The 72,089-nt window shown below is 45.8% G+C and overlaps 1 protein-coding gene across 2 annotated transcripts; it reads left to right on the forward strand.

Moving 5' to 3' along the window:
• Positions 1–9,990: 9,990 nt before the first annotated feature.
• On the forward strand, positions 9,991–42,128 carry selenoj (selenoprotein J). 2 transcript variants are annotated; one of them, XM_060826935.1, is made up of 7 exons: positions 9,991–10,152; positions 10,832–11,011; positions 21,969–22,159; positions 29,012–29,141; positions 29,999–30,166; positions 40,853–40,981; positions 41,340–42,128. In XM_060826935.1, the coding sequence occupies exons 1-7, from the start codon at positions 10,083–10,085 to the stop codon at positions 41,462–41,464; spliced, it is 993 nt and encodes a 330-aa protein (XP_060682918.1). In that variant the 5' UTR covers positions 9,991–10,082; the 3' UTR covers positions 41,465–42,128. The 2 variants fall into 2 exon arrangements, with proteins under 2 accessions (XP_060682918.1, XP_060682920.1); XM_060826937.1 differs by lacking the exon at positions 41,340–42,128 and adding an exon at positions 32,035–32,116 and having other exon boundaries at positions 40,853–40,937.
• The last annotated feature ends 29,961 nt before the right edge of the window (positions 42,129–72,089 follow it).

Below are 72,089 nucleotides of genomic sequence, written 5' to 3' on the forward strand. Positions count from 1 at the left end.
GCAAACTAGCACAGAATATAAAAACAGGTAGGAGAAGTTTTTATAAATAGTGAGTTTTGAGAAGATTTGTCGCTCAGGTTGAGGTTTTGGATGTAGGTTTGCTCACTGAGCTGGAAGGTTCATTTCCAACTCCAGCTCCAGTTCTTTGGCATGTTACACACACCTTCCACTACACATGTATCGTCTCCCACCATCATCCTCCTCTCACCAAAATAAAAGACCGTGTGTGGAGCCAAGGCATTTTTTTTTCCATTTATTCAATCTGTCTTGGTAATTTAGAGCAGAGGGGATGGAGGCTAGGGCAGTTGGACCATGCTCCTTGTGCAGGATGTGGGAGGTCAGGGTCACTACAAGTGTCCCTATTGACTTTGCCTATGGGAAGTGCACCCAACTCCAGCTCCTCACAGACTGTTTTAGGGAACTGGAGCTGGAGCTGGATGAACTTCAGATCATTCAGGAGGCTCCGAGGATGATAGAGAGGAATTATGGGGAGGTAGTCACGCCTGAGTTACAGGACAAAAGTATCTGTGTGACCGTCAGGAGAGGGAAATGGAATAGGTGTACAGTGCAGGGACTCACTGTGCCCATTCCACTCAATAATAAGTTTACTGCTTTGGATACTATTGTAAGGGGGAGCAACCTACTAGAGGAAAGCCACAGTGGCCAGGTCTCTCAGAGGGACGGAGGGAGAATAGGAGAGCAATAGTGATAGGAGATTCAGTGGTGAGAACAGACAGGAGATTCTGTGGTCATGAGCAAGATTCCCGGGTGGTGTGTTGCCTTCGGGTGCCAGGGTTAGGGATGTCTCGATCGAGTCTATGGAATTCTTGAGGGGGAGGGAGAGCAGCCAGAAGTCATGGTATAGGTAGGGAAAAGGAGGAGGATCTGAAAGGAGAATATAGGGAGTTCGGGAACTCAACCTGGACAATCACAAAGGCCAACCTCCCATCTATAGAATCCATCTCCCAGGCCCGCTGTCAAGGAAAGGCAGCCAGCATTCTCAGAGATCCATCCCACCCTGGCAATGTTTTCCTGCAGGCCGAAGTGAGGACTGCAGGTGCTGGAAATCAGAGTCTTGATTAGAGTGTTGCTGGAAAAGCACAGCAGGTCAGGCAGCATCCGAGGAGCAGGAAAATCGATGTTTCAGGCAAAAGCCCTTCATCAAGACTGAATGACCTCTACCATTGGGGAGAAGGTACAGAAGCCTGAACACACACACCAGCCGGTTTCAAAGTAGTTTCTACCCTACTGTTGTTCGAATACTGAATGGACTCACAAACTCTGAACATTCACCTGTACCTGTGTTTTGCTCTTGCTGCTGTTTCCCTAGTATTTACTATCTATGTTACTTAACTCTGTGATCTGCCTGTATTGCTCACAAGACAAAGCTTTTCACTGTGCCTCGGTACATGGGACAATAAATTCAATTCAATTCAGGTTGGAAGCTAGAAGGCAGGACGAGCAGAGCAGTAATCTCAGGATTGCTACCAGAGCCACATGCTAGTGAAGCTAGGGACAGAGAGTGAGTGCAGGTGAATACATGGCTGCAGGAAGGGCTTCAGATACATGGATCATTGGGATGCCTTCTGGGAAAGGTGGGACCTGTACAAGAAAGACCTGTACAAGTTGCACCTGAACTGGAGGGCATCAAAATCCTGGGTGTTTTGCTGGAGCTCTTTGAGAGAGTTTAATCTAGATTGGTAGTGCGGTGGGAACCTGAGAAACAGATCAAATGATGGAGTAGGTAGTGAACTGCCAGGTACAGCATGTAGAGAGTCTGTGAGGAGGGATAGACACTGGACAGGCAAAGGTGCAGCCAGTGTGATGGGTTCAAGTCTGTTTCAGTGCAAGAAGTATCAGGAATAAGGATGACAAACTCAGAGCATGGATCAGTTTTTGGATCTATGATGTTGTGACCATTACTGAGACTTGGCTATCACAGGAGGAGGAATGGTTATTGGATCAGGGTTTAGATGTTTCAAAAGGAATGGGGGAAAGATAAAAGAGGTGGAGGAATAGCATTGCTCATCCGAGACAGTATCACAGCTGCAGAAAGGGAGATTGTCGAGGAGGGTTTATCTACAGAGTCAGTGTGGGTGGGAAGTCAGAACCAGGAAAGGAGCCTGCTCAGCAATAACCTGTTCAGTGATGCCCAGTTTGGGATCCCTCAGCTCCTGATCTCATTACAGCGTTGGTTCAAACATGGACAAAAAGAGCTAAATTCCAGAGGGGAGGGAAGAGTGACAGCTCTTGACATCAAGGCTGCATTCGACCAAGTGTGGTAATCCCAGAGCCCTGGCAACACCGGAATCAATGGGTATCAGGGGCAAACTCTGTGGTGGTTGGAGTTATACTTAACTCATACGAAAATGGTTGTGTTGTTGGAGGTCACTCATCTCAACTCCAGGACATCTCTGCAGGAGTTCCTCAGGGTAGTGTCCTAGGCTCAACCATCTTCAGCTGCTTTCAGAACTGGGCGTCACTGAGCAGGTTATTGCTGAGCAGGCCTGTCAATGACCCCCTCCATCACTTTACTTAGGATTGCAGTGCATTCCACACAGCCACCACTCTCTGTGTAATGCACCTACCTCTGACATCTTCAGAAGGTCAGAAATGGAGAATGTTTGCTGATGATTGCACAATGTTCAGCACTATTTGTGACTCATCAGGTATTGAAACAGTCTGTGTTCAATATCCATGCTTGGGCTGACATGTGGAAAGTTTATTCATGTCTCACAAATGCCAGGCTATGACCATCACCAATAAGAGTCAATCTATCCATCACCTCTTGACATTCAATCGTGTTACCATCATTGAATCACCCTGTATCAACATCCTGGGATTTACCATTGACAAGAAACTCAATTGAACTCACTACAAAACACAGTGGCTACAAGAACCGGTCAGAGACAAGGAATACTCACTTGCTGACTTCCCAAAGCCTGTCTACCATCTACAAGACACAAGTCATAAGTGTGATGGAATACTCCCCATTGCCTGGATGGGTACAACTCCAACAACATTCAAGAAGCTTGACACCATCCAGGACAAAGCAACCCCCACTTGATTGTCATCACATCCACAAGCATCCACTCTCTCCATCACTGACATTCAGCAGCAGTGTGTACCCTCTACTGGGTGCACTGCAGAAGTTCACCAAAGATCCTTAGACAGCACCCTTTCAAACCCACAACCCCTTCCATCTCGAAGGACAAGTGCAGCAGATGTATGGGAATACCACCCGCTGCATGTCCTCTTCTAAGCCATTCACCATCTTGAGTTGGAAATATAACGCCACTCCTTCACTGTTGCTGGATCAAAATCTTGGAACTCTCACCCAAATGGTATTGTGGGTCTACCTACAGCACATGGACTGCAGCAGTTCAAGGAGGCAGCTCACCCCCACCTTCTCAAGGACCATCCAGGAATGGGCGATAAATGCTGGGCCCAGCCAGTGACAACCATATCCCACAAGTGAATTTTAAAAACTCTCAGATTGAGGCTGCAACTCGCGGGAACAAGAGTTGTCCAACCTGTCCCTCAAACCTATTCCTCCATTAAACTGCTTAACGATTGTCCTGAACCTCAATTCTCTTGGGTGATCAGTATGTTGATTTTAAAGTTCTCATCCTTATTTTCAAATCTGTCCTGATCTAACCCTCTCCCTAACTAACATCCATCAGTCCCAAATGCTGCAAGATCTATGCTTCCCTCTAATTCTAGTCTTTTGTGCCTTTCTGATTTTTATCACTTCCCCACCAGTGCTGTCCGCTGCTGGTCCCAAAGCTCAGAACCTCCCTCCCCACACCTCTCTGCCTCACTGTCCTTTAGATAGTCTTTACAACCCTTGAGTTCACTTTTGGTCAGCTGAACTGATGTTTCCTTATGAGGTTAATATAATGCTTTAGTTAATAATGAGTAAAAAATGAGGTCTGCAGATGCTGGAGATCACAGCTGAAAATGTGTTGCTGGTTAAAGCACAGCAGGTTAGGCAGCATCTCAGGAATAGGGAATTCGACGTTTCGAGCATAAGCCCTTCATCAGGAATGAGAGAGAGTAGCCAAGCAGGCTAAGATAAAAGGTAGGGAGGAGGGACTTGGGGGAGGGGCGATGGAGGTGGGATAGGTGGAAGGAGGTCAAGGTGAGGGTGATAGGCCGGAGTGGGGTGGGGGCGGAGAGGTAGGAAGGAGATGTGGCTGTGGTAACGAGTCTGTTTGAGAACGTGGCTGAAGAGTTTCTGTGCAGAGGAGATGACCTGGGGGGTGCAGTGAGAGAGAGACTCACTGAAATCCTTGTAGAGGGAGGAAGAGAGCTTCTTCAAGGAAGGCATCCTTGCAAGAGGATTCGCAGTTAATAATGCTCCTGTGAAAATGATTCATTACATTAAAGATGCCATATACTATATATTGGAGCCTTTTCTGGATTGCTTCTAATATGTTTATATTCTTTATTAAGTAAATAGACCAAAACTATCCACAGTGCTCCAGATCTGGTCTTACCAACACACTACAGCAGTAATTTTGTTCTATTCCCATTGCTAGTAAGTTCCAAAACATCCCACTTCACTTGTTAATCATTCTTTGTGCTTGTATACTAACGTTTAATTCAAGTACTGGGACACCCAGATCCTTCTGCACCTCAGAGCTCTGCAATCTCTCCATTTAAATAAGATGCTTCTTTCCAGTTCCTGCCAAAGTGGATAAGTTCGCATTTCCCTCATTATTCAACATCTGCCAATGTTTGTACCAAACCTGTAACCCATCTAAAGCTCAGCAAGCCTGGCAGCATCTTTGAAGAGAAATCTGAGTTAATGTTTCAGGTCCGGTGACCCTTCAGAACAGTTCTGAGGAAGGATCACTGGACCCAGGGTATTAACTCTGATTTCTCTTCACAGATGCTGCTGGACCTGCTGAGCTTTTCCACAACTTTTCTTTTTGTTTCTGATTTACACCCTCCGCAGTTATTTCGGTTTTTACGTAACCTCACTATTCCCCTTTGCAGGCCCCTTATGTCCTCTTTATTGATGACATAAATGTATGTAGGAAAATAAAATTTATGTCATCAATAAATTTTGGGTCTCTCAAGTAATTTAGATAAATTGTAATTAATTAATGCTCCAGCATTGATCTCTGAGGCACCCATCAACCAGAAAATGATCTTTTTATGTGTATGCACTGTTTCCTGTTAGCTAACCAATCCTCCATTTCTGCAATTATGTTCTGTCCTATACCACTTTCCTTCAGTGTTGTAACCTTTGGTGTGGAAACTTTTCATATGCCTTCCGGAATCCTAAGTATACCATATTGACAGGTTCCCTTTATCCACATTGCCTATTACTAGCTCAAAAAAAAATCCAGTAAACTTGAGTGCAATTTCCTGTTCACAAAAATATGTTAACTCTGTCTGATTGCATTCACTAGCCCACTGCATCTTCCTTAATAAATGATTCCAGTATTTCTGTACAACAGACGTTAAGCTATCCAGCCTGAAGTTTCCTGCTTTCTGTCTCCCTCCTTTCTTGAATAGAGGAGTTCTACTCACTAGTGTCCAATCTGAAAGGACCTTCCCAGGAACTAGGCGATCTTGAAAAATTAAAACCAATGCAGCTCCTATTTTATCAGCCACTTCTTGTAAGACTCTAGGATGAAAGATCTGGAGACTTACCAGTTTAAGTTCAAATAATTTTCTCTGTATCTTTTCCCTGGTGCTTCAGGTTGTTTCAAGTTCCTTGCTTCCTTTCACCTCTGACTCACACTTGTGTCTGGAATGTTATTTGTATTCTTTATAGGGATGACAGAAGCAACATATCTTCAATTCATCTGTTATTTCCTGACTCTCCATTATCACCTCCTTATTCTCACTCTCTAGAAAACCATTACTCATTTTACTTACTCTTTACCTTTTTAAAGAAATTCAGAATCTCTTACTGCCTGTTTTCTTTATCTCGTGCTAGCTTTCTCACAAACTCTTAATTTCTTCCTCTTTTTAACCCTTTAGCCATTCCAATCTGTTCTTTATATTCTATGTAATCTTCTGACCTACCCCTGGTCTTTGTGGAATCATATACTTTTCCTTTAAATTTGACACAATCTTTAATTTTCTTAGTTAGCTATGGATGAAATGTCATTCACTTGGAGTTTTCTTTCACTGCATCTCCACTGGCCGATCCCTTAATCTAATTTCCCAGTTCATTTTAGCCAGTTCTTATCTCTATACCTTTGTTTAAGTTGAAAGCTTTAGTTGAAAATTTTCTCCTTCAAATTAAATGTGATATTGTGATCACTTACCTAGAAGTGTCTTCACTTTGAGCCCAGAAGCTAGAGAGATTTGGGAGTCTTCAACAAGTGCAGCAGGTACAAGGTGAAGGTGAATGGGATGTTCGCCTTTCTTTCAGTGTAAAAATTTAATAATGCCTTTGCTTAAAACTATACAAGGCACCTGTCAGACCCGGCGGGAATACTGTGAACAGGTTCTTATCTAAATAGAGATAGACTGATAATGAAGACAGTAAAAAGTGAGGTCTGCAGATGCTGGAGATCAGAGCTGAAAATGTGTTGCTGGTTAAAGCACAGCAGGTCAGGCAGCATCCAAGGAACAGGAAATTCAACGTTTTGGGCCAGACCCCTTCATCAGGAATGAGGAGAGGGTGCCAGGCAGGCTAAGATAAAAGGTAGGGAGGAGGGACTTGGGGGAGGGGAGATGTGATAGGTGGAAGGAGGTCAAGGTGAGGGTGATAGGCCGGAGTGGGGTGGGGGCGGAGAGGTCAGGAAGAGGATTGCAGGTTAGGAAGGCGGTGCTGAGTTCAAGGGAATCGACTGAGACAAGGTGGGGGGAGGGGAAATGAGGAAACTGTAGAAATCTGAGTTCATTCCTTGTGGCTGGAGGGTTCCCAGGCTGAAGATGAGGCGCTCCTCCCCCAACCGTCGTGTTGTTATGTTCTGGCGATGGAGGAGTGCAAGGACCTGCATGTCTTCGGTGGAGTGGGAGGGAGAGTTAAAGTGTTGAGCCACAGGGTGGTTGGGTTGGTTGGTCCGGGTGTCCCAGAGGTGTTCTCTGAAGCGTTCTGCAAGTAGGGGCCTGTTCTCCCCAATATAGAGGAGGCCACATCGGGTGCAGCGGATGCAATAGATGATGTGTGTGGAGGTGCAGGTGAATTTGTGGCGGATATCGAAGGATCCCTTGGGGCCTTGGAGGGAAGTAAGGGAGGAGGTGTGTGGAGAGAAGTAAGGGAGGAGGGATATATTTCCCTCCCCTCCCCTATCAGCGTTCCGCAAAGCACCAGGGATATATTTCCCTCCCCTCCCCTATCAGCGTTCCGCAAAGACCACTCCCTTCGTGACTCCCTCGTCAGGTCCACACCCCCCACCAACCCAACCTCCACTCCCGGCACCTTCCCCTGCAACCGCAGGAAATGCAAAACTTGCGCCCACACCTCCTCCCTTACTTCTCTCCAAGGCCCCGAGGGATCCTTCGATATCCGCCACAAATTCACCTGCACCTCCACACACATCATCTATTGCATCCGCTGCACCCGATGTGGCCTCCTCTATATTGGGGAGACAGGCCGCCTACTTGCAGAACGCTTCAGGGAACACCTCTGGGACGCCCGGACCAACCAACCCAACCACCCCGTGACTCAACACTTTAACTCCCCCTCCCACTCCACCGAAGACATGCAGGTCCTTGGACTCCTCCATCGCCAGAACATAACAACACGACGGTTGGAGGAAGAGCGCCTCATCTTCCGCCTGGGAACCCTCCAGCCACAAGGTATGAATTCAGATTTCTCCAGTTTCCTCATTTCCCCTCCCCCCACCTTGTCTCAGTCGATTCCCTTGAACTCAGCACCGCCCTCCTAACCTGCAATCCTCTTCCTGACCTCTCCGCCCCCACCCCACTCCAGCCTATCACCCTCACCTTGACCTCCTTCCACCTATCACATCTCCATCGCCCCTCCCCCAAGTCCCTCCTCCCTACCTTTTATCTAAGCCTGCCTGGCACCCTCTCCTCATTCCTGATGAAGGGCTCTGGCCCGAAACGTCGAAATTCCTGTTCCTTGGATGCTGCCTAACCTGCTGTGCTTTAACCAGCAACACATTTTCAGCTCTGATAATGAAGACAGTCCAGAGACGATTTATTCGGCTCTCTATTGAGGAGCGGTTGAGTAAATTGGACTGATCAAGGTCCTGTTGTATTCTTAAGATAAGCTTCCTTGCTGTCCATTACACCACCTATTTTGGTGTCAAATGTAAACTTACTCACCATACCTCCTATATTCACATCCAAACCGTTATTTTCAATGACAAGCAGAAGTAGACCCAGCACCGACCTTTGTGGCGCACTGCTGGTCCACAAAGTCTCCAGTCAGAACAACTACCCTCCACTACCACCCTCTGACTCTTACTGACAAACCAATGTTGTAAAAACAACGACTGCAGATGCTGGAAACCAGATTCTGGATTAGTGGTGCTGGAAGAGCACAGCAGGTCAGGCAGCATCCAAAGTGCAGCGAAATCGACGTTTCGGGCAAAAGCCCTTCATCAGGAATAAAGGCAGTGAGCCTGAAGTGTGGAGAGATAAGCTAGAGGAGGGTGGGGGTGGGGAGAGAGTAGCATACAGTACAATGGGTGAGTAGGGGAGGGGGATGAAGGTGATAGGTCAGGGAGGAGAGGGTGGAGTGGATAGGTGGAAAAGGAGATGGGCAGGTAGGACAAGTCTGGACAAGTCATGGGGACAGTGCTGAGCTGGAAGTTTGGAACTAGGGTGAGGTGGGGGAAGGGAAAAATGAGGAAACTGTTGAAGTCCACATTGATGCCCTGGGGTTGAAGTGTTCCGAGGTGGAAGATGAGGCATTCTTCCTCCAGGCTTCTGGTGGTGAGGGAACGGCAATGAAGGAGGCCCAGGACCTCCATGTCCTCGGCAGAGTGGGAGGGGGAGTTGAAATGTTGGGCCACAGGACAGTGTGGTTGATTGGTGTGGGTGTCCCGGGGATGTTCCCTAAAGCGCTCTACTAGGAGGCGCCCAGTCTCCCCAATGTAGAGGAGACCGCATCGGGAGCAATGGACACAATAAATGATATTAGTGGATGTGCAGGGAAAACTTTGATGGATGTGGAAGGCTCCTTTAGGGCCTTGGATAGAGGTGAGGGAGGAGGTGTGGGCACAGGTTTTACAGTTCCTGCGGTGGCAGGGGAAAGTGCCAGGATGGGAGGGTGGGTTGTAGGGGGACGTGAACCCGACCAGGTAGTCACAGAGGGAACGGTCTTTGCGGAAGGCGGAAAGGGGTGGGGAGGGAAATATATCCCTGGTGGTGGGGTCTTTTTGGAGGTGGCGGAAGTGTCGGCGGATGATTTGGTTTATGCGAAGGTTAGTAGGATGGAAGGTGAGCACCGGGGCGTTCTGTCTTTGTTACGGTTGGAGGGGTGGGGTCTGAGGGCGGAGGTGCGAGATGTGGACGAAATGCGTTGGAGGGCATCTTTAACCACGTGGGAAGGGAAATTGTGGTCATAAACCAATGTTGTATCCAATTGGCTAGCTCTCCCTGGATTCTATTTGATCTAACCTTATGAATCAATCTTCCATGCAGAACCTTGACAAAGACCTTGCTAAAGACCAGTGAGACAATGTTTCCCTTGTGTATATTTAAGGCTGAGATAGATTTTTGATCAGTCGGGGAATCGAGGCTTACTGGGAAAGGGCAGGAAAGCAGACATGAAGAGTGTTGGATCAGCCGGGATCCTATTGAATGGTGGAGTAGGCTCAAAGGGCCAAATGGTCTCCTCCTGTTCCTATTTTTGATGATCTTCTGGAGACAGGAGGAGGGAGAATGCAGGGTGACAGCCTGTTTGACACAATTGTCCCTGAGCAGCCAGTGGATGGCAGTGTGTGTTCAGACAATAACTCAGTGCGTGATTTTCCCCTGTGTACACAGGAACGGGATGGGGGAGGATCCAGAAGCCAGCTCAATGAAGCTTTTGGGTGGAACCAGGAAGTTAGGAATAGAGAGAGAGAACACAGCCTGCATCAAGTGGACAACTTGCTGGAACTTGTTTCCTTTTCTGTTCTCAGTGCCTGATCATAAAGATGACAGACCTTTCAGTACAGGAGCGAGCAGTGGGAGCAGTGGTTGGATCCCTTGTGGCTGACGCAGCTGGTGAGGAGGATCAGAACAAGCAGGAAGTCACTGCCTCCCCACCCCTCCCCCTTCCCCTTCCCTCTCCCCACTCCTCAGCCCTCCCCTCCTCCCCTGATCTCTCTCTCTCCCCTCCCCTCTCTTCTCCCTTCCCTTCAGCCCTCCCTAAGGATATTGTGGGTGTACCTACAGCACATGGTCTGCAGCGGTTCATGGAGGCAGTTCACCCTCACCTTCTCAAAGGGCAACTAGGGATGGGCAATACATGCTGGGCCCAGACAGTGACGCCCACATACTTGAATTAATTTAAAACTAGCTGTCTCTCTTCATTTCTTCTCCTCTTTACCCCTTCTCTCTGGTCTCCATCTCAATCACTGTCACTCATGCACTCTGTCTCTCTCACTTTCTTTCATCTGCTGTTTCACTCTGTCCTGTTGCTGTCTCTGTCTTGCTTTCTCTCTTACCTTTAGCTCCCCCTCTATTTATTGCTCTCCTGCTTTACATAGAAACTCAGAGCCGGAGTATGCAATTTGGTCCTTTAAGCCTGTTCCACTATTTAATATGACCATAGCTGATCCTCTTTCTAATGGCATAACCCTATTATTTCATTCTGTCTCCCTCACTCACTGGAGTTCTGAATGATGAGAATATGAAACTGATGTCACTGAGTTATGTTCTGTTCATTTCTCCCCTTCCCCAGGGCAGCCATTGCATTGGATCTATGACGTCAAGCGTTTGGATCAGATTCTGAAGGGCCGCGAGGGCACACCAGAATTTGTCGATCCTGGTCAGGGTCCATTTTACCGTCAGCCGACTGGAGCTCAGAGCGGTTATGGGGATCAGACCCTCGCCTTGCTGAAGGCCCTGGTGGCAGGGAAAGGTGAGTGGAACATTCCAGAAGATTGAATGGGGGTTTGTGTCCAATCTGTGTGGCAGGGCCATCCTGTAGAATGTGAGGAACTCCAGGACGTTCCTGGGTAAGTATTCATGCAGGGCATGTTGGCCGTTTGAGTTTCAGAACTTGGGCAGAGGCTGGAGCCACTGTGGTTGAGAGCTGTGCAGGTCATATGTTTGGAGACATTGTCACTGTCCAGGGATTTATAACAATTCAGAGAGAGAGGGAATTGGTGCCTATCAGACAGTCTAGAAGGACCAGGCAAGTCAAGTCCAGGAGTCTCCCAAGTACATGTTCTCTCTATAACTAGGATGATACCGGGGATGGCAGGACTGTCCCATCAGGAGAGATTGGTTTGACTGGGCCTATATTCACGAGGGTTTAGAAGGATGAGAAGGAATCCGATTGAAAGTCTCACAGGACTGTACAGGCCTGAGTGGAGTTCTGAAGAAAAGTCACTGTACTCAAAACCTATCCTCTGCTCTCTCTCTCTCCTTAGATACTGCTAGACCTGCTGAGTTTCTCCAGCAGTTTGTTTTTGTTTGTTTCAGATTGCCAGCAGCCATTGTTGTTTGTTTCATTTTAATGGTCAAAATAAGAACTTGGAGGGTGGTTTCCCCAGCTGTGGAGTCTGGAAACATGGGACCCAGTCTCAGGATACTGGATCGGCCACTTTGGATTGAGATGAGGAAACATTTGTTCACTCAAAGGTAGTGAAGGTGTGAAATTCTGTACCACAGAGGATTGTGGAAAACAGGTCACTGAAATATATTCAAGAAAGAGATAGTTTGCTTTTTAGATAATAAAGGTAAGGTTTGTGAAGGTTTGTAGCTCAGGTTAAGGTTTAGGGTGTAGGTTTGCTCACTGAGCTGTAGGTTTGATATCCAGACGTTTCATTACCTGGCTAGGGAACATCATCAGTGGCGACCTCCAAGTGAAGGGAAGCTGTTGTGTCCTGCTTTCTATTTATATGTTTGTTCTGGATGGGGTTTGTGGTGATGTCATTTCCTGTTCGTTTTCTGAGGGATTGATAGATGGTATCTAGATCTATGTGTTTGTTTATGGCGTTGTGGTTCACCTTCAACAACATAATCTACAAACCAACCAACGACACACCCATGGGATCTCCGCTATCAGGATTCATAGCAGAAGCGGTAATGCAAAGACTAGAACAAATAGCCCTACGAAACATCAAATCAAAAATCTGGGTCCACTACGTAGATGACACCTTTGTCATCACAAAACGAAACAAGATAGAAGAAACATTTAACATCATCAACAACACCATCACAGGCATAAAGTTCACCAAGGAGGAAGAAACCGACAACAAACTCGCATTCCTGGATGTCACAGTCGAAAGAAAGGACAACGGAGAATTACAAACCTGTGTATACAGAAAACCGACAAACACTGACCAAATACTTAACTACACCAGCAACCATCCCAACACACACAAACGAAGCTGTATCAGAACACTATTCCAATGAGCCACCACACACTGCAGCGCAGACGAACTTCGGAAAACAGAGGAGAACCTCCTATACAACGTATTCAAGAAGAACGGATACTCAAAAAATACAGTCCGCAGATTCCTCAAGAACAAACCACGACAAGCAGACCAAACACAGCCAGAAACCCTAACCATCTTACCGTACATCAAAGAAGTTTCAGAAATGACAGCCAGACTACTGAGACCCCTCAGAATCCTAGTAGCACACAAACCCACCAACACTCTCAAACAAAAACTAACAAACTTAAAAGACCTAGTACAACCCATGGACAAAACCAACGTCATCTACAAAATTCCTTGCAAGGACTGCCACAAACACTACGTAGGACAAACAGGAAGAAAGTTAGCCACCAGGATACACAAACACCAGCTAGCCACAAGAAGACACGACCCTCTCTCCCTCGTAGCCTTACACACGGATGAAGAAAACCACCATTTTGACTGGGACAACACATCTATCCTGGAACAGGCTAAGCAAAGACATGCCAGAGAATTCCTAGAGGCCTGGCACTCCAATCACAATGCCATAAACAAACACACAGATCTAGATGCCATCTATCAACCCCTCAGAAAACGAACAGGAAATGACATCACCACAAACCCCAGGAACCCCATCCAGGAGACAGATATAAATAGAAAGCAGGAGGCAACAGCTTCGCTTCACTTGGAGGTCGCCACTGATGATGTTCCCTAGCCAGGTAATGGAACGTCTGGATATCAAACCTACAGCTCAGCCAGCAAACCTACACCCGAGATAATAAAGGTATCAAGGACTATGGGGATAAACCAGGACTATGCCATTGAGGCAGAGGATCAGCTGTGATCATATTAAATAGTGAAACAGGCTTAAAGGACCAAATTGCAAAGACCTGCTCCGAGTTTCCATGTTTCTGTGTAAAACAAGAAAGAGATAAATAGAGGGGGAGTAAAGGGCAAGGGAGAAAGCAAGACAGAGACAGCAACAGGACCGAGGGAAACAGCACATGGAAGAAAGTGAGAGAGCGAGAGAGCGATAGTGATTGAGAGAGACAAAGTACACACAATAGGGGGGAAAGGCAGAGAGAGACAGGGTGCAAGAGTGCCAACTCCAGACGATGGGAGGAGAGAGAGAAAGAGAGGCAGAAAGCGAGAGGAGAGGGAGAGACAGAGGAAGTGAATGAGAGACTGAGGCTGAATCTTCCTGAGGTTTTGGGGTCTCAATGCCAGTTGGGAAAGCCCTATAATCACAAGCCAATCAGACAAGTGGTGAGCTCATCTGGGTGGGAAGGGGGAATTACAAGGTTTTTTTTACATTATATTGCAGTGTGGAAACAGGCCCTTCGGCCCAACAAGTCCACACTGACCCGCCGAAGCGCAACCCACCCATACCCCTACATTTACTCTTTACCTAACACTACGGGCAATTTAGCATGGCCAATTCACCATCTTTGGACTGTGGGAGGAAACCGGAGCACCCGGAGGAAACCCACGCAGACACGGGGAGAACGTGCAAACTCCACACAGTCAGTCGCCTGAGTTGGGAATTGAACCCGGGTCTCTGGCGCTGTGAGGCAGCAGTGCTAACCACTGTGCCACCGTGCCACAAGTTGGAGGCTGCAGGGAGAGGGGCCTGGAGTTGTCAGCAGCTAATAACCAGGGTATGAAACAAAATGGGGCGCTCTGATCTCTGATGTCTCATTGTTCAGTACTGAGTGCCTTTGATTGAGAGACTCTGCTCCAGGACGTGATGAGCTTTCAGCTGCCATGCCCACATTTCTTTATTCCCTCAGAAAGTTATTTTGGAGATAGTATACACTGCTGCTACTGTCGCTGGTGGAGGGAGTGAATGTTTGTGGATATGGTGCTTTGACATGGATGGTGTCAAGCTTCTTGAGTGTTGTTGGAGCTGCACCCATCCAGGCAAGTGAGGAGTATTCCATCACACTCCTGATTGGTGCCTTGTAGGTGGTGGACAGGCTTTGGGGAGTCAGGAGGGGAGTTACTCACCGCAATATTCCCAGCCTTTGACCTGACCTTGTAGCCACTGCGAGTCTCGTTGAGTTTCTGGTCGATGGTAACTCCCAGGATGTTTGCAGCGGGGATTCAGTGATGGTAACACCATTGAATGTCAAGTACTGATGGTTGGTTTCCCTCTCCCACCCCCTCCGGAATTCAGCTCCAGGTTTGTCTGTGTTCAACCCAAGGCTGTAATGGGGTCAGAAGCTGAGTGACCCTGGCAGAACCCAAACTGGGCATCAGGTTATTGCTGAGCAGATGCTGCTTGATAACCCTGTTGATGACCCCTTCCATCACTTTTCTGACAATCGAGAGTAGACTAATGGGGCGGTAATTGACCGGGTTGGGTTTGTCCTGCTTTTTATGTACAGGACATACTTGGGCAAATTTCCAAATTGTCAGGTAGTTCCCAATTTTCTAACTGTTCTGGAACAGCTTGGATGGGGGGAGCGGCACGTTCTGGAGCACAAGTCTTCAGTAGTATTGCCGGAATGTTGTCAGGGTTCGTAGCCATTGCAGTTTCCAGGGTCTGCAGCCGTTTCCTGATATCGCCTTAAGATTGTACTTCCTGGGAAAACTGTCTGCAAGACTTCAGATGAACCATGTGGTTAGTGACTTATCATTCCAGGCAGAACATCAGAGCCGCAGATTCCAGGTCTATTCTTTAGCTTTGAGAAAGCAGTGAGAACAAATAGCAGAGGATAAGCTGTAACCCAGACTCGGGTGCTAAGTTGGTACCGATTCAAGAAAGAAAACTAAAGGACATCACGGGAAAGTGGTGGGTGGATTGGTTTCTGATTAACTCCCTATAGGCGCATGTGTTACTATTACTGATATTAAAAAAGGCATCATTCTTTTAACTACCGGCAACTGTACATAATTGTAAGTTCTTGATTAATGTTGCTGGCAGCTCTGAACTGACTGGGATATGTAGCCCTCTCGTGGTGGACTTGCTCATATTGACCCACAAATAATCTCTGGAATGCACCTCACGAATTCTGCTCCTTTATTTCCTTTCATACTTCAGTTATCTCAATTAATACTCGGATAATTAAAACCCCTGACTACTGATGCCTCATCATTTTTGTAGCAAGACCAAAGCTGCACACAATATTCCAGGTATGGTCTCACCAAAACCCTGTATAACTGCAGCATGGTATTGCTACTTCTGAACTCAAATTCTCTTGTAATGAAAGCCAGTACACCCTGTGGCCTTTCCCTCAACAACAAGTATACCACTTTGGATACTGTTAAGGGTGGAACTTGTTAGGGGTAAGCCATGGGGCACAGGTCCCTGGCACAGAGTCTGTCCCTGTTACTTAGGAGAGAAGGGGGAAGAGAGCAGAGCATTAGTTATGGGGACTCCGTAGTTAAAGGGACAGATAGGAGGTTCTGTGGGAACGAAAGAGACTCACAGTTGGTGTGTTGCCTCCCAGGTGCCAGGGTCCATGATGTCTCTGATCGTGTTTTCAGGATCCTTGAGGGGGAGGGGAGCAGCCTCAAGTCATGGTCCACATATACATCAACGACATAGGTAGGAAAAGAGATGGGGATTTAAGGCAGAAAATCAGGGAGTTAGGGTAGAAGCTTAGAACTAGAACAGATAGAGTTGTTATCTCTGGTTTGTTACCTGTGCCACGTGCTAACGAAGCGAGGAATAAGGACAGAGAGGAGTTGACTACGTGGGTTACAGGGATGGTGCAGGAGGGAGGGTTTCAGATACCTGGATAATTGAGGCTCATTCTAGGGTAGGTGGGACCTCTACAAAGAGGATGGTCTACACCTGAACCAGAGGGGTACCAATATCCTGGAGGGGAAATTTGCTAATGCTCTTCAGGAGGGTTTAAACTAATGCAGCAGGGGAATGGGAACCTGAATTGTAGTTCCAGTGTACTGACCAGATATCCCAACCCAATTTAGCCCGACCTGCCAGCACCCGGCCCATTTCCGTCCCTCCAAACTCTTCCTATTCAAATACCCATCCAGATGTCATTTCAATTTTGTGATTGTACCGGCCTCCACCACTTCCTCTGGCAACCCTTTCCAAACCATGTCTCACAAACTTGATTGAGTTTTTTGAGGAAGTAACAAAGAGGATTGATGAGGGCAGAGAGGTGGATGTGATCTGCATGGACTTCAGTAAGGCGTTCGACAAGGTTCCCCATGGGAGACTGATTAGCAAGGTTAGATCTCACGGAATATGGGGAGAACTAGTCATTTGGATACAGAACTGACTCAAAGGTAGAAGTCAGAGGGTGGTGGAGGGTTGTTTTTCAGACTGGATGCCTGTGACCAGTGGAGTGCCACAAGGATCGGTGCTGGGTCCATTACCTTTTCATCATTTTGTATAAATGATTTGGATGGGAGCATAAGAGGTACAGTTAGTAAGTTTGCAGATGACACTAAAATTGGAGGTGTGGTAGACAGCGAAGAAGGTTATCTCAGATTACAACAGGATCTTGATCAGATGGGCCAGTGGGCTGAGAAGTGGCAGATGGAGTTTAATTCAGATAAACGCGAGGTGCTGCAGTTTGGGAAAGCAAATCTTAGCAGGACTTATACACTTAATGGTAAGGTCCTAGGGAGTGTTGCTAAACAAAGAGACCTTGGAGTGCAGGTTCATAGCTCCTTGAAAGTGGAGTCACAGGTAGATAGGATAGTGAAGAAGGTGTTTGGTATGCTTTCCTTTATTGGTCAGAGTATTGAGTACAGGAGTTGGGAGGTCATGTTGCAGCTGTACAGGGCATTGATTAGACCACTGTTGGAATATTGTGTGCAATTCTGGTCTCCTTCCTATCGGAAAGATATTGTGAAACCTGAAAGGGTTCAGAAAAGGTTTACAAAAACGTTGTCAGAGTTGGAGGATCTGAGCTACAGGGAGAGGTTGAACAGGCTGGGACTGTTTTCCCTGGAGCATCAGAGGCTGAGGGGTAACCTTACCCAGGTTTATAAAATCATCAGGCGCATGGATAGGATAAATAAACAAAGTCTTTTCCCTGGGGTCAGGGAGTCCAGAACTAGAGGGCATAGGTTTAGGGTGAGTGGGGAAAGATATAAAAGAGACCTACGGGCAACCTTTTCACACAGAGGGTGGTACATGAATGGAGCACTGGGCAAATGGCAAGTTTCTTGGCAGTGTAGATGAGCAGAGAGATCTTGGTGTCCATGAACATAGATTCTTGAAAGTTGCCACCCAGGTTGACAGGGTTGTTAAAAGGCATACAGTGTGTTACCTTTTACAGGTAGAGGGATTGAGTTTCAGGAGTTTAGATTAGAGTGGTGCTGGAAAAGCACAGTAGATCAGGCAGCATCCGAGGAGCAGGAAAATCGACATTTCAGGCAAAAGCTCTTCATCAGGAATAGAGGCAGGGTGCCTGCAGAGTGGAGAGATATCCCAAAATGTTGATTTTCCTGCTCCTCAGATGCTGCCTGACCTGCTGTGCTTTTCCAGCACCACTTTAATCTAGACTCTGGTTTCCAGCATCTGCAGTCCTTGTTTTTACCTATCGGATTGAGTTTCGGAACCAAGAAGTCATGCTGCAGCTGTACAAATCTCTGGTGCGGCCACACTTGGAGTATTGTGTATAGTTCTGGTTACCTCATTATAGAAAGGATATGGAAGCCTTGGAAAATGTTTAGAGGAGATTTACTAGAGTGTTGCCTGGTCTGGAGGGAAGGTCTTACGAGGAAAGACTGAGGAATATGAGGCTGTTTTTGTTGGAGAGAAGAAGGTTGAGAGGTGATTTAATTGAGACATACAGAATCAACAGAGGGTTAGATAGGGTGGACAGTGAGAGCCGTTTTCCTTGGATGGTGATGGCTAGTGCGAGGAGATATAACTTTAAACTGAGGAGCGATAGATATAGGACAGATGTCAGAGGTAGTAAGGGCGTACTGTTGCACTGCCTGCAACAGTAGAAGACTCACCAACTTTAAGGGCATTTAAATGAGCATAGGCATACATATGGGTAATAATGGAACAGTGTAGGTTAGATGGGCATCAGATTAATTTCCCAGGTTGGCGCAGCATTGAGGGCTGAAGGGCCTGTACTATACTGTAACATTCTATGTTCTATGGTCGGCATGGATGAGTTGGACTGACCGCTGCAAATGTGTTGCTGGTCAAAGCACAGCAGGTTAGGCAGCATCTCAGGAATAGAGAATTCGACGTTTCGAGCATAAGCCCTTCATCAGGAATAAGAGAGAGAGAGCCAAGCAGGCTGAGATAAAAGGTAGGGAGGAGGGACTAGGGGGAGGGGCGATGGAGGTGGGATAGGTGGAAGGAGGTCAAGGTGAGGGTGATAGGCCGGAGTGGGGTGGGGGCGGAGAGGTCAGGAAGAGGATTGCAGGTTAGGAGGGTGGTGCTGAGTTGAGGGAACCGACTGAGACAAGGTGGGGGGAGGGGAAATGAGGAAGCTGGAGAAATCTGAATTCATACCTTGTGGTTGGAGGGTTCCCAGGCGGAAGATGAGGCGCTCCTCCTCCAGCCGTCGTGTAGTTGTGTTCTGCCGGTGGAGGAGTCCAAGGACCTGCATGTCCTCGGTGGAGTGGGAGGGGGAGTTAAAGTGTTGAGCCACGGGGTGATTGGGTTGGTTGGTTCGGGCGGCCCAGAGGTGTTCTCTGAAGCGTTCCGCAAGTAAGCGGCCTGTCTCACCAATATAGAGGAGGCCACATCGGGTGCAGCGGATGCAATAGATGATGTGTGTGGAGGTACAGGTGAACTTGTGGCGGATATGGAAGGATCCCTTGGGGCCTTGGAGGGAAGTGAGTGTGGAGGTGTGGGCGCAAGTTTTACATTTCCTGCGGTTGCAGGGGAAGGTGCCGGGGGTGGAGGTTGGGTTGGTGGGGGGTGTGGATCTGACAAGGGAGTCACGAAGGGAGTGGTCCTTGCGGAACGCTGATAGGGGAGGGGAGGGAAATATATCCTTGGTGGTGGGGTCCGTTTGGAGGTGGCGGAAATGGCGGCGGATAATACGTTGTATGCGGAGGTTGGTGGGGTGGTAGGTGAGAACCAGTGGGGTTCTGTCTTGGTGGCGGTTGGAGGAGCGGGGCTCAAGGGCGGAGGAGCGGGAAGTGGAGGAGATGCGGTGGAGGGCATCGTCGATCACGTCTGGGGGGAATCTGCGGTCCTTGAAGAAGGAGGCCATCTGGGCTGTGCGGTGTTGGAATTGGTCCTCCTGGGAGCAGATGCGGCGGAGACGAAGGAATTGGGAATATGGGATGGCGTTTTTACAGGGGGCAGGGTGGGAGGAGGTGTTAGGCAGGTGCTGAGGAAGGAGATGTGGCTGTGGAAACGTCGAATTCCCTATTCCTGAGATGCTGCCTGGCCTGCTGTGCTTTGACCAGCAACACATTTGCAGCTGTGATCTCCAGCATCTGCAGACCTCATTTTTTACACGAGTTGGACTGACCGGTCTACTTCCATGTCGTATATCTCTTGTTGCACCCGCCTCTCTACTTTGACTGACTGGTGTACAAGTTCTCTTTGTAGATCCACATTTACCAATATAACACCTTTTAAACAATACTCTGCCTTTCTGTTTTCCACAATGAAGTGTCTCACTTTGCACTTTGCCATGTTACCCTGCAGCTGTCATCTGTTTGCCCACTCACTCAACCTTCTCTAAACCACCTTGAGGCCTCCTCGCATCCTCCTCACAATTCTCAATCTACCCAGGTTTGTGTCATCAGCAAACTTGGAAAGTTTGCATTTGCTTCCCTCATCCAGGTTATATCAGGAATAGCCGGGGCGAAGCACTGATCCTTACATTTGCCTGCTAATCACTGCCTGCCATTCGGAATAAGAACCATTTGTTCCCACTCTCTGTTTCCTGCCTGTTAACCAATTTTCAAACCATGACAACATTTTACCCCCAATCCCACGTGCTTTATTTTTGCCCCTAGTCCCTTTTGAGGGACCTTATCAAAAGCTGTGAAAATCTGAAAACATCACATTCACTGGATCTCGCTTATCTATTCTATTAGTTTGATCCTCAAAAAGCCTCATTAGCTCATGGTTTGTTTTTACATAGAACATCACATCGCAGTACAGGCCCTTCAGCCTTGCACCAACCTGTGGAACCAATCTGAAGCCCATCTGTCCTACAGTATTCCATTCTCATCCATATGTTTATCCAATGACCATGTAAATGCCCTTAAAGTTGGCCAATCTACTAAAGTTGCAGGCAGGGCGTTCCATACCCCTTATACTCTCTGAGTAAAGAAATTACCTCTGAAATTTGTCCTATATCTATCACCCCTCAACTTAAAGCTATGCCCCCTTGTGCTAGCTGTCACCATCTGAGGAAAATGGCTCTCACTGTCCACCCTATCTAACCCTCTGATTATCTTATATGTGTCAATTAAGGTCACCTCTCAACTTTCTTCTCTAATGAAAAGAGCCTCAAGTCCCTCAGCCTTTCCTCATAAGACCTTCCCTCCATATCAGGCAATATTTTAGTAAATTGCCTCTGAATCCTTTTTAAAGCTTCCACATCCTCCTTATAATGTGGTGACCCGAACTGTCCACAATACTCCAAGTTTGGCCACGCCAGAGTTTTGTGCAACTGCACCATGACCTTGTGGCTCCAAAACTCAGTCCCTCTACCAATAAAAGCTTATACACCGTATGCCTACTTAACAACCTGGGTGTCAATTTCAGGGATCTACGTATATGGGACACTGAGATCTCTCTGCTCATCCACACTGTCAAGAATCATACCATTAGCCCACTACTCTTTATTCCTGTTACTCCTTCCAAAGTGAATCACCTCACACTTTTCCATGTTAAACTCTATTTGCTACCTCTCAGCCCAGCTCTGCAGCTTATCTGTGTCTCTCTGTAACCTGCAACATCCTTCAGCTCTATCCACAACTCCACAATCTTTAGTGTCATCCGCAAATTTACTAACACAACCTTCTACAATAACATTTGTTGCTTTTGTCCAATCCTGTTAATGCTTTCCTAATGTTTTGTTATCAACAACTTTTATAAACAACCCAAGTTGCAAAGTCAAGCTTTCTCTCTCTCTCCTTCTCTCCCGTGCTCTCTCTCTCTCTTATGTTCTCTTTCTCATACACTCGGTCTCAAACCTGAACTGGTTCCTTTTCAGTTTCGGGGCCTCCTATTGATGCCCCCAGCATTGAAACCCTGCTTGCAGATAATCACTGCTGGGTGATTGTTCCTCACATTGTGCAGAGGGTCAACTCCTATTTCTGTCCAAAGTAGAGTTCACGACCCAAAATCCAAAACCTGTTCATGATCTTGCTTAACAGTGGAACAGGCTGGAAAGCCTTACAGTCCCCTTCATTTCCTACACTTGATGAACCTCCCATTTGCCCAGTGAGAGAGCAATGTGATGACACCTCATTGAGAAACAAAGGTGGATGAATGATTTGAAAAATGACTCTGTTGTTTTGTGACCTCCCTTTGTGCAGGCTTTGATGTGCAGCTGTACAGACAAGAATTGTACAAAACCTTTGGGCCAAACTCTGAGTATGACCTGAAGGGAAAGCTGAAAACGCAGGACCAGGTTCAGACAGGAGGGTACCGACATGCTTCTATTAAAGCTTTCCTGACTGCGTATGAAGCAAGAAAGGAAAAAACAGGAAGCTCCACAGATCCACAGGTAAATGATAGACACGCGGAAAGCTCCATTCTGTTCAAATTTGAGCTAATTATTATTCTGAAAACATGGTATGGTTCACATACAAATATCACCATCAGTTGCAGTGGTAGATTTCTTACAGTGAATTGTGAACCTGTATAGAAGAGAACATGAACTTTGTGTTTAACCTTTCAACATTATACATTTACAGGCTGTTGCAACGGAAATGATAAAAGGAAAATTGAAGGAACCATGGATGCTGTAAATCAGAGACAAAAACAGAAATTGCTGGAAAAACTCAGTAAGTCTAGCAGCACTTGTGGAGAGAAATCAGAGTTAACATTTTGGGTTGAGTGACCCTTCCTCAGATCTGATCACAGATCAGACCACTGAGGATCACTCGATCCGAAGGTTAACTCTGATTTCCCTCCACAGACGCCGCCAGGCCTGCTGAGCTTTTCCAACAATTTGTTTTTGCTTGTGAATGATAAAATGAGCCCATTGTGGTCGTGGCAGCTTCTTTGTTTATTTTTATCTTTATTTATTCATGGTTTAGGGTAAAAAATGAGGTCTGCAGATGCTGGAGATCACAGCTGCAAATGTGTTGCTGGTCAAAGCACAGCAGGTTAGGCAGCATCTCAGGAATAGAGAATTCGACGTTTCGAGCATAAGCCCTTCATCAGGAATAAGAGAGAGAGAGCCAAGCAGGCTGAGATAAAAGGTAGGGAGGAGGGACTAGGGGGAGGGGCGATGGAGGTGGGATAGGTGGAAGGAGGTCAAGGTGAGGGTGATAGGCCGGAGTGGGGTGGGGGCTGTGCAGAGGAGATGACCTGGGGGGTGCAGTGAGAGAGGGACTCATTCATGGTTTACTAATATCCTTTAGGGAAGGAAGTCGACCTGGTTTGCCTGCATGTGACTGCAGCAATGGGATTGGCTCCTAACAGCTCTCAGAAATAGCCGAGGAATGTGGCTGCTGTATCAAAGTGAATATGAGAAAAGAGGAGAGGGAGACAGGACAGACCCCCCTGCCCCCCCAAGTGATCTTGTCCAGGTTAATTCAAGAATGTCTGCAATGCCAAAATTCTACAGCTGAGTAAAAAGACCAGCACTGCATTGGGTCACAGTCAAAGCACAGCTCACGATAGGAAGTCTTCCCCAAAGTTTTAATGTAGATTCACAGGAGGATTCCAAAGGAGGCCATTTGATCTGTTATAGCTTCTCTTTGAAGATCCAATCACCTGCTGTCACTCCGTCATCCACTACCCTGCGGCCAATGCAGATGCATGCTGTTCACATAATTCTCTGCTTCCCTTTTAAAAGCCTCAATTGAATCATAAGTTAGTACATTTCTGCCCGAACCATTCACCACTTATTCCCTAATGTCACTTTGCTGATTTTTTACATTGTCTCAAACCAATGTTCACGCACTGGAACAATGTGCCCCCTATCTGGTTTTGAAAATCTCCATCAGAAATATTCTCAGCCTTCTCCTCCCCGAAGAGAACAATTCCACCTTCCACAATCTATCCTCATAATTGATCCTCCTCAATCCTGAAACCATTCTCATCATTTTTTTTTATTGAACCACATTCTCAACCTGCCCTGCCACCTTCAGTAACAACACCTTTTTGAATCATACCCATTGTTTGTATATTCTCTCCATGCTTGCTGACCAAGACAAATTGCTTCAAACTTATCTGCATTGAGTCTGATACATACCCACCAATCTCCCAGGTTACCTCTGACCTCTCAGGATCGATCACTATCCTCCTCACAGTTCCCAATTTTTCAACCTGTTTTGTTACCCACAAGTTTGGAAATTGTGTGTTGTATAGCAAAGTCTAGGTCATTAACATTTCATCATTTTGTGATACACAATTTGGATATTGCTGAGAAAATGCACAGTTTGTCAAAGCTTTTCACCTTACCCGCATCAGGACATTCACTGGAAATACCTGTGTAAAGGGAGAGAAACAGATCACACTGTGTATGGATGGACAATGCTGATTGGTTGGCAAGCAAATTCAGATGGAGATACATTCTCCACGGAAATGCCTATCGGGTCGATGAAGATTGGGTGGCACAGTGGCTCAGTGGTTAGCACTGCCACCTCACAGCGCCAGGGACCCAGGTTCAATCCCAGCCTTGGACAACTGTCTGTGGAATTTGCACATTCTCCCGTGTCTGCCTGGGTTTCCTCTGGATGCTCCAGTTTCCTCCCACAATCCCAAAATGTGCAGGATAGATGGATTGGCATGGTAAATTGCCCATAGTGTTCAGGGATGTGTAGGTTTGGTGCATTAGTCAGGGGTAAATGTAGAGTAATAGGGTAGGGGAATTGGTCTGGGTGGGTTACACTTCAGAGGGTCAGTGTGGACTTGTTGGGCCAAATGGCCTTTTTCCACATGGTAGAGATTCTATGATCAATAGTTAACTGCCAAGGTTTCTTTTTAATTTAAACCAGACAGTTTGACTGTGATTGGTCAAAGCATTGCCATGATGAATGAACCATTGTGATGCTAAGTATGCTGCCTGTACATCCCAAAGACTGGCAAACCATGCCAAACATCACATTCCTTCAGCTGGTTGCAATAAACAAGGTTTTGAGTATATCCAACATGGTGTCTAACATTGGATGTCATTCTGCATTTGGACAAAACTTGCTAAATACACATAGAATTATGCTGACAGCCAGTTCAGGATTGTCAGTCAGGTTCACAGTGTGATGAACTTGAGTGCATTGGAAGCTGCAAATATGAACACACATGCCCTGTCCCTTACAGACAGAAAGATCATGTACATGCACTGAAGCTGTTTTACCTCGATAAGAGGTGTTAGCCGTTTACTGGGTCCTTTCTCAAGTCAATGCCCTGACCAGTTAAAGTCAACATCAGAGTAATGTTTCATAAAGCCTGGCCATTAATTGCCAAGCGTCAAATTAATGGGCGCATTTGCTTCAGCAACACCTCTACCAATCAGAATTCACTAGGGCAACCAATCAGTACCTTCCTCTCATATTGTGTGTCCCCTTAAATTTCCGTTCTAGCAAAATGTCTTGTGATGATGTAAGGTGTATGACTTCCACATATTTAAATATCATTTATTTTGGATTTTTTAGTTTTGAACATATGGGTCTTCTGTGTGTCTGAAGGGGGTTAATGATTAATTTGTAAGATCGTTCTGTTGCCATGGTGATTTATTTTAAATCACAGAGAGATAAGTTCTGGCAAATCATGACAATTTGTTTACATTGGAATAGTTTACAAGGGAACAAAATAAACAGAGCCATACATTTGTCTCTCAGATCGAAGATTCTGAATTCTTTTGGGCTTGGGGAAAAATGCTGTTTATTTTCAGTTTGGAGCAGATTTGCAGAAATCTTGGCAAATGCTCCTGTGTAAAAAGATTGCTCCTAAAACAGAGAGGTAGTTTTAGGATCTAGAGTTTAGAAGAATGAAAGATTATCTCATTCAGACACACAAAATTCTTCACAGGACAATCCCACCATTTGTGGAGGAGAAGTTTGAAAGCACATGCACTCTGCTCGTTAATAAGAGCCCGTGGTGTTGGAGGAAGCTTATCAGCACAGACAGAGGATTGACCAACCAATAGAAGATAGATTTGCGATAATGGGGGCATTTTCAGGATGGCAGCCTATAACTAATGGAGTGCGGTAGTGCTGGGGTCACAATTATTTACAATATATTAATGGCTTAGATGAGGAATGTGAATGGACTATCGCCAAGTTTGTGGATGATATGAAAATAGATGGGAAGGCAAATGGTGAGGATGACACACATAAACTGGAGGGATACAGACAGGGTAAGAGAGTGGGCAGTAAAACATGGCAGATTGAATAAGGAAATCCCAGGCAATTACAGGCCAGTCAGTCGTACGTCTGTGGTCAGCAAGATTTTGGAAAGAATTCTGAGGGGTAGGATTTATGACTATTTGGCAAAATATAGCGTGATTAAAGGCAGTCAGCATGGCTTTGTGAGGGGCAGGTCATGCCTCACAAATCTTATTGAGTTCTTTGAGGAGGTGACGAGACAGGGCGATGAAGGTCGAGCAGTGGATGTGGTGTATATGGACTTCAGCAAGGTATTTGATAGGGTTCCCCATGGTAGGCTCATTGATAAATTCAGGCAGTATGGGATACAGGGAGATTTGGCTATCTGGATTCAGAATTGGCTGGTTGACAGAAGTGGTTGTAGATGGAAAGTATTCTGCCTGGAGGTCAGTGTTAAGTGGGGTCCCACAGGGCTCTGTTCTTGGGCCTCTGCTCTTTGTAGTTTTTATAAATGACTTGGATGAGGAGGTTGAGGGGTGGGTTAGTAAATTTGCAGATGACACAAAGGTTGGAGGTGCCATCGATAGTATCAAGGGTTATTGCAGGCTGCAGCGGGACATAGACAGGATGCAGAGCTGGGCTGAGAAATGGCAGATGGAGTTCAACCTGGATAAATGCGAAGTGATGCATTTTGGAAGATCGAACTTGAATGCTGAATATAGGATTAAAGACAGGATTCTTGGCAGTGTGGAGGAACATAGGGATCTTGGTGTTCAAGTGCATAGATCCCTCAAAGTTGCCACCCAAGTGGATAAGGTTGTTAAGAAAGCATATGGTGTTTTGGCTTTCATTAACAGGGGGATCGAGTTTAAGAGCCACAAGGATTTGCTCTAGCTCTACAAGTCCTTGGTGTGACCACACTTGGAATATTGTGTCCAGTTCTGGTCACCCTACTATAGGAAAGATACAGAGGCTTTGGAGAGGGTGCAAAGAAGGTTTACCAGGATGCTGCCTGGACTGGAGGGCTTGTCTTACAAAGAGAGATTGACTAAGCTTGGATTTTTCTCGCTGGAGAGTAGGAGGAAGAGAGGAGACCTGATCAAGGTATACAAGGTAATGAGAGGCATAGCTAGAGTCAACAGCCAGAGACTTTTCCCCAGGGCAGGATTGACTGGTACGAGGGGTCATAGCTTGAAGATATTAGGAGGAAGGTATAAAGGAGACATCAGAGGAAGGTTCTTTACACAGAGAGTTGTGAATGGATGGAATGCGTTGCCAGTGGTGGTGGGGGAAGCAGAGTCATTAGGGACATTTAAGCGAATGCTGGACATGCACATGGATAGCAGTGAGTTGAGTTATTTTATTTAACTTTAGGATTAAACCTCGGCACAACATCGTGGGCCAAAGGGCCTGTTCTGTGCTGTACTTTTCTATGTTGTGGTTCTGTTCGCCGAGCTGGGAATTTGTGTTGCAAACGTTTCTTCCCCTGTCTAGGTGACATCCTCAGTGCTTGGGAGCCTCCTGTGAAGTGCTTCTGTGATGTTTCCTCCGACATTTATAGTGGCTTGTCTCTGCCGCTTCCGGTTGTCAGTTGCTGTCCGCTGCAGTGGCCGGTATATTGTACTTTTCTATGTTCTACGTTCTATGAATATAACGTGGGAAAACGTAAGATCTACACTTTGGCAGGAAGAATAGAGGAGCTGAATATTATTTAAATGGCGGAATACTATAGAAAGCCACAGAGGGATTTGGGAGTCTTTGTCTATGAATCAAAGATCTAGCATCTAAGTTCAGTGTGTAATAGAGAAAGCAAGTGGAATGTTGGCCTTTTATTTTACAGGGGATGCAGTATAAATAAATGAAAGTTTTGCTAAAGCTATAGAAAGCACTGGCCAGCCCACAGCTGGAATACTGTGAACAGTCTGTACCCCTTATCTAAGATATAGCAAACTTGGTTTTAACCTGCACCTCGTGAACCAGCACTCTTGATAAACTGGGGAAAATTTTTTTTACCTCAAATGCCGTGGAGTTTCCTGCATTAATCTATCTGATTGTTGTAGGTTTATTTACCTCATTGTAAGTACACTTGTTGTTAAATCCAATAGCAACATGGAAATGTCAACAATTGATTCCATTTCAAGTCAATTTCTTCTCAAATAGTGTGATCTACTGCAATGACTGAGTAGTCAGTTGAGGGTGTAAGTGAGAAGACTCTCTGACAGTGTGTTTTATTTAAGATAAACTTGTATTATTATTTAATTGATTGATGCTGTTAAAAATATAACAGTGATGTGTGTACCCCCTGCATTATGTTTCTCTTGCTTGATGTGTGTTTTTACATTGATTGATTGTATAGACGTATTGATTAACTGGAATATTTGATCAACCAACACACTCCTGGTCCCTAAGGTACTATCTGCTGCACTGGCTTTGGAGACAGTCTAGAAAAGATCATCTGGGCTGATACCAAGTATGGAGGGAGTGCCTTGTGAGGAGAGGCTTGTAGGCTGGGCCTGTTCTCATTAAAATTCAGAAGAATGAAACATACAGGATTATGTGGAGACTCAGCAGGGTAGATGTGGAGAGGTTGTTTCCCTTGTGGGAGAGTCTGGGACCAGAGGGCATCATTTCAGGATTAAGACAGAGATGAGGACTTCCCTCTGTCAGAGTGTTGTGAACATGTAGATTTATGTACTGCAGTGACCTGACGGGGCTGTGTCATTAAGTATATTCAAGGTCGAGATAGACAGGTAGGGAATCAAGAGTTATGAGAAAAAGGCTCAAAAGTAGAGTTGAGGATTATCTCCCTGCTTTCTGATGAAAGGCTCCTACCTGAAACATCAATTTTCCTGCTCCTTGGATGCTGCCTGACCTGCTGTGCTTTTCCAACACCACTCTAATCCTTGAGGATTATCATGTCAACCGTGATCTCTTGAATGGTGGAGCAGACCTGATGGGCTGAATGGCCTACTCCTGCTCCTATATCAGACGGTTTTATGGGATAGTATGGGAAATGGTGTTGAAGTAGATGACCAGCCGTTATATAGAACAATGCTTCCTGTGTTCCTGTATTTGTTTGACAGATGGATGGTGTGGCGAAGGTTGCACCAATAGTCGCTCTGTACGCTGGAGACCCCAAACTCCCCCAGTACGTGGAGGAGGTAGTCCGAGTCACACAGGATGACAATCTGGCAGTACAATGCAGCATCGCAGGTAGGTGCCAGTCCTGGGCTCGCCCAATCTTATTCAGTCACGTTTCTTGCATCAAGGCAGGTGCCATCAAGTTTCAGGAGCTCCACACTGATGTAGATTAGATTAGATTCCCTACAGAGTGGAAACAGGCCCTTTGGCCCAACAAGTCCACACTGACTCTCCGAAGACCAACCCACCCAGACCAATTCCCCTATATTTACCCCTAACTAATGTACCTAACACTATGGGCAATTTAGCGTGGCCAACTCACCTAACCTGCACATCTTTGGACTGTCTCTAGATGTCTGCTTTTCCAAATTAATGGGGAACTTGGATTGTTATTGGCTAATAGTCACAGGCCCAAATGTGCTGCTTATTTCAGACTTTCCAATATCTTAATCCAGAGATTGAACCTCATATTCACTTTTCCCAATATGAGGGATATAAGCAGAAAGTGATGTTACGTTTTCAGTTGAAACCAGTAATAGGTTTAATTTTTTTATTAGGAACTATGAAACCAGTGGATTTACTAACAGAATAAAGTCACAATGTCCACCATTAAAATCAGCTGAATTTTGCTGAATAAAGAATCAAAGACTATGAATAGTAATAATGACACTCTATTGTACACAGCCAGTTATGTTCAAACTGTTCACTTATTCTTTAAACTGAATTCCTAAATTCAGATTTCCTTCTATTTGATTCAGGAATGTGGGGAGGAAGTGAAATGGGCAAATATGGGATTAAGGGATACAGGGAGAAGGTGGAGTCATGGATATGAATGTGACCCCGTTTCCCAGTGGAGGTATGACTCCTCCACTCCACTCCCCCACCCCAGTCCCACAACATGGATCTAACCCCTGTCTGACCCTCCACAGCTGCTGCCATTCTGGAGGAATTCATTCTGCACCCCCCGAGGGAAGGGTTTCTGGATCGGATGAAGAATCGGCTGGAGCTCAGTGTCATTGCCGACAGGTTACCCGAGATTCTGCAACAGCGCACCACGGCACACCGGGAGGTGGTGCAGCAAATCGGCAGCTCATGTGGTACGTCCCGGGGGATGGGGGGATGTTAAACAGGACCACTGTCTGACATCGTCCTGCTGAAGTTAAATGGGGGTCTGTTCCGTTGTCAGAATCTCCCAGTGCCACAGTTATATATAAATGTAATCTTGCACAAGGAAGCAATGCCTTTGGTGTGATAATTGGATAGAGTCAAACTCCAATATTTGTTTATTTTCTTCATATGCTACTGTTCAGGACCAAACTGCTTAAGTGTCCTTGTATGTGGATATATATTTTGGTATTTTTTGAAATAAAAAGGAGGAGGAGGAGGGAACCCAGGTGGACAGATCTGGGGGAGTGGGCAGATCAGCAGGAGGCTGAGTAAGGAAGGAGTTATTTGGGGAGGGGTGCAGTATGATATTCACCCAAATGGAGGAGTGTGCTGAAAAGGTCAGAGTTCATCGTTTTCAATCAGAATGTCACTTTACCATCCAACCAGAAAACCATTGTAGCGAATGAAAACTCGTAATTTATTAGCGGGATATAGATAAGTTGCAGAGCTGGGCGGAAATGTGGCAAATGGAATTCAATGTAGCTAAGTGCGAAGTCGTTCACTTTGGTAGGAATAACAAGATGATGGATTACTGGGCTAATGGTAGGCTACTTGGTAGTGTAGATGAGCAGAGGGATCTTGGTGTCTATGTACACAGATCTCTGAAAGTTGCCACCCAGGTAAATAGTGCTGTGAGGAAGGCATATGGTGTACTGGGCTTTATTGGCAGAGGAATTGAGTTCCGGAGTCCTGAGGTCATGTTGCAGTTGTATAAGACTCTGGTGAGGCCTCATCTGGAGTATTGTGTGCAGTTTTGGTCGCCATACTATAGGAAGGATGTGGAAGCTTTAGAACGAGTGCAGAGGAGGTTTACCAGGATGTTGCCTGGAATGGTAGGAAGATCGTATGAGGAAAGGCTGAGGCACTTGGGGCTGTTCTCATTGGAGAAGAGAAGGTTTAGGGGAGATCTGATAGAAGTGTATAAGATGATTAGGGGTTTAGATAGGGTCGACACTGAGAACCTTTTACCGCTAATGGAGTCAGGTGTTACTAGGGGGCATAGCTTTAAATTAAGGGGTGGTAGGTATAGGACAGATGTTAGGGGTAGATTCTTCACACAGCGGGTTGTGAGTTCATGGAATGCCCTGCCCGTATCTGTGGTGAACTCTCCTTCTTTATGTTCATTTAAGCAGGCATTGGATAGGCATTTGGAAGTTATTGGGCTAGTATAGGTTAGGTAGGACTCGGTCGGCGCAACATCGAGGGCCGAAGGGCCTGTACTGCGCTGTATCCTTCTATGTTCTATGTTCTATGTTCTATAAAGTATGAGTGACCGAGAACTCCCAAATTTCACTATTTAAAGAAAATAACGTCAATTTATTTCTTAACTCTAAAAGTGAACATTAAACAACAACTATTCACAACTCTAAGTTCCCCTTTCTCTTAACTGCTTACCATCTACCTCTAACTCTACAACAATTGCTGTTCCAATTAGACACTTATTAAAATTACATTCACTTAATTTCAAAACCGCACAGCTGCTGTTGTCCTCTGTGTCTTCGCTCTTCTGGATAAGGATCTCCCTGGGTCATTTTCTTTCGTTATACTGAGAGCATGAAAATGTCCCTTTGATAGAGTGGGTTTCTAATTTCTTTGAGAGCAAGATGTTAGCTCTATATGAGTGTTTCTCTCAATGGCAGTTGCTCTCTGACCAATTTTCAAAATGTCGCATTTTATACCCCCCTTAAATTGGGGCACAATTTAAGTGGATTGGTTAAATTTGAATTGTTGTTAAAACAGCAACCAAAATGCAGGTATCCTTTTCATAGCCAAATGTTATATATTTTCAATTTTTCAGTACACTCTGGGACTGTCATCTGGTCATACACACAGGAGCTTGTAATCTCTCAGTTCAGAACAGCATTCACTCTCTCTTAAAGGTACAGTACATACCTTCAACTTCATAACAATGGTAATGAATATAACAGCACACAGTTCTTTAAGCAGAGGGCTCCGAAAACAATTCCTGTGAGGATCAATAAAAGATGAATTGACCTGCTAGATGGCATTTCAACATCTACCCTCACATTGGTCTTTCATGCCATTTGGGTGGTTGGCCAATGCAAGCAAGAGCTTCTTTAAAGATCTAAAAGGAATGAGAAAGACCCTTGGAGAAGAAGGCTGAGGAAATAATAATGGGGAACTAGGACATTTTTCAATAAACAGCAAATGTTAGTCTTCACAAAAGAAAACACTAATAAGCATCCCAGAATTGCTAAATAATTGAGGGGTAAACAGAGAGGAAATATATACCATAATTATTACCAGAGAAAAATTATTAGGAAAACTAATGGGGCTAAATATAGAAATATAGAAACTTGAAACAGGAAAGGCCATTCAGCCCTTCAATGTGATCGTAGCTGATTATCCAGCTCAGTATCCTGCTCCCACATCCACCCTTTGCTCCCTTTCTCCCTATGAACTCATTATTTTATAAATATCAGTCATGCTCCCCATAGTCTCCTCTACTACAAGGGAAATAGCCCCAGTCTGTCCACTCTCTCTTGATTCCTGAAACTCTCCAGCCCAGGCAACATCCTGGTGAATCTCCTCTGCATCCTCCCCAGGGCTATCACATTCCTCTTTTAATGTGGATTCCAGAACTGCACACAATACTCTAGCTGTAGCCTGACCACCATTTTATACAGCTCCAGCATCACATCCTGCTCTTAAACTTGTGTCGCATAAATAAAGGCCAGTATCCCATATGCCTTCTCAACTACTTTATCCACCTGCTCTGATACCTTAAGGGACAGGTGTACATACACACCAAGGTCCTTCTGATCTTCGGTGCTTCCCAGGGCCCTACTGTCCATCATGTATTCCCTTGCTTTGTTGGTCCTGCCCAAGTGTATCATCTCACACTGATCCAAATTGATTTCCATTGGCCACTGATCAGCCTATCTGACCAGTCTGTACCCTATAACCTAAGGCTAACCTTTTCACTGTTTACTACCCTAATTTTTATGTTGTGTGTGAGCTTACTAAGAAAGCCACCTACGTTGAAGTCTTTAAATCATTTATATAAACCATAAACAGCAAGGACCCCAATGCTGACCCTTGCGGAACCCCAGTGGACACAGACTTCCAGTTAGAAAATGCCTCTCACCCATCACTGCAGCAATTGGAATGAGGGCTAGGTGGATCTTACTGACAATGAGATCCTTGACTGGGGCAGTTAACTTGGACCAATTGGGAGCCTTGGCTGACAGATATAAACAGGAAATTCAGAAAGCCTCCTCACTCTGGGGACTGGCTCTGAGCGAGCTGGTCAGAGCCCATGTACTGTGCACATGTAAATGAAGGGTGACTTGGTGACAGGATTCCTGCCTCTGTGCAGTTATTTCAATCACCTCCTGCTTCCTGCCACTCAGACAATCCTTAGACTGGGGAAAAGTCTCAGAGGATTGGAAAACTGCCATTGTAACACATTTATCTAAAAAGGGCACAAAAAGTGAGGTGACTATCGGCCAGTTAGCATAATATCTGATATTGGGAAAATGTTGGAGTCTATAATAAAGGATGAAATAGCAAAGCACTTAGAAATACATTATTTGTTGGACCATTGCAGTAGCTCCAGGGCAAATGTGTCAGGATGAAATCATGATGTTTGTCCTCCGTTTTTACAGGTGCACCTCCCTTGTTTTGTTTGTGCAATGTTTCCTTTGCTCTCCATATAGGACCCACTTTCACTCATCCACGACTTAATTTATACCCATGATTAGCAACCCATTTGCTTTCGGCATCTCATCACAGTCTATCTGCCTTGCGTCTGCTCTATTCAGAGTCAGAGAGCTTTACAGCAGAGACACAGACCCTTCAGTCCAACTCATCCATGCCGACCAGAGATCCTAAATTAATCCAGTCCCATTTGCCAGCACTTGGCCCATATCCCTCTAAACTCTGCCGATTCATATACCCATCCAGATGTCTTTTAAATGTTGTAATTGTACCAGCCTCCACCACTTCCTCCAGCAGCTCTTTCCACACATGCACCACCCTCTGTAAGAAAAAGCTGCACCTCAGGCCCCTTTTAAATCTTTCCCCTCTAACCCGAAACCTATGCTGTCTTGTTTTGCACTTCCCCCGCACTGGAAAAAAACCTTGTCCATTTACCCTATCTACGCCCCTCAAGATTTTACAAACCTCTATAAGATCACCCTTCAGCCTCCAACACTCCAGGGACAACAGCCCCAGCCTATTCAGTCTGTCCCTATAGTTCAAATCCTCCAATCCTGGCAACACCGTTGTAAATCTTTTTCTGAACCCTTTCAAGTTCCATAACAACTTTCTGATAGGAGGGAAACCTGAATTGTACACAGTATTCCAAAAATGGCCAAACTACTGCCCTATACAGCCACAACATGACCTCCCAACTCTTATACTCAATACTCTGACCAATAAATGAAAGCATACCAAACGCCTTCTTCACTATCCTATCCACATGCAACTACACTTTCAAGAAACAATGAACCTGCACTCCAAGTTCTCTCTGTTCAGCAACACTCCCCAGGACCTTACCATTAAGTGTATATGTTCTCCTGACTTATAAGTGTATAAGGCTTCTTGATGAAGGGCTTATGCCCAAAATGCCAATTCTCCTACACCTTGGATGCTGCCTGACCTGCTGTGCTTTTCCAGCACCACACTTTCAACTCTGATCTCCAGCATCTGCAGGACTCATTTTCTCCTAGTGTATAAGTCCTGCCCTGATTTGCCTTTCCAAAATGCAGCACCTCTCATTTATCTAAATTAAACTCCATCTGCTACTCCTCAGCCCTTTGGCCCATCTGATCAAGATCCCGTTGTAGTCTGAAGTAACTTCTTCGCTGTCTACCTCACCTCCAATTTTGGTGGCATCTGCAAACTTACTAACTATACCTACTACATTCACATCCAAGTGTTCTATGTTCTAAATGTCGAAAAGTAGTGGACTCAGCACCAGTCTTTGTGGCATATCACTGGTCACAGGCCTCCAGTCTGAAAACCAACCTTCCACCACCACCACCCTCTGTCTTCTACCTTAGAGTCAATCTGTATCCAAATGGCTAGTTCTCCCTGTATTCCATGTGATCTAATCTTGCTGACCAGTCTACCATGAGGAACTTTGTTGAACGCCTTACTGAAGTCCATATAGATCACATCTACAGCTCTGCACTCATCAATCCTCTTTGTTACTTCTTCAAAAAACTCAATCAGTTCAGTGAGACGTGATTTCCCACAATCAAAGCCATGTTGACTATCCCTAATCAGTCCTTGCCTTTCCAAATACATGTACATCCTGTCCCTCAGGATTCCCTCCAACAACTTACCCACCACTGAGGTCAGGCTCACTGGTCTATCGTTCCCTGGCTTGTCCTTACCACCCTTCTTAAACAGTGGCACCACGTTAGCCAACCTCCAGTCTTCCGGCACCTCACCTGTGACCATCGATCATACAAATATCTCAACAAGAGGCCCAGCAATCACTTCCCTAGCTTCCCACAGAGTTCTCGGGTACACCTGATCAGGTCCCAGGGATTTATCAATTTTTGTGTTTTCAGATATCCAGCACTTCCTCCTCTGTAATATGGACATTTTTCAAGATGTTGCTATCTTTTTCTCCATGTTCTATATCATCCATAAAATTCTCCTCAGTAAGCACTGATGTAAAATATTCATTAGTATATCCCCTATGTCCTGCAGTTCCACACATAGTTAGTCTTGCTGATCTTTGAGGGGCCCAATTCTCTCCCTAATTACCCTTTTGTCCTTAACATAATTATAAAATCCCTTTGGATTCTCCTTAACTCCATTTGTCAAAGCTGTCACATGTTCCCTTTTTGCCCTCCTGATTTCCCACTTCCCTGTTTTGGAAGGAGCAATAGGAATGCAAAGTACTGGGCTAATGGTAAGATTCTTGGGAGTGTAGATGAGCAGAGAGATCTCGGTATCCATGTACATAGAACATAGATTCGGTCTATCCTTTTCCATCACTATTTTAAAACTAATACGATAATGGTCACTGGCCCCAAATCCCTCTCCCACTGACACCTCAGTCACCTGCCCTGCCTTATTTCCCAAGAGTAGGTCATGTTTTGCACCTTATCTCGTAGGTACATCCACAAACTGAATCAGAAAATTGTCTTGGTGTACAGTTAACAAATCTTTCTCCATCAAAACCCTTCACAGTATGGCAGTCACGGTCTGTGTGTGGAAAGTTAAAATCCCCTTCCATAACCACTCTATTATTCTTACAGCTAACTACTCCATCAAAAGTATAAAGCAAACCATTTTCCAAACCTGTTCAGTTCTGAAGAAGAATCATACCGGAACCAAAATGTTAACTCTGTTTCTCTCTCCACAGATGCTGACAGATCTGCTGAGTTTCTCCAATAGTTTCTTCCTCTCCCGCTGACCCAACCAGTACCCTTCCTCTGACACATTCATTCGATTGGCTGAACTGGTCCTCACCTTCAACAATTTCTCCTTCAAATCCTCCCACTTTCTCAAGACCAGAGGGTTACCCATGGGCACCTGCATGGGTGTGCCTCTTTGTCGGGTATGTGGAACAGTCCATCTTCCGCAGCTACACCAGTACTATCCCTCACGTCTTCCTCTGCTACATCGAAGACTGTATTGGCACCACCTCATGCTCCCACGAGAAGGTTGAACAGTTCATCAACTTCACTGACACCTTGCACCCTGACCTCAAGTTCACCTGGATCATCTCGGACACCTCCCTCCACTTCCTGGACCTCTCTGTCTCCAGTTGTGGCGAATGACTCAACCCAGACATCTACTCCAAACCCACTGACTCCCACGGGCACCTGAACTACACCTCCTCCCACCCTGCCTCCTGTAAAAATGCTATCCCTTATTCCCAATTCCTCCACCTCTGCTGCATCTGCTCCCAGAAGGATCAATTCCACTCCAGAACATCTCAGATTGCCTCATTCTTCAACAATCACAATTTCCCCTACCATGTGGTCGACGATGCCCTCCAGCGCATCTCCTCCACTTCCCGCACCTCTGCACTTGACCCCCACCCCTCCCAACGTAACAGGGACAGAACCCCCCCCCCGGTCCTTCCCTTCCACCCTACCAATCTCTGGACACAATGTGTTGTCCACCACCATTTCCGCCATCTGCAAACAACCCCACCACCAGAGATCTGTTTACCTCCCCTACCCTATGTGAGTTCCTCAGAAGCCATTCCCTCCACAACCCCCTTGTTATGTCCATGCCCTCCACTCCCAGCACCTTCCCATAAGAAGTGTAAAACCTCACCCCTCACTTCTGTCCCAGGCCCCAAAGGATCCTTCCACATCTGACAGAGATTTTCCTGCACTTCCACACATCATCTACTGTGTCTGTTGCTCCCGATGTGGCCTCCTCTACATCAGAGAGACAGGATGCCAACTTCCGGAACATTTCAGAGAATACCTCTGGGACACATGCACTAAACAACCCCACCGCCCTGTGGCTGAACACTTTAACTGCCCCTTCCCACTCCGCCAAGTACATGCAAATCCTGGGCCTCCTCTATCACCGCTCCCTCACCGCCCGACCCCTGGAGGAATAACGTCTCATCTTCCACCTCGGGATCCTCCAACCGCACGGGATCAATGCCGATTTCACCAGTTTCCTCATTTCCCCTCCCCCCACCTTATCCCAGATCCAACCTGCCAGCTCAGCACCACCCTCTTGACCTGTCTTACCTGTCCATCTTCCTTTCCACCTATCCACTCCACCCTCCACCCTGACCTATCACCATCACTCCCCCCCCCCCCCCCCCCCCCCCCATCCACCTATTGTAATTCCAGCTACCTTCCCCCTAGCCCCCTGCCATTTATCCATCAGCCCCTTTGGCCTCCCCATACATTCCTGATGAAGAGCTGATGCTCAAAACATCGATTTTCCTGCTCCTTGGATGCTGCCTGACCTGCCGTGCTTTTCCAGCACCATGTTCTTGACTCTGATCTCCAGCATCTGCCGACCTCACTTTCTCCCCAGAACCAGTAACCCAGTAGCACTGACACTCTGACACCACCTCCCTGAGCTTCCCTTAACCAATGGCCAAAAGGTAGGCAATTTAAATTGTCAGTCTATAAATTAAGGTACTGTTTGCTGACATCGACAATGATGTGTAAGTTAGGGCTGCATTTGCTGACACTAATGCATGAGCTCTCTGTGGGGGAGAGTCAGAGTTCTCTGGGGGAGGGTGGGGTGGGGGTAGTGGGTGAGGGGGAGAGCATGAGGATCCAGGAAGGGTGTGCACTCATTAGGGAATGCATAGTTCTAAGCATTCAAGTGAAACTTAAACTTATGTGTGATATCATGCATAAGTGCATGACTGAGCGTGTGCAGGGAAACGTGTTATTTTGAACTGGACTGCAGTGAGGGGAGTCTTAATCATACAGCACAGAAACAGATCCTTCGGCCTAACCAGTGCATGTCAAACATAATCTCAAACTAAACCAGTCCTACCTGCCTGCTGCTGGCCTACATCCCTCCAAATATCTTTTAAACATTGTAACTTTGTGGTTCTGTCATGGGCTGCACGGTGGCTCAGTGGTTAGCACTGCTGCCTCACAGCGCAAGGGCCCCAGGTTCAATTCCCACTTTGGGTGACTGTGTGGAGTTTGCACATTCTCCCCGCGTCTGCTTGGATTTCCTCCGGGTGCTCTGGTTTCCTCACACAATCCAAAGATGTACAGGTTAAGGTGAATTGGCCATGTTAAATTGCCCACAGTGATAGGTGTACTAGTCAGGGGTAAATATAGGGTAGGGGAATGGGTCTGGGGGTTACTCTTTGAAGGATCAGTGTGGACTTGTTGGGCAGAATGACCTGTTTCCATACTATAAGGAATCTAACCTAATCCAACTGTACCTGAATCCACCACTTCCTCAGTAAGTTCATTCTACACGTGAACTCTTTGTAAATAAATTGCCCATCATGTCTTTTTTAAAGTCTCTGTCCTCTCACGTCAAAAATGTGCTCCCCAGACTTGAAATCCCCCATCCTAGGTAAAGGTCACCTCCCATTAACTCTATCTATACCCTTCATTATTTACAAACTTCTATTGGGGCACCTCACAACCTCCTAAGTCCCAACCTATCCAGCTTTTCTTTATAACTCTAACCTTCCACACCCGAAGCATCCTGGTAAACCTCTTCTGATCAGGATGGGGACAGAGTCCTGGAGTGAGGAGGGAAGGGAAGGAGAGCCCATGAGCCTGGACAGGCCCTCTGTCTCCCTTTTACACTCTTCCAAGTTCTCCACCAACCCACAATGTTGCCTGTGGTTCTCTCACGGAACCCAATCTCCTCCCTTTCCCATCCCTACCTTCTCGGGTCTTAATGCTTTCTCTCTTTCTCTCTCTCTCTCTCTCTCTCTCACCCACTCCCCAATCTCTGACCCTCCCGCAGCAACATGTGTGATTAATTATGTGTTAGTGTCAGCAGCTCTAATTTAAAAATGAGCCCTTTCTTAAAATTTGTACGTGCAAGCAGACAAGATAATCCACATATTGAGAGTGAGAGTGAGTTGTAAAAGCAATTTGTCGACAGCAGTCTGATCACCAACATCAAGGAGGTGATTCCTTTTGGTTCACTTTCAACTGATGATATGAGATGGTGGATTCACTCCTTCACCCCCCCCCCCCCCTCCCCCACCTGCGTCTGAAGATTGTTTTCCCTCTTTTCCGTCCAATGGGAGATTTGCAGAGGGAAAAACTTACAAAAGAAATGTGAGGGAGAAGAGCGAACTACTGGGGATTTTCTGTTATTACAAAGACAGAGAATGCTGGAGAAACTCAGCAGGTCTGATAGCATCCGCGGGGAGAGAAAGAGAATTTATGTTTCAAGTCCAGTCTAACTCTTCTTTGGTCCCAGATGAAACACCAAATCAATCAAAACATTATCTCTGGGCAGAATTGTTCTGACACACAGCCATTCCAATTGGGAACCTCCCTCAGTTCTCCAATTTAGGCAAAATCAGAAACACGAGCACACAACACTGGAAGTAAAATGAAAAAAACAATCTGTCAAAGCTATGGGTGTTCCCTTAAACTTAAAAAAAATGCCAGAAATCTCCAATAGACTTTAAGGCCTCAGTGTTTACCCGACTGGGTCCCAAAATAACTGAAGGCAAACAAAAACTGTTAGAGATGCACAAAAATCTATTCATTCGACATCTAGATCTCAGAAACTGTTTCAAACAAAATCACCACATTTACAGAATTACTTGCATTACTTAATTAATAACCTCGGTCACACTGATTATTCACATTTTACTAATTCAAAAACCAGGCTTATAATAAATAATATTTAATATATAAACATAAATTAGAGAATTTACATCACAGCATGTATTCCGCATTAATTGCAGTTTCACAAATACACAACAGGAGACGTTTACTGAAACAAAGGTAGCTTAGTTAGGAGCCGTATACTTGCAATCCGTCACTTAGATACCCGAAGTTATTCTTCATCGGATTGTTTTTGTGAATAGAACACTTTGCAGCTCTGCCCCAGATCTGTGTGTCTGTGATATTTGCCTCTGTGTCCTATTGCCCTGGGTCTCTCGATTAACCCATTGATGATTTCTGTTTTATTCACCCTGTTCCCTGCAGCATTACCAGGGAATTTGCTAAATTCCCTGCACTGTCTGCTGGTGAGCCCAAACCTGTCCGATTACTCAGACACCATGAGACGAACCATGACAGCTGGAGGATGTAACTGCAGTCGCCTCAGTTTTGTAGGTGAGTAAGGCACGGCCCCGTAGGACGGAGAGCAGATGGACAGGACAGCAAGTTAGGCTGTGGAAAAGGGAGGCATCAAGTTATCTCACAGTGTGCAGTGGGTACATTACAGAGTGGGCAGTGTGCATATCACAATGGGCAGTGGGTATATTACAGGGCAGGACTGGGTATATTTCCATGGATAGTGAGTATATTACAGGGTGGGCTGTGGGTGTATTACGGTGGGTAGTAGGTATATTAAAGAATGGGCAGTGGGTATATTATAGTGGGCAGGGATATTTTACAGTGTGGGCAGTGGGTATATTACAGTGTGGGCAGTGTGTATATAGTAATTGTGCTCTGTTTTAATGTGTACCAGGAGCCTGTATTGGTGCAGCAGTTGGTTCTCGGGGGATCCCTGATGACTGGATTAAGAAGACGTGGCATGGTGACTTAATTGAGAAACTCTCCCAGGATCTGGTTGCTCTCCGAGTGTCTGGGTGAAGGAAGCCCAGTCAGTTCCAGAGAATAATTTACAAACCCAGGAAACACCCTTAACCCACCTTGGTCAGGTTATTGTAGTCACTGCTCACGTTCTCTCTGCCTTCCTCTCTCTCCCCAAGCACCCACCCCACTCCAACCCACACTTTCCGCCCTCACTCTCTCCACCCACTCATTCTCTGCCCATACTCTCTCCCTCGACTCCCACACACTCACTCTTTCCCCCAACACTGTCTCCCTCCTCCCTCCAATCTCTGTCTCTCCCGCCACACTTTCTCTCTCTCTCTCCCTCTCTCTCTCTTGCCCACTCTCCCTCCCCCCACACACTCTCTCTCTCCCCACTCTCTCTCCCCATACATTCTCTTTTCCCTCCACACTGTCTCACACTCCCATATTCTCCACAACACTCACTGCCCTCACATACTTACTCCGCTCATAATCTCTTCCCCCCCCAACACTCTTCCCACCACCAGTCTCCCCACACTCTGTTCTCTACCATACTCCCTCCCCCCTCAGACACTACCCCTCATAATCTCTCTCCCCTCCTCCCACATTCTCTCCCTTCCTCTACCCTCCCTACACTCTCACACCCCACACCCCCCACATTCTCTCCTCACAGCCCTCATCTCTCTTCGTTTTGAGAAATAAACTGATATATTTGATGAAAGCTCTGTGTCTGAGGTTTTTGCTGCTATCGGAGCTGTACTCCCTGGGAGGCTGCTGAGAGACCAGGGCTCTCAGGGAGTCATTCCCATCACCTCCGCCGATGCAGCAGTCAACACCGGTTTCCTGTTCTCAGCCAGCCACCTCTTTACCATTGTTCGTTAGAGTCCCACTCCAGGCTCACCATCCACCGTCACACTTTGGACACCAATGAAGCACCTTCCTATTGCCTTCCGCAAGAAAACGAGAAAAGAAAAAGTAGAGGATAGCCAGAGACTTTACCCATAGTGGAAATGTCTAACACAAGGGGCATAATTTTAAGGTAATAGGGGAGATGTCACATGTAGGTTCTTTACTCAGAGAGTGGTGAATGCTTGGAATACACTGCCAGCAGTGGTAGTACAGTGAGGTACATTAGGGACATTTAAGTGACTCTTGGATAGGCACATGGAAGACAGTACGATGAAGGGTATGTAAGTTAGTCTGCTCTTAGAGTAGGATAAAAGGCTGGCACAACATCGAGGGCCGAAGGGCCTGTACTGAGCTGTAGTGTTCTATGTTTTAGGAGACAAAAAGCAAAGAAAATAAATGAAAAGCAGGCAGCGTGGACAGGTCCAGGGCACAGGGGCCTGGATGCTGCCTACTCTGTGCTGCCATCTTGGCAATTGGTGAGCGTGTGTACGTGTGAGTGAGTGAGTGAGTCTTTGTGAGTGAGTGAGTTTGTGTGTGTGAGTATCTTTGTGAGTGAGTGTGTGTGCATGTGAGAGTGAGACTTTGTGAGTGTACATGAGAGTGTGTCTTTTGAGTATGTACATGAGAGTGAGTCTTTGTGTGTGTACATAGGAGAGTGAGTCTTTGTGAGTGTGTGTATGTGAGTTTTTGTGAGTGTGTGAATGTGTGATTGAGTTTGCGTGTTTGAGTGAGTCTTTGTGTGTGTGGATGTGTGAGTCTTTGTGAGTGTGTGCATGTGTGTGTGAGTGAGTTATTGAGTGTGTGTATGCATGTGTGAGACTGTCTTTGTGAGTGTGTACATGTGAGAGTGAGTCTGGGGTGTCTGAATATGTGAGTGAGTGAGTCTGTGTGTGTGAAAGAGAGAGAGAGTCTTTGTGAGTGTGTGTGTGTGAGTCTTTGTGAGTCTGTGTGTGTGTGAGTCTTTGTGAATGTGTATGAGTGAGTGAGTCGTGTGTGTGAGTCTTTGCAAGTGTATGAATGAGTGAGTCTTTGAGAGTGTATATGTATGAGTCTTTGTGAGTGTGTATATGTGTGAGAGAGTCTTTGTGAGTGTGAGTTTTTGTGTGTGTTAGAGTCTTTGTGAGCGTGCGTAAGTAAATGAGTCTTTGTGAGTGTGTGTACGTGTGAGTGAGTGAATCTTTGTGAGTGTGTGTGAGTGTCTTTGTGAGTCTGTGTGTGAGTCTTTGAGTGTGTATGAGTGAGTGAGTCTTGTGTGTGTGTGCGAGATGCTGTGAGTGTGAGTCTTTGCGAGTGTGTATGAGTGAGTGAGTCGTGTGTGTGAGTCTTTGCGAGTGTGTATGAGTGAGTGAGTCTTTGTGAGTGCGTATGTATGTGTCTTTGTGAGTGTGTGTGAGAGTCTTTGAGTGTGTTTTTGTGTGAGAGAGAGAATCTTTGTGAGTGTGTGTGTGAGTCTTTGAGTGTGTGTATGTGTGAGTCTTTGTGAGTGTGTGTGTGAGCCTTTTGTGAGTGTGTGTACATGAGTGTGTACGTGTGTGTATGTATGAGTCCTTGTGAGTGCATGAATATGTGAGTGAGTCTTTGTGAGTGTGTGTGTATGTATGTGTGAGTGAGTGAGTATTTGTGAGTGTAAGTCTTCGTGTGTGTATGTGAGTGAATGTGAGTGTGTGAATATGTGTGTGAGTGTGTGTGTGTGAGAGAGTCTGTGAGTGTACGAATATGTGAGTGTGTATACGTGAGTCTGTGTGTGTGAGTCTTTGCGTGCATATGAGTGAGTGAGCCTTTGTGAGTGTGTGTACGTGTGAGTGAAAGTCTTTGTGAGTGTGAGTGAGTCTTTGTGAGAGTGAGTGAGTCTTTGGGAGTGTGTATGAGTGAGTGAGTCTTTGTGAGTGAGTGTGTATGAGTCCTTGTGAGTGCATGAATATGTGAGTGAGTGAGTCTTTGTGAGTGTGTCTTCGTGTGTGTATGTGAATGAGTCTTTGTGAGTGCATGAATATGTGTGAGTGAGACTGAGTGTGTGAGAGAGAGTTTGTGAGTGTACGAATATTTGAGTGTGTGTGAGTCTTTGTGAGTGTGTACATGTGTCTTTGTGAGTGTGAATATGTGAGTGAGTGAGTCTTTGTGAGTGCATGAATATACAATCATAGAGATGTACAGCATGGAAACAGACCCTTCGGTCAAACCTGTCCATGCCGACCAGATATCCTAACCCAATCTAGTCCAGCACCCGGCCCATATCCCTCCAAACCCGTCCTATTCATATACCCATCCAAATGCCTCTTAAATGTTGCAATTGTACCAGCCTCCAACACTTCCTCTGGCACTCATTCCATACACGTACCACCCTCTGTGTGAAAAAGTTGCCCCTTAGGTCTCTTTTATATCTTTCTCCTCTCACCCTAAACCTATGCCCTCTAGTTCTGGACTCCCCGACCCCAAGGAAAAGAATTTGTCTATTTACCCTATCCATGCCCCTCATAATTTTGTAAATCTCTATAAGGTCACCCCTCAGCCTCCAACACTCCAGGTAAAACAGTCCTGGCCTGTTCAGCCTCTCCCTGTAGCTCAAATCCTCCAACCCTGGCAACATCCTTGTAAATCTTTTCCGAACCTTTTCAAGTTTCACAACATCTTTCCGATAGGAAGGAAACCAGAATTACACACAATGTTCCAACAGTGGTCTAACCAATGTCCTGTATAGTCGCAACATGACCTCCCAACTCTTGTACTCAATACTCTGACCAATAAAGGAAAGCATATCAAGCACCTTCTTCATGATCCTATCTACCTGCAACTCCACTTTCAAGGAGCTATGAACCTACACTCCAAGGTCTTTTTGTTCAGCAACACTCCCTGGGACCTTACCATTAAGTGTACAAGTCCTGCTAAGATTTGCTTTCCCAAAATGCATCACCTCGCATTTATCTGAATTAAACTCCATCTGCCATTTCTCAGCCCATTGGCCCATCTGGTCCACATCCTGTTGTAATCTGAGGTAACCCTCTTCGCTGTCCACAACACCTCATCTGCAAACTTACCAACGGTACCTCTTACACTCGCATCCAAATCATTTATGTAAATGACAAAACATAGAGGGCCCAACACCGATCCTTGTGGCACTCCACTGGTCACAGGCCTCCAGTCAGAAAAACGACCCTCCACCACCACCCTCTGTCTTCTACCTTTGAGCCAGTTCTGTATCCAAATGGCTAGTTCTCCCTGTATTCCATAAAATCTAACATTGCTAATCAGTCTCCCATGGGGAACCTTGTCAAACGCCTTACTGAGGTCCATATAGATCACATCTACCGCTCTGCCTTCGTTAATCCTCTTTATTACTTCTTCAAAAAACTCAATCAAGTTTGTGAGACATGATTTCCCACGCACAAAGCCATGTTGACTATCTCTAATCAGTCCTTGCCTTTCCAAATACATGTACATCCTATCCCTCAGGAGTCCCTCCAACAACTTGCCCACCACCGAGGTCAGGCTCACTGGTCTATAGTTCCCTGGCTTGTCCTTACTGCTCTTCTTAAACAGTGGCACCACGTTTGACAACCTCCAGTCTTCCGGCACCTCACCTGTGACTATTGATGATACAAATATCTCAGCAAGAGGCCCAGCAATCACTTCTCTAGCTTCCCACAGAGTTTTCAGGTACACCTGATCAGGTCCTGGGGAATTATCCACCTTTACCCATTGCAAGACATCCAGCACTTCCTCCTCTGTAATCTGGACATTTTGCAAGATGTCACCATCGATTTCCCTACAGTCTATATCTTCCATATCCTTTTCCACAGTAAATACTGATGCGAAATACTCATTTAGTATCTCCCCCATTTTCTGTAGCTCCACACAAAGGCTGCCTTGCTGATCTTTGAGGGGCCCTATTCTCTCCCTAGTTACCCTTTTGTCCTTAATGTATTTGTAAAAACTCTTTGGATTCTCCTTAACCCTATTTGCCAAAACTATCTCATGTCCCCTTTTTGCCCTCCTGATTTCCCTCTTAAGTATACTCCTACTTCCTTTATACTCTTCTAAGGATTCACTCGATCTATCCTGTCTATACCTGACATATGCTTCCTTCTTTTTCTTAACCAAACCCTCAATTTCTTTAGTCATCCAGCATTCCCTATACCTACCAGCCTTCCCTTTCACCCTGACAGGAATATACTTTCTCTGGATTCTTGTTATCTCATTTCTGAAGGTTTCCCATTTTCCAGCCGTCCCTTTACCTGCAAACATCTGCCTCCAATCAGCTTTTGAAAGTTCTTGCCTAATACTGTCAAAATTGGCCTTTCTCCAATTTAGCACTTCAACTTTTAGATCTGGTCTGTCCTTTTCCATCACTATTTTAAATCTAATAGAATTATGGTCACTGGCCCCAAAGTGCTCCCCCACTGACACCTCAGTCACCTGCCCTGCCTTATTTCCCAAAAGTAGGTCTAGTTTTGCACCTTCTCTAGTAGGTACATCCACATACTGAATCAGAAAATTGTCTTGTACACACTTAACAAATTCCTCTCCATCTAAACCTTTAACACTATGGCAGTCCCAGTCTGTGTTTGGAAAGTTAAAATCCCCTACCATAATCACCCTTTTATTCTTAAAGATAGCTGAGATCTCCTTACAAGTTTGTTTCTCAATTTCCCTCTTGACTATTAGGGGCTCTATAATACAATCCCAATAAGGCGATCATCCCTTTCTTATTTGTGAGTGAGTGAGTCTTTGTGAGTGTGAGAGTCTTTGTGAGTGTGTGTGTGTATATGTGCGTGAGTGAGTTTTTGGATGTGTGTGAGTGAGTGAGTCTTTGTGAGTGTGTAAGTGAGTGAGTGTGAGCGTGTGTGTGTGAGTGGGCCTTTGTGTGTGTACATGTGAGAGTTTTTCTGAGTGTGTGAATAAGCGAGTGAGTGAGTTTTTGTGTGTGTAAGTGAGTGAGTGAGTCTTTGTGAGTGTGTGAGTGAGTCTTTATGAGTGAGTGAGTCTTTGTGAGTGAGTGAGTTTTTGTGTGTGTGAGTCTTTGTGAGCGGATGTGTGAGTGAGTGAGTGTGAGTGTGTATGTGAGTGAGTCTTTGTGATCATGTGTATGTATGTGAGTGAGTCTTTGTAAGTGTGTAAGTGTGTGAGTCTTTGTGAGTGTGTGTGTATGTGAGTGTGTCTTTGTTATTGTGTGTGTAAGTGAGTGAGTCTTTGTAAGTGAGTGAGTGAGTCTTTGTGTGTTTGTGTATGTGAGAGTCTTTGTGAGTGAGTGAGTCTTTGTGTGTGCGAGTATGTGTGAGTGAGTCTTTGTGAGTACATAAATATGCAAGTAAGTTTTTGAGAGTCTGTAAGTGTGTGTATGTGAGTGAGTCTTTGTGAGTGTGTGTATGTGAGTGAGTCTTTGTGAGTGTGTGTATGTGAGTGAGTGTGTGTATGTGAGAGTCTGAGTGAGTCTTGGTGAGTATATGTGTGAATCTTTGTGAGTGTGAGTTTTTGTGTGTGCAAGTGAGTGAGTCTTTGAGTGTGTATGTGTGTGAGAGTCTTTGTGAGTGTGTGTGAGTCTTTGTGAGTGCGTGAATATGTGAGTGAATGAGTCTTTGTGAGTGTGAGTCTTTGTGAGTGTGTGTATATGTGAGCTTTTGTGTGTGTGTGTGAGTCTTTGTGAGTGTGTATGTGTGAGTGAATCTTTGTGAATGTGAATATATGAGTGAGTCTTTGTGAGTGTGTGTATGTATGAGGGAGTCTTGGTAAGTGTGTGAATATGTGAGTGAGTGCATTTTTGTGTTTGTGTGACTTTGTGAGTGTATGTATCTTTGTGTGTATGAGTGAGTGAGTCTTTGTGAGTATGTGCGTGTGTGAGTGTGTGTGTCTGAGTCTTTATGAGTGTGTGAATATGTGAGTGAGTCTTTGTGAGTGAGTGAATCTTTATGATTGTGTGTCTGTGAATGTGAGAGTTTGTGAGTGTGTGTGTGTGTCTTTGTGAATGTATATGTGAGTCTTTGTGATCGTACCTTTGGGGTCCGATGGGATAGGGTGACCAGCCTCAAGTCGTTGTCCATGTAGGTATCAACGATATAGGAAGAAAGAGGGATAGGGATGTAAGGCAGGATTTCAGGGAGCTAGGGTGGAAGCTGAGAGCTAGAACAAACAGTTGTTATCTCTGGTTTGTTACCCGTGGCACGTGATAGTGAGGCAAGGAATAGGGAGAGATATCAGCTGAACACGTGGCTGCAGGGATAGTGCAGGGGGGAGGGTTTCAGGTACTTTGGTAATTGGGGCTCATTCTGGGGAAGGTGGGATTTGTACAAACAGGACGGTCTTCACTTGAACCAGAGGGGGACTAATATCCTGGATGGGAAATTTGCCAGTGCTAGCTCAGGAGGGGGATGGGAACCTGCGGTGTAGTTGTAGTGCAAAGGAGGAGGAGAGTAGGAAGGACAGAGACAGGATTTCAGGGTCACAGGACCCTGGCAGACAGTAAGCTAGTTGAAAGTGTGTCTACTCCAACACCAGGAGTATCCAGAATAAGGTAGGTGAGCTCGCAGCATGGTTAGGTACCTGGGACTTGGATGTTGTGGCCATTTCAGAGACATGCATCGAGTAGGGTGAGGATGGATGTCGCAGGTTCCAGAGTTTAGATCTTTTGTTAAGAACAGGCAAGGTGGTAAAAGAGGGGGAAGCATGGCCTTGTCAGTCAAGGAGAGTAGAAAGGTGGCTGAAAGAACTTTTGACGAGGACTCGTTTGCTGAGGTAGTGTGGGCTGAGGTTAGAAACAGGAGGAGAGGTCACACTGCTTGGAGTTTTTTATAGGACTACACAGAGTTCCGGGGAAGTGGAAGAGAGGTTAGCAAAATTATTCTGGGTGGAGTGAAAGGAACAGGGTGATCATTATAGGGGACTTTAACTTCCCTAACATTGACTGGAAATGCTATAACTCTAATACATCGGATGGATCAGTTTTTGTCCAATGTGTACAGGAGGGTTTCCTGACACAGTATGTCGAAGGGCCGACAAGAGGGAGGCCTCACTGGATCTGGTGCTTGGTAATGAACCAGGCCAGGTGTTTGATTTAGTTGTGGGTGAGCACTTTGGAGAGAGTGACCATAATTCAGTTACGTTTAGTTTAGCCATGGAAAGGAATAGGTACATGCCACAGGGCAAGAATTATCGATGGGGCAAGGACAAATATAATGCAATTAGGCAGGAATTAGGATGCATAGGCAGGTAGTGAAGAAGGCTAATAGCATGCTGGCCTTCATAACAAGAGGAATTGAGTATAGAAGCAAAGAGATTCTTCTGCAGCTGTACAGGGGCCCTGGTGAGACCACACCTGGAGTATTGGGTGCAGTTTTGGGTCTCCAAATTTGAGGAAAGACATTCTGGCTATTGAGGGAGTGCAGCGTAGGTTCACGAGGTCAATTCCCAGAATGGCGGGACCATCTTAACGCTGAAAGATTGGAGTGACTGGGCTTGTATACCCTTGAGTTTAGAAGGCTGAGAGGGGATCTGATTGAGACGTATAAGATTATTAAAGGATTGGACACTCTGGAGGCAGGAAGCATGTTTCCGCTGATGGGTGAGTCCCGAACCAGAGGACACAGTTTAAAAATAAGGGGTAGGCCACTTAGAACAGAGTTGAGGAGAAACTTCTTCACCCAGAGAGTGGTGGGTGTATGGAATGCTCTGCCCCAGAAGGCTGTGGAGGCCCAGTCTCTGGATACTTTCAAGAAAGAGTTGGATCGAGCTCTTGAGGATAGTGGACTCAAGGGTTATGGGGATAAGGCAGGAACAGGATACTGATTGAGGATGATCAACCATGATCATAATGAATGGTGGCGCTGGCTCGAAGGGCAGAATGGCCTACTCCTGCACCTATTGTCTATAGAATGGGGTAGCAAAATGCAGGGGATGCAGACAATGGAAATGTGGGGCTGGTTTAAGGAACAGATATTGCGTGTCCTTGATAGGTATGTCCCTGTCAGGCAGGGAGGAAGTGATAAGGTGAGGGAACCGTGGTTTACTACAGGGATTGCTACTCTTGTTAAGCAGAAGAAGGAGGCTTATGTGTTGATGAGGCAAGATGGTACAGATGAGGCGATGGAGAGCTACAGATCAGCTCGGAAGGATTTAAAGAGAGAGTTAAGAAGAGCAAAGAGAGGACACAAGCAGTCTTTAGCAAATAGAACAAAGGAGAACCTTAAAGCTTTCTATAGGTATGAGAGGAATGAAAGGATGGTTTGGGGAGGAATAGGGCCAGTCAAAGACAGAAGTGGGAAGTTGTGTGTAGAGATCAGAGAGGTGCTCAACAAACATTTCTCATTGGTGTCCACTCAGGAAAAGGAAAATATTGTAGAGGAGAAGAATGAGGTACAAGATATTAGACTAGAAAGGATAGAGGTTTATTACGCACAGGTGTTATCAATTCTAGAAGGAGTGAAAGTAGACAAGTTCCCTGGGCTGGATGGGATTTACCCGAGGATTCTCTGGGAAGCTGGGAAGGAGATAGCAGAGCCTTTGGGTTTGATATTTGAGTCGTCATTGTCTACAGGTTTCCTGAAGAAGCGTCGATTCTCCTGTTCCTCGGATGCTGCCTGGCCGGCTGTGTTTTTCCAGCATGACATTTTTCAACTCTGGTATTCCAGCATCTGCAGTCCTCACTTTCTCCTACAGGTTTAGTACCAGAGGACTGGAGGATTGCAAATGATGTGCCCTTGTTCAAGAAGGGCAGCAGCGATGACCCAGGTAATTATAGACCAGTGAGCCTTACTTCTGTTGTAGGAAAGTTTTTGGAAAGGGTTATAGAACATAGAACATAGAAGGATACAGCGCAGTACAGGCCCTTCGGCCCTCGATGTTGTGCCGACCGAATCCTACCTAACCTATACTAGCCCAATAACTTCCAAATGCCTATCCAATGCCCGCTTAAATGACCATAAAGAAGGAGAGTTCACCACTGATACGGGCAGGGCATTCCATGAACTCTCAACCCGCTGTGTGAAGAATCTACCCCTAACATCTGTCCTATACCTACCACCCCTTAATTTAAAGCTATGTCCCCTAGTAACACCTGACTCCATTAGCGGTAAAAGATTCTTAGTATCTACCCTATCTAAACCCCTAATCATCTTATACACTTCTATCAGATCTCCCCTAAACCTTCTCTTCTCCAATGAGAACAGCCCCAAGTGCCTCAGCCTTTCCTCATAAGATTTTCCTACCATTCCAGGCAACATCCTGGTAAACCTCCTCTGCACTCGTTCTAAAGTTTCCACATCCTTCCTATAGTATGGCGACCAAAACTGCACACAATACTCCAGATGAGGCCGCACCAGAGTCTTATACAACTGCAACATGACCTCAGGACTCCGGAACTCAATTCCTCTGCCAATAAAGCCCAGTACACCATATGCCTTCCTCACAGCACTATTTACCTGGGTGGCAACTTTCAGAGATCTGTGTACATGGACACCAAGATCCCTCTGCTCATCCACACTACCAAGTAGCCTACCATTAGCCCAGTAATCCATCATCTTGTTATTCCTACCAAAGTGAACGACTTCGCACTTAGCTACATTGAATTCCATTTGCCACATTTCCGCCCAGCTCTGCAACTTATCTATATCCCGCTGTAACCTACCACTTCCTTCCTCACTATCCACAACTCCACCGACTTTTGTGTCATCCGCAAACTTGCTTACCCAGCTTTCAAGTCCTTCCTCTAGATCATTTATAAAGATAACAAAAAGCAATGGTCCCAAAACAGATCCTTGTGGTACACCGCTAGTAACTGCGCTCCAAGATGAACATAATCCATCAACTACTACCCTCTGTCTCCTTCCAGCCAGCCAATTCCTAATCCAAACCTCTAATGTATCCTCAATGCCATACCTCCGAAGTTTTAGCATTAGCCTACCATGGGGAACCTTATCGAACGCCTTACTAAAATCCATATACACAACATCTACTGCTTTACCCTCGTCCACTTCCTTAGTCACCTTCTCAAAGAACTCAATAAGGTTTGTGAGGCACGACCTGCCCTTCACAAAACCATGCTGGCTATCCCTGATCACGTTATTCCTACCCAGATGTTCATAAATCTTATCCCTTACCATTCTCTCTAAGACTTTGCCCACAACTGAAGTCAGACTCACTGGCCTATAGTTACTAGGGCTATCCCTACTCCCTTTCTTGAACAATGGGACCACATTCGCTATCCTCCAGTCCTCTGGTACTATTCCCGTTGACAATGACGACATAAAAATCCAGGCCAATGGCTCTGCTATCTCCTCCCTAGCTTCCCATAGGATCCTGGGGTAAATGCCATCAGGCCCAGGAGACTTATCTATATTCATCCTTTCCAATATTCCCAAAACCTCTTCCCTGCATATTTCCAGGGCATCCATTCTAATTATTTGTGATTCCATATTCACATCAGCAACAGTGTCCTGTTCCTGAGTGAATACTGATGAAAAGTACTGATTTAATGTCTCTCCAATCTCCTCCGCCTCCACACACAACTTCCCACTACTATCCTTGACTGGACCGATACCTACCCTAGTCATCCTTTTATTCTTGACATACCTATAGAAAGCCTTTGGGTTTTCCCTAATCCTACCAGCTAAAGACTTTTCATGTCCCCTTCTCGCTTCTCTTAGCTCCCTCTTTAGCTCCTTCCTGGCTACCTTATAACTCTCAATCGCCCCTACTGAACCTTCACGCCTCATCTTTACATATGCCGCCTTCTTCCCTTTCACAAGGGACTCCAATTCCTTACTAAACCACGGCTGCCTCACAAGGCCCTTTACACCATGCCTGACTGGTACATACCTATCGAGGACACGCAGTAGCTGCTCCTTGAACAATCCCCACATCTCATTAGTGTTCTTCTCTTGAAGCCTGTTTTTCCAATCCACACATCCTAAGTCATGCCTCACTGCATCATAATTTCCCTGCCCCCAGCTATAGCTCTTGCCCTGTGGCGCACGATTATCCCTCTCCATCACTAAAGTAAAAGTCACCGAGTTGTGGTCACTGTCCCCGAAGTGCTCACCTACCTCCAGGTCTAACACCTGGCCTGGTTCATTACCTAGAACCAAATCCAATATAGCCTCCCCTCTTGTTGGCCTGTCGACATATTGTGTCAGGAAACCCTCCTGCACACATTGTACAAACACCGACCCATCTAATGAACTCGAGCTATAGCTTTCCCAGTCAATATCTGGGAAGTTAAAGTCCCCCATAACAACCACCCTGCTACCTTCACTCTTTTCCTGAATCATCCTCGCAATATTATCCTCTACTTCTCTAGGACTATTAGGAGGCCTGTAGAAAACACCTAACAGGGTGACCACCTTTCCTATTTCTAACCTCAGCCCAAACTACCTCAGATGGCAAGTCCTCTTCCATCGTCCATTCCACTGCTGTGATACTATCTTTGACAAGTAATGCCACGCCTCCCCCTTTTTTACCCCCATGTCTGATCCTACTAAAACATTTGAACCCTGGAACGTGCAACAGCCATTCTTGTCCCTGTTCTACCCACGTCTCTGTAATGGCCACAACATCGAAGTCCCAGGTACCAACCCACGCTGCAAGTTCACCTACCTTATTCCTTATACTTCTGGCATTGAAGTATACACACTTCAATCCACCCTTCTGGTTACAGGCACCCTCCTTAGAGATCGCTGCATTATTCCTAACCTCCCTACACTCAAGGTCCTGTACCCTAAAGCTACAGTCCTGGTTCCCATGCCCCCGCGGAGTTAGTTTAAACCCTCCCAAAGAGCACTAGCAAACCTCCCCCCAAGGATACTGGTGCCCCTCAGGTGTAGCCCATCCTTTTTATAGAGGTCCCACCTTCCCCAGAAAGGACCCCAGTTGTCCAGAAATAAGATTTATAATTATCTAGCAAGCAACAGTTTGATTTCAGATAGTCAACATGGTTTCGTCAAGGGCAGGTCGTGTCTCACAAACCTCATTGAGTTTTTTGAGAAGGTGACCAAGCATGTAGATGAGAGTAGGGAAGTTGGCGTGGTAAACATGGACTTCAGTAAAGCCTTTGATAAGGTTCCACATGGTAGGCTATTGGAGAAAATGCAGAGGCATGGAATTGAGGGTGATTTAGCAGTTTGAATTAGAAACTGGCTTTCAGAAAGAAGGCAGCGAGTGGTGGTTGATGGAAAATATTCAGCCTGGAGTCCAGTTACTAGTGGTGTGCCACAAGGATCTGTTTTGGACCACTGCTGTTTGTCATTTTTATAAATGACTTGGACGCAGGCAAAGGTGGATGGATTAGTAAATTTGCAGACGACACAAAATTCGGTGGACAGTGTGGAAGAATGTTACAAGTTGCAGGGGGATTTGGATAAACTGCAGAATTAGGCTGAGAGGTGGCAAATGGAGTTCAATGCAGCTAAATGTGAGGTGATACACTTTGGGAAGAATAACAGGAAGGCAGAGTACTGGGTCAATGGAAAGATTCTTGGTAGTGTGGATGTACAGAGGGATCTTGGTGTCCGTGTACATAGATCCCTGAAAGTTGCCACCCAGGTGGATAGTGCTGTTAAGAAGGCATACTGTGTTAGGTTTCATTGGTAGAGGGATTGAGTTCCAGAGCCGCAATATCATGCTGCAACTATACAAAACGCTGATGCGGCCACACCTGGAATATTGTGTACAGTTCTGGTCACCCCACTACAGGAAGGATGTGGAAGCATTGGAAAAGGTGCAGTGGAGATTTACCAGGATGTTGCCTGGTCTGGAGGGAAGGCCTTATGAGGAAAGGCTGAGGGACTTGGGTCTGTTCTCATTGGAAAGAAGAAGGCTAAGAGGGGATTTGATAAAGACATACAAGATGGTCAGAGGATTAGATAGGGTAGACAGTGAAAGCCTTTTTCCTAGGATGATGACATCAGTGTGTACGAGGGGGCATAGCTACAAATTGAGGGGTGATAGATTTAAGACAGATGTCAGAGACAGGTCCTTTATGCAGAGAGTGGTAAGGGTGTGGAATGCCCTACCTGCTAATGTAGTTAACCCAGCCACATTGGGGAGATTTAAACAACCCTTAGATAAGCACGTGGATGATGGTGGGATAGTGTAGGGGGACGAGCTGAGAATAGTTCACAGGTCGGCGCAACATTGAGGGCCGAATATTCTGTCTGCGCTGTATTGTTCGATGTTCTATGTGAATGTGTGTGTGTGTGAGTGAATCTTTGTGAGTGTGTGAATATATGAGTGAGTTTGTGAATGTGTGTGTGTCTTTGTGAGTGTGTGTATGAGTGAGTGAGTTTATGAATGTGTGTGTGTGTTTTTGTGAGTGTGTGGGTGTGAGTGAGTAAGTCATTGTGAGTGTGTCTTTGAGTGTGTGTATGTGAGTGAGTGTGAGTACGTGTGTGTCTGAGTCTTTGTAAGTGTCTGAATATGAGTGAATGAGTTTGTGTGTGTGTGTGTGTGATTGAGTCTTTGTGAGTGTGTCTGTGTCTTTGTGTAAGCATGTATGTGTGACTGTGTGTGTGTGTGTGTGTGTATGTGTGTGTATGTGAGTGATTGAGTGTATGTATGAGTGTCTGTGTGTATGCGTGACCATGTATGCAAGAGTGTGTGACACGGCCCACGAAACGAGCAGCTGAAGGAAGCAGGGTGCTCACTCTTCCTCTATGACAAAACAAGAGAGATTCACCAAACACTTGACAAAAAAACCAAACAGCATGGAGAAACAGTGCAAGGTCTAAGTTCAAACTGGTCATTTCCTGTCCATTTGTCCACATTGAAGTTGTTTATTTGGAAGCTTGGTCACCTTTACTGGAACTTGTAATCAATATTACTTCACCCAATTGCAGCAAGGATTATGAGAACTTTAAGGACAAAATGTTTCTGGGCATCTCTGAAGGTGAAATGTGAAAGTTGGCTGAGTATTGCTCCTCTCATTAATCACTGTTGAAGGAATCCAGTGCCTAGTGTAAGCTGCACAGACTAGGCATCTCCTGTCTCAGTCAGATCAGACCCAACTCTGAATGAGGGTCACTCCTGTTCATCTTAATTCTTCCCAGGGCAGGTCAGCCAGGTTTCCTGTTAAGAGTTTTCTGTTCTTCTTTATAGGGATGTGGGTGTCACTGACTGGGCCCATCATTTATTGCCCATCCCTAGTTACCCTTGAGAAGTTGGGGGTGAGCTACCTCCTTGAACAGCTGCAGACCATGTGCTGTGGGCTGACCCACAATGCTCTGAGGGAGGGAATTCCAAGATGTTGATCGAGTGACAGTGAAGGAACGGCGATATATTTCCAAGTCAGGATGGTGAGTGGCTTGGAGAGGTACATGCAGGAGGTGGTGTTCCAATGTATTTGCTGCCCTTGTCCTTCTAGATGGGAGTGGTTGTGGATTTGGAAAGTGATGTCAGAGGATCTTTGAATTTCTGCAGTGTATCTTGTAGATAGTACACACTGCTGTTACTGAGCGTTGGTGGTGGAGGGAGCGGATGTTTGTAGATGTGGTGCCAATCAAGTTTGTCCGTGATGATTCAAGCTTCTTGAGCGTTATTGAGTGTTGAGGCAAGTGAGGAATATTTCATCACACTCCTGACTTATGCCTTGCAGACAGAAGTTAGGGAATCTAGAGGTGAGTTATTTGCTGCAGGATTGCTCATCTCTGACCTGCTCTTGTAGCCACTGATTTGCATGGCTAGTGCAGTTGAGTTTTAGAACATAGAACAGTACAGCACAGAACAGGCCCTTCAGCCCACGATGTTGTGCCGACCACTGATCTTCATGTATGCACCCTCAAATTTCTGTGACCATATGCATGTCCAGGAGTCTCTTAAATGTCCCCAATGACTCTGCCTCCACAACTGCTGCTGGCAACGCATTCCATGCTCTCACAACTCTCTGTGTAAAGAACCCGCCTCTGACATCCCCTCTATACTTTCCTCCAACCAGCTTAAAACTATGATCCCTCGTGTTAGTCATTTCTGCCCTGGGAAATAGTCTCTGGCTATCGACTCTATCTATGCCTCTCATTATCTTGTATATCTCAATTAGGTCCCCTCTTCTCCTCCTTTTCTCCAATGAAAAAAGTCCGAGCTCAGTCAACCTCTCTTCATAAGATAAGCCCTCCAGTCCAGGCAGCATCCTGGTAAACTTCCTCTGAACCCGCTCCAAAGCATCCACATCTTTCCTATAATAGGGTGACCAGAACTGGACGCAGTATTCCAAGTGCGGTCTAACCAAAGTTTTATAGAGCTGCAACAAGATCTCACGACTCTTAAACTCTATACCTCTGTTAATGAAAGCCAAAACACCATATGCTTTCTTAACAACCCTGTCCACTTGGGTGGCCAGTTTAAGGGATCTATGTACCTGCACACCAAGATCCCTCTGTTCCTCCACACTGCCAAGAATCCTATCCTTAATCCTGTTGTTGTGGTTCTGCTCGCCGAGCTGGAAGTTTTTGCTGCAAACGTTTCGTTCCCTGGCTAGGGAACATCATCAGTGCTGTTGGAGCCTCGTGTGAAGCGCTGCTTTGATGTTTCTTCCGGTATTTGTATTGGTTTGTTCTTGCCGCTTCCGGGTGTCAGTTTCAGCTGCAGTGATTTGTATGTGGGGTCCAGGTCGATGTGTCTGTTGATGGAGTTTGGGGATGAATGCCATGCTTCTAGGAATTCTCTGGCTGTTCTCTGTCTGGCTTGTCCTATGATAGTGGTGTTTTCCCAGTCAAATTCATGTTGCTGGTTGTCTGAGTGTATGGCTACTAGAGATAGCTGGTCGTGTCGTTTTGTGGCTAGCTGATGTTCATGGATGCGGATTGTTAGCTGTCTTCCTGTTTGTCCTATATAGTGTTTTGTGCAGTCCTTGCATGGTAGGACTGCACAAAACACTATATAGGACAAACAGGAAGACAGCTAACAATCCGCATCCATGAACATCAGCTAGCCACAAAACGACACGACCAGCTATCTCTAGTAGCCATACACTCAGACAACCAGCAACATGAATTTGACTGGGAAAACACCACTATCATAGGACAAGCCAGACAGAGAACAGCCAGAGAATTCCTAGAAGCATGGCATTCATCCCCAAACTCCATCAACAGACACATTGACCTGGACACCATATACAAACCACTACAGCTGAAACTGACACCCGGAAATGGCAAGAACATCCATCAACAGACACATCGACCTGGACCCCACATACAAATCACTGCAGCTGAAACTGACACCCGGAAGCGGCAAGAACAAACCAATACAAATACCGGAAGAAACATCAAAGCAGCGCTTCACACGAGGCTCCAACAGCACTGATGATGTTCCCTAGCCAGGGAACGAAACGTTTGCAGCAAAAACTTCCAGCTCGGCGAGCAGAACCACAACAACGGATACCCGAGCTACAAATCTTCAATCAGATTTTAATCCTGTACTCAGCTTTCAAATTCAACCTTCCAAAATGCATCACCTCACATTTATCCAAGTTGAACTCCATCTGTCACCTCTCAGCCTATCTCTGCATCCTGTCAATGTCCCGCTGCAGCCTACAACAGCCCTCTATACTGTCAACGACACCTCCAACCTTTGTGTCATCTGCAAACTTGCTGACCCATCCTTCAATCCCCTCATCCAAGTCATTAATAAAAATTACAAACAGTAGAGGCCCAAGGACAGAGCCCTATGGAACACCACTCACCACTGACTTCCACGCAGAATATTTTCCTTCTACTACCACTCACTGTCTTCTGTTGGCCAGCCAATTCTGTATCCAGACAGCTATGTTCCCCTGTATCCCATTCCTCCTGACCTTGTGAATGAGCCTACCATGGGGAACCTTATCAAATGCTTTGCTGAAGTCTATGTACACCACATCCACAGTTCGACCCTCATCAACGTTTCTAGTCACATCCTCAAAGAACTCGATAAGGTTTGTGAGGCATGAGCTGCCCCTCACAAAGCCGTGTTGACTGCATTTAGTCAAGCCATGCTCTTCCAGATGGTCATAAATCCTATCCCTCAGAACCCTTGCTAACACCTTGCAAACGACAGATGAGAAACTTACTGGTTTTTGTCAATGGTAACTATCAGGGGGATGTCAGTGATGGTAACACCACTGAATTGTAAAGGGGTAGTGTTTAGATTGTCTTGTATTGGTGATGGTCATTTCCTGGCATTTGTGTGGCACAAACGTTACTTATACTTGACAGCTCAAACCTGGATACTATCCAGATCCTGTTGCGTTTGGACACAGACTGCTTTCGTACCTGACGAGTGGTGAACGTTGCTGAACATTGTGTAATCATTGGCGAATATCCCCACTTCTGACCTTATGACAGAGGGAAGGTCATTGATGAAGCAGCTGGAGATGGTTGGGCTGAGGACACTACCCTGAGGGTCTCCTGCAGAGATGTCCTGGAGCTGAGATGACTGATCCTCCACAATTACAACCATTTTCCTTTGGGCCAGGTTTAACCAGCGGAGAGATTGCCCCCCGATACCCACTGATTCCAGTTTTGCCGGGGCTCCTTGATGCCACTCTCGGTTGAATACAGCCTTGATGTCAAGAGCTGTCCCTCTCCCCTCCCCTCTGGAATTCAGCTCTTTTGTCCATGTTTGAACCAACACTGTGATGAGGTCAGGAGCTGAGTGGCCCTGGGGGAACCCAAACTGCAGCATGGATGAAATGGATCGAGTTTTTCCCAGGGAGGAATGTCAATTACTAGAGGACATAGGTTTAATGTAAAAGGGGGTAAATTTAAAGGAGATGTGAGAGGCAGGTGTTTTACCCAGAGGGTGGTAATTGCCTGGAATGCACTGCCAGAGGAGATGGAGACAGATACAATAGCAACATTTAAGAGACACCTTGACAGATAACTTAATAGAAACAAAAGAAAACCTGCCGATGTTGGAACCCAAAACAGACAAGCAGGAGGCTAGGAAGAGGCTGGAAGAACACAACAAGCAGGAAGCTGGGAAGAGGCTGGAAGAACACAACAAGCCAGGCACCATCAGGAGGAGGAAAAGTCAACATTTCGGGTCTAACGTGCAGTGTTGGGAATAGAGGGATACAGATCATGAAGAAGAAAGAGGCTTTTCACTTAGAAAAGTGTCATTTGTCAGCACAGGTTTGATGGACTGAAGGGCCTGTTCCAGTGCTGTACTGTTCTAAGTCTGTTTCTTGATATCTAATAGAGTTAACTGGCCTGGGCACTCTCGTTAGAGTCATTGAATTTATACAGCATATACAGAGACCCTTTAGCCCCATTGTGTCCACACCAATCATCAAACATCAATCTATTCTAATCCCATTCCCCAGCACTTGGCCTGTTATCATGGCTGCTGCGATGTTTGAAGTACTCACATCATGCGTGCAGCTGAACATCGATTGCAGGTCTCTGGGGTCGGTGGGGACATAAACTGGAAACATTCTGCTTAGCTCAAAGGTAGTTTGCGATTAGAAGCATTAAATGAATGAATTTCTTTTGTGTTATTGAGGCTTAGGCTGGTTGGAGTCATACCTGACACATAGGAAGGTGGTTGTGGTTGGAGGTCAGTCATCTCAGCTCTGCAGGAGTTCCTCAGGGTAGTGTCCTCGGCCCAACCATCTTCAGCTACTTCATCAATGACCTTCCCTCCAACAGAAGGTCAGAAATGGGGAGGTTCACCAAAGATTGTGCAATGTTCAGCATAAATCACGAACCCTCAGGTAATGAAGCAGACCAGGGCTGCACGGTGGCTCAGTGGTTCGCATTGCTGCCTCACAGCACCCAGGTCTGAGTCCCACCACGGGCAACTGTCTGTGTGGAGTTTGCACATTCTCCCCGTGTCTGTGTGGGTTTCCTCCGGGTGCTCCGGTTTCCTCCCACAGTCCAAAGATGTGCAGGTTAGGTGAACTGGCCATGCTGAATTGTCCATAGTGTTAGATGCATTAGTCAGAGGTGAATATAGGGTAGGGGAATGGGTCTGGGCAGGTTACTCTTCGGAGGGTCGGTGTAGTTTGTTATGACAAAGGGCCTGTTTCCATACTGTCGGGAATCTAATCATACTCAAATGCTATAAGATCGGCACAATACCCAGGTATGGTCTGAAAAATGGAAGCAACATTTACATCACACAAATGCCAGGCAAAGACCATTTTCAATAAGAGACAATCTAAATGACCGCCCTTTGACATTCAATGGTGTTACCATCACTGAATCTACAATACCAAATTCTGTGTATTTTGATTGACCAGAAATGTAACTGGCATCACCATTAAACACAGTGGCCACAAGGGCAGGTCAGAGGTTAGGAATGCTGTGGCAAGTAACTCCCCTCCTGACTCCCCAAAGCCTGTCCACCACCTGCACAAGTTAGGAGTGAGATCGAATACTCTCCACCTGCCTGATTGGAGACAGAGCCAACAACACTCAAGAAACCTGACACCATTTTAGACATAGAACAATACAGCGCACAGCAGACCCTTCGGCCCTCGATGTTGTGCCGACCTGTGAACTATTCTCAGCTCGTCCCAACATTATCCATGTGCTTATCAAAGGATTGTTTAAATCTCCCCAATGTGGCTGAGTTGACTACCTTAGCAGGTAGGGCATTCCATGCCCTGACCACTCTCTGTGTAAAGAACCTGCCTCTGACTTCTGTCTTAAATCTATCACCCCTCAATTTGTAGTTATGCCCCCTCATGCTGACATCATTATCCTAGGGAAAAAGACTTTCACTGTCTACCCTATCTAATCCTCTGATCATCTTGTATGTCTCCATCAAATCCCCTTTTAGCCTTCTTCTCTCCAATGAGAACACACCCAAGTCCCTCAGCTTTTCCTCATTAAGACTTTCCCTCCAGACCAGGCAACATCCTGGTAAATCTCCTCTGCACCTTTTCCAATGCTTCCACATCCTTCCCGAAATATGGGGACCAGAACTGTACACAATATTCCAAGTGTGGCCGCACCAGCGTTTTGTATAGTTGCAGCATGACATCACAGCTCTGGAATTCAATCCCTCTACCAATGAAACCTAACACACTGTATGCCTTCTTAACAGCACTATCCACCTAGGTGGCAACTTTCAGGGATCGATGTACATGGACTCCAAGATCCCTCTGCACATCCACACTACCAACAATCTTTCCATTGACCCAGTGCTCTGTCTTCCTGTTATTCTTCCCAAAGTGCATAATCTCACATTTAGCTGCATTGAACTCCATTTGCCACCTCTCAGCCCAATTCTGCAGTTTATCCAAGTCCCCCTGCAATCTGTAACATTCTTCCAAACTGTCCACTACTCCACTGACTTTAGTATCATCTGCAAATTTACTAACCCATCCACCTATGCCTGCGTCTAAGTCATTTATAAAAATGACAAACAGCAGTGGTCCAAAACAGATCCTTGTGGCATACCACTAGTAACTGGACTCCAGGCTGAATATTTTCCATCAACCACCACTCGCTGCCTTCTTACAGAAAGCCAGTTTCTAATCCAAACTGATAAATCACCCTCAATCCCGTGCCTCTGCATTTTCTCCAACAGCCTACCATGTGGAACCTTATCAAAGGCTTTACTGAAGTCCGTGTATACCATGTCAACTGCCCTACCCTCATCTACATGCTTGGTCACCTTCTCAAAAAACTCAATAAGGTTTGTGAGACACAACCTGCCCTTGACAAAACCATGTTGACTATCTGAAATCAAATTGTTGCTTGCAAGATAATTATAAATCTTGTCTCTTGTAATCCTTTCCAAAACCTTTCCTACAACAGACGTAAGGCTCACTGGTCTATAATTACCTGGGTCATCTCTGTTGCCCTTCTTGAACAAGGGTACAACATTTACAATCCTCCAGTCCTCTGGTACCAAATTTGTAGACAATGACAACTCAAATATCAAAGCCAACAGCTCTGCTATTTCCTTCCTAGCTTCCCAGAGAATCCTCAGATAAATCCCATCTGGTCCAGGCATCTTGTCTACTTTCACTCCGTCTAGAGTTGATAACACCTGTTCATAACTAACCTCAATCTTTTCTAGTCTAATATCTCGTACCTCATTCTTCTCTACAATTTTTTCCTTTTCCTGAGTGAAAACCGATGTGAAATGTTCATCGAGCACCTCTCTGATCTCTACAGGATCCACACACAACTTCCCACTTCTGTCTTTGATTGGCCCTATTCCTACCCTAATCATCCTTTTATTCCTCATATACCTATAGAAAGCTTTAGGGTTCTCCTTTATTATATTTGCTAAAGACTGCTCATGTCCTCTCTTTGCTTTTCTTGACTCTCTCTTTAAATCCTTCCTAGCCTCATCTTGCCTCATCAATACATATGCCTCCCTTTTCCGCTTAACAAGAGATGCAATCCCTGTAGTAAACCACAGTTCCCTTACCTTATCACTTCCTCCCTGCCTGACAGGGACATACCTATCGAGGACACGCAATATCTGGTCCTTAAACCAGCTCCACATTTCCATTGTCCACATCCCCTACATTTTGCTACCCCATTCTATGCATCCTAATTCTTGCCTAATCGCATCATAATTGCCCTTGCCCCATCGATAACTCTTGACCTGTGGCATGTACTTATCCCTTTCCATCACTAAACTAAATATAACTGAATTATGGTCACTCTCTCCAAAGTGCTCACCTACAACTAAATCAAACACCTGGCCTGGTTCATTACCAAGCACCAGATCCAGTGTGGCCTCCCCTCTTGTCATCCCTTCGACATACTGTGTCAGGAAACCCTCCTGTACACATTGGACAAAAACTGATCCATCTGACGTACTAGGGTTATAGCATTTCCAGTCAATGTTGGGGAAGTTAAAGTCCCCCATAATGACCACCCTGTTCCTTTCAATCCTTCACAGAATCATTTTGCTAATCCTCTCTTCCATCTCCCTGGAACTTTGCGGAGGCCTATAAAAAACTCCAAGCAGTGTGACCTCTCCTCTCCTGTTTCTAACCTCAGCCCACATTTCCTCAGTAGTCAAGTTCTCATCAACAGTTCTCTCAGCCACCATTATACTATCCTTGACTAACAAGGCCACACTCCCCCCTCTTTTACCACCTTCCCTGTTCTTAATGAAAGATCTAAACCCTGGAACCTGCAACATCCATTCCTGACCCTGCTCTATCCATGTCTCTGAAACGGCCACAACATCGAAGTCCCAGGTACCTATCCATGCTGCAAGCTCACCTTCCTTATTTCAGATACTTCTGGCGTTGAAGTAGACACACTTCAAATCAGCTTGCTGTCTGACAGCACATTCCTGTCACCTGAAATCCTGTCCATGTCCTCCCTACTCTCATCCTCCTGTGCATTGGAACTACACCTCAGGTTCCCATCTCCCTCCTGAGCTAGTTTAAAACTACCCAAATAGCACCAACAAATTTCCCACCCAGGATATTAGTCCCCCTCTGGTTCAAGTGAAGACCGTCCTGTTTGTATAAATCCCACCTTCCCCAGAATGAGCCCCAATTATCCAAGTACCTGAAACCCTCCCCCCTGCACCATCCCTGCAGCCACGTGTTCAGCTGATATCTCTCCCTATTCCTTGCCTCGCTGGCACGCGGCACGGGTAACACACCAGAGATAACAACTCTGTTCTAGCTCTCAGCTTCCACCCTAGCTCCCTGAAATCCTGCCTTACTTCCTGATGAAGGGCTCTGGCCCGAAACGTCGAATTTCCTGTTCCTTGGATGCTGCCTGACCCGCTGTGCTTTAACCAGCAACACATTTTCAGCTCTGATCTCCAGCATCTGCAGACCTCACTTTTTACTTCCCTATCCCTCTTTCTACCTATGTCTTTGGTACCTACATGGACAATGACTTGAGGCTGGTCACCCTCTCCCTGCAGCACCCCAAAGATACGATCCAAGGCATTTTGTACAAAGCCGCCCACTTGATTGGCACCACATCCACAAGCATCCCCTCCCCCCATCACCAATGCTCAGGAGCAGCAGTGTGTACCATCTACAAGATGCACTGCAGGAATTTGGCAAAGTTCCTCAGACGACACGTTCCAAACCCACCTTCCAACCACAACCAATTCCATCTAGAAGGTCAAGTGATCCTGACTTGGAAATATATCCCAGTTCATTCACCGTCACTGAATCAAAATCCTGGAATTCCCTCCCTAATGGCATTGTGGGTCTACCCACAGCAGGTTGACTGGAAAAGTACAAGTGGCATCTCACCCCTACCTTCTCAAGAGCAACTAGGGACAGACAATAAATCCTGGCCCAACCAATGACATCCAGGGAGTGAATTAAAAGGATTTGGAGGGAGGGTATGGAATGGCAGATTTTGAACATTTCAATTGGCCAGAGCAGAAGCGACAGTAAGAACAACGAACACTGATCGTTATGTTCAACCTTTCAGAGCTAAGTGGAAAATATCACTTTTTCCTAAACTCATAACAAATACAGGCCCATAGGAAAATCCCTCCAGAGCGGGATCAGCCGAGTGAGCCTACACTACCTCCAATGCCATAGAACACAGACCATAGAGTTGTACAACTCAGTACACCCTCTTCGGCCCTCGATGTGGTGCCGACCTTTTATCCTACTCTAAGATCAAACTAACCTACATACCCTTTGTTGTACTGTCATCCATGTGCGTATCCAAGAGTCGCTTAAATATCCCTAATGTATCTGACCCTACTACCACCGCTGGCAGTACATCCACACACTCACCACTCTCTGAGTAAAGAACCTACCTCTGACATCTCCCCTAAATCTTCATCCAATCACCTTAAAATTATGCCCCCTCGTGATAGCCATTTCCATCCTGGGGAAAACTCTCTGACTATCCACTCTATATATGCCTGTCATCATCCTGCATACCTCTATCAAGTTACCTCTCATTCTCTTTCACTCCAATGAGAAAAACCCTAGCTCCCTCAACCTCTCTTCATTAGACAAGCCCTCCAGTCCAGACAGCATCCTGGTAAATCTCCTCTGCACCCTCTCTGAAGCTTCCATATCCTTCCTACAAAGAGGCGACCAGAACGTAACGCAGTATTCCAAGTATAGTCCAACCACGGTTTTATTGAGCTGCAGCATAACCTTGCGGTTCTTAAACACAATCCCTCACTAATGAAAGCCAACACACCATATGCCTTCTTAACAACCCTATCAACTTGGGTGGCAACTTGTGGGGATCTATGGACAAGGATCCCAAAATCCCTCTGTTCCTCCACACTGCCAAGACTCCTGCCTTTAACCTGTCTTCATTCCAACTCGATTTTCCAAAGTGAATCACTTCACACTTTTCCAGGTTGAACTCCATCTGCCACTTCTCAGTCCAGCTCTGCATCCTGTCAATGTCCTGTTGCAACCTACAACAGCCCTCCACACTATCCACAATTCCACCAACCTCTGTGTCATCAGCAAACGTACTAATCCACCCTTCCACTTCCTCATCCAAGTCATTTATAAAAATCACAAAGACCAGAGGTCCCAGAACAGATCCCTGTGGAACACCACTGGTCACCGAGCTCCAGGCTGAATACTTTCCATCTACTACCATCCTCTGTCTTCTATGGGCCGGCCAATTCTGTATCGAGACAGGGAGGTTTCCCTGTATCCATGCCTCCTTACTTTCTGAATGAGCCTATCATGGGGACTCATGCCCGAAACGTCGATTCTCCTGTTCCTTGGATGCTGCCTGACCTGCTGCGCTTTTCCAGCAACACATTTTCAGCTCAAACCTTATCAATTGCCTTGCTGAAATCCATGTCCACCACATCCACCGCTCTACCTTCATCAACATGTTTTGTCACATCCTCAAAGAATTCAATAAGGTTTGTGAGGCATGACCTGCCCCTCACAATGCCATGCTGACTATCGCTAATCAAACTATGGTCTTCTAAGTAATCATAAATCCCGTCTCTCAGAATCCTCCCCAATAATTTCCCGAGCACTGACTTAAGACTGAATGGTCTGCAATTCCCAAGATTATCTCTATTCCCTTTCTTGAACAAGGAAATAACACTTTCCATCCTCCAATCATCTGGCACTACTCCAGTGGAGAGTGAGGACACCAAGATCATTGTCAAAGGCGCAGCAATCTCTTCCTGCAGTGACCTTGGATATATCCTGTCTGGCCCATGGGATTTACCTATCCTTATGTTTTTCAAAATTTTCAACAGATCCTCCTTCTTAACATCAACCTGCTCAAGCATATATCTGTCTGTTTCATGCTGTCCTCAGAAACGTCAAGGTCCCTCTCAGTAGCAAATTCTGACGCAAAGTATTCATTAAGGACCTCCCCTACCTCCTCTGACTCCAGGCACAAGTTCCCTCCACTATCCCTGATTGGTCCTACTCTCACTCTGACCATCCTCTTGTTCCTCATGAAAGTGTAGAATGTCTTAGGGTTCTCCTTAATCCTACCCGCTAAAGCTTTCTCATGCCCCCTTCTAGCTCTCCGAAGTTCTTCAGTTCCTTCCTGGCTGCCTTGTAACCCTCTAGAGCCCTCTCTGATCCTTGCCTCCTCAACCTTATGTAAGCTTCCTTCTTCCCCTTGACCAAATGTTCCAAATTGTTTGTCACCCAAAGGTTCCTTTATGCTACCATCCTTCCTTGCCTCAGTGGGAAACCTGGCCAGCACTATCAGCAAGTGTTCCCTAAACAACCTCCACATTTCTGTTCTGCATTTCCCAGAGAACATTTGTTCCCAATCTAGGTGTCCCAGCTCCTGCCTAATAACATCGTAATTCCCTCTTCCCCAAATAAATACTTTCCCATATCGTCTGCTCCTATCCCTCTCCATGAGTATAGTAAAGGTCAGGGAGTTGTGATCTCTATCACCAAAATGGTCACTCACCAAGCGATCTGACCCTTGGCATGGTTCATTGCCAAGCACCAAATTCAATATGGCCTCCCCTCTAGTCAGCCTATCTACATACTGAGACAGGAACCCTTCCTGGACACACCTGACAAAAACTGCTCCATCCAAACTATTTGAACTAGGAGGTTCCAGTCAACATTAGGAAAGTTAGTCACCCATGACAATAACCCTGTTACTTCTGCACCTTTCCAAAATCTGGGAGAAACTGAGGACTGCTGATCAAAGTTGAGAGTCAGAGTCAGAGATGTACAGCATGGAAACAGACCCTTCGGTCCAACCCGTCCATGCCGACCAAATATCCCAACCCAATCTAGTCCCACCTGCCAGCACTTGGCCCATATCCCTCCAAACCCTTCCTATTCAGATACACATCCAGATACCTTTTAAATGTTGCAAAAGAGTGTGGTGCTGGAAAAGCACAGCAGGTCAGGCAGCATCCAAGGAGCAGGAGAGTCGATGTTTCGGGCATAAACCCTTCATCAGGAATGCATGAAAGCCTGAAACGTCGATTCTCCTGCTCCTCGGATGCTGCCTGACTGGCCGTGTTTTTCCAGCATCACAATCTTGACCCTTTCCAAAATCTGTCTCCCAATCTGCTTCTCCATGTCTCTGTTGCTATTGGGGGGTCTGTAGAAAACTCCCAATAAAGTGATTGCTCCTTTCCTGTTTCTGACTTCCCCCATACTGTCTCTGTAGATAAACCCTCCCTGACCACCTCCCTTTCTGCAGCTGTGATACTATCCCTGATTAGCAATGTCATTTCTGCACCTCTTTTACCTCACCCCCGTTCCTTTTGATACACGTAAAAACCCTGGAGCCTCTAACAAACATTGTTGCTCCTGTGATATCTAAGTCTCTGTAATGGTTATAACAACATAGTTCCAAATACTGACCCATGCTCTGAGTTTGTCACCTTTATTCCTGCTACTTCTTGCACTAAAACAGATACACTTCAACCCATCACACTGACTGCACCTTTGCCCTAACAACTGTCTATTGCTCCTCACAGACTCTCTGCACGCTGTATCTGGCTGTTCACTGCCTACTCCAGCATCTGATCTGGAGCTCAGGTTCCCACTCCCCTGCCAATCTAGTTTAAACTCTCCAAAGAGCTCAAGCAAAGCTCCTGCTCAGGATGTTAGTGCCCCTCCAGTTCAGGTGTAACCTGTCCTTCTTGTAGAGGTCCCACCTTCCCCAGAAGGTATCCCACTGTTCCTGTCCTTGGCTAAGAGGCCCAAATGTGTTGGCTTCATTCCAGCTAGCAGCTCAGTTTTAGGTTTTACAGGATGGGTGTGCAAGGGTTGTTTCCCCTTGTGGGAGTGTCTCGGGCCTGAGGGCATCATCTCCAAGTACAGGGTGTCCAGAGATGAGGAGGAATGTGAATCTGTGGAATTCTTTACTGCAGGAGCCTGTTGAGACTGGTAATTAAGGATATTAAAGGCTGAGAGAGAGAGATTTGCAATCTAAAGGAATCAAGGGTTATTGGGAAAAGGTAGGAAAGTGGAGGATTATCCGACAGGATCTCAGTGAGTGGAATAACCGAATGGCCTACTTTCAGTCCTATGTCTTATGATCTTATCCAGTTTTAGCAAGACTTCCCAAATTTTATACTCCATTCTCTTTGGAATAAAGTCAGAAGTCACATGATACCAGGTTCTAGTCCAACAGGTCTATTTGAAATCATGTGATTTCCTGTTGGATTATAACATGGTGTCAGTGACTTCGAGCCTGGTTCACCCCAGTCCAAAATCGGCACCTCCACATTTTGGAATAAAGACCAGCATTCCATTTGTCTTCCCAACAACCTGCTGAACTTGGACAGGAGATTATTGTGATTTAAGTAAATATTTATGATATATCTGTGCTGCCACTTCCTGCAGTCTTTCTCCATTTAAATAATATTCAGCTCCTGTACTCTTCTAGTTAAAGTTCAAAACCTCATGTTTTCCCACATTATATTCTATTGTGACACGTTCGCCAACTCATTTCACCTCTCTACATACCTCTGCAGACTCTTTCTGCAATTCTCAAAAAGTGGGAAAGAGGGAAACAGTGTAGGAATATGATTTATAATTTAGCAAGGATAAGGCCGTCAGAAATAGCCACAGGAGTAGGCCATTCACCTAGTTTGAGCTTGCTCCACCGTTCAATTTGATCTGAAATTGCTTGTGTCCACTTTCCTGCCTTTTCCCCACAACTGTTGATTCCCGACTGATCAAGAACCTGAATCAGCCTTAAATATACACAAGGATTCTGATCCCACAGCTCCCTGCGATAAGAAGTTCCAGAGAATTACAACCTTCTGGGAGGAAGGTGGGGGGAGGTGGCGGAGAGAGAGAGAGAAAAAGAGTTAGCAGTTCAGAGTGTACTGAACCCATGAGCATTGATAACACAGATATACAAAGGTTGCAACAGCAAGAGAGGAAGAGACCTTGGATTATGAAACTCATCTGAGTTCTAGCTGCTCTCTTCCACCAGAATCCTCCTCTCACCAGTTTGAAAATCACTGTTGTCATTCCCCTCAGAGAGAGCACCCAGTGAAATCAGTCAATGTGGAGCTGCTGCTCTCAGTTCAACCACAATGTCACCCAACTGAGGCACTCCACGTCGGGCAGGAAACCCCCAGTGTCTGGCAATAAACTCTTAATGTTCCCGTTAACCCAGTGTCTGGCCGTAAACTCTTAATGTTCCCGTTAACCTGGTGTCTGGCAATAAACTCTTAATGTTCCCATTAACCCAGTGTCTGACCGTAAACTCTTAATGTTCCTGTTAACCTGGTGTCTGGCGGTAAGCCACTGAATGTTTGTCCCCACGAAGCCTTCATCTGCAATCTTTGTCAGCTGACTGTTTTAAATGCACTACATCACAGGTCAAACTTGTTCTGTTTAACAAACAATAGATTCCTTCCTGAACAGGGAAAGTTCTAGATGAAATAGAATAAAATGAAAAGTCAATATCATCCAACTGGACTATCAAGCTACTCTCTGCAAGAGAGATGATGGTGCATTAACCCAAGAGTCACCACACGTATATCGAGGGGAGAGGTTGAGAAGGAGAGTCCGTCATGGCAACCACAGCCAGAATGGGAAATGAACCCCTGCTGTTGGCATCACTCTACATCCAGCCAACTGAGCTAACTGACACTCCATATAGAAACATGGAAAATAGGAACAGGAGTAGGCCATTCGGCCCTTCGAACCTGCACCACCATTCAATATGATCATGGCTGATCATTCAATCTCACTATCCCATTTCCCGTTCTCTCTCCATACCTCTTTATCCCTTTAACCGCAAGGGCCATGTCTAGTTCCCTCTTAAATATTTCTCACAAATGCCTCAACAGCTTCCTGTGGGAGTGAATTCCACAGCTTCACAACTCTCTGAGTCATAGTCATTGAGTCATAGAGATGTACAGCACGGAAACAGACCCTTCAGTACAACTTGCCCATGCCAACCAAATATTCCAACCCAATCTACTCCTATCTGCCAGCACCTGGCCCACCTCCCTCCAAACCCTTCCCATTCATATACCCATCCAGATGCCTTTTAAATGTTGCAATTGTGTTGCAAAAGTGCTTCCACCACTTCCTCTGGCAGCTGATTCCATACACATACCACCCTCTGCGTGAAAAAGTTGCCACATCTCCTCTTACCCTAAGCCTATGCCCTCTAGTTCTGGACTCCCTGAGGAAAATAATTTGTCTATATATCCTATCCGTGCCCCTCATGACTTTGTAAACCTCTATAAGGTCATCCCTTAGCCTCCGACACTCCAGGGAAAACAGCCCCAGCCTGTTCAGCCTCTCCCTATAGCTCAAATCCTACAACCCTGGCAACGTCCTTATAAATCTTTTCTGAACCCTTTCAAGTTTCATAACATCTTTCCGATAGGAAGGAGATCAGAATTGCACACAATATTCCAACAGTGGCCTAACCCATAACGTGACTCCCAACTCCTGTACTCAATA

This window comes from Hemiscyllium ocellatum, chromosome 6 (assembly GCF_020745735.1).
Source record: "Hemiscyllium ocellatum isolate sHemOce1 chromosome 6, sHemOce1.pat.X.cur, whole genome shotgun sequence".
Taxonomy (NCBI): Eukaryota; Metazoa; Chordata; class Chondrichthyes; order Orectolobiformes; family Hemiscylliidae; genus Hemiscyllium; species Hemiscyllium ocellatum.

Bases quoted from the DNA above. Each gene is read 5' to 3' on its own strand.
- selenoj (XM_060826935.1), top strand. From the start codon at position 10,083: ATGACAGACCTTTCAGTACAGGAGCGAGCAGTGGGAGCAGTGGTTGGA. The intron at 11,012-21,968 runs GTGAGTGGAACA...CCCTTTGTGCAG, and splicing joins GGCCCTGGTGGCAGGGAAAG to GCTTTGATGTGCAGCTGTAC. The intron at 40,982-41,339 runs GTGAGTAAGGCA...AATGTGTACCAG, and splicing joins CAGTCGCCTCAGTTTTGTAG to GAGCCTGTATTGGTGCAGCA.